We start from the raw sequence: 66,211 nt of genomic DNA, 5'->3' as shown, positions 1-66,211 counted from the left end.
GTCTAGATCAGTAGGTTCACACAGCTTTATTCCTCCCTCACTTTGGAAGAATTCAATGTGCTTCCTTACAAACGTCTTCTCTAGTAGTGAAGGGTAAAGGTGAAGGTGGTGTGAAAGCAATAGTCGTGCTGCCAACTATTGTTATAGTCCATAAACCTAGGTGTGAAAGATGCATGAAGAGAGCACGCACCGATCACGCCTGCAATGCATGATCATCACTCCCTGCAGCGTGAAACTGTCACCATTCACAGGACAGATGACTCAGGAACAGGTCACATACTGTATTACTACAATGCATCCATTCCCTCACCTCCTGCTCGGTGGAAATACAACTACTGCAGTGATGACGAGGATCTCGTTAATTGAGAAGTAAACCACGATTGCCATATGAGTTTCAGCAAACAAGAAGATAACAGTATAACTTTTCCTTATACATGGTATATGGTTGTATGTTTACTAGAGATGAGCGAGTATACTCCCTAAGGCATTACTCGCTCGAGTAATGTGCCTTAGCCGAGTATCTCCCCGCTCGTCCCTAAAGATTCGGGGGCCTGCAGGGGGCGGGGAGCAGCGGGGAAGAGCGGGGAGGAACGGAGGGGAGATGTCTCTCTCCCTCTCTCCCCCCCACTCCCCCCTGCTCCCCGCCGCAACTCACCTCTCACCCGCGCCGGCCCCCGAATCTTTAGGGACGAGCGGGGAGATACTCGGCTAAGGCACATTACTCGAGCGAGTAGTGCCATAGGGAGTATACTCACTCATCTCTAATGTTTACCCTTTTAATGTTTTAATCACTGTTTTAATGTTTTTTCATTGTTTTTTACATTATATCATATTAACACTTTAAAAATGGGGCCTAGTTTGCAACTTAAAGACAATTATTTTTTGGGATGGAGCTGTGTAATGGCTTATTTTTGCGTTATAAGTTGTAGTTATAATTGGTACTGATTGGGTTACTGCTGACTTTTTTTGGTCACTTTTATTGCATTTTTGGGGAAACAAAATAAAGAAAGAAAGCATTTTGGCTCATGTTTTCGCTCTGAGTTTTTTTAATAGCATCTGCCATGTGGGATAAATAGTGTGTTCATGTGGGCTTTGTACTCCTAAATTCACCTGCAGTCTTCCTCCTGCATCTCAGCGAGATCCCTTCGTACTCTACAGGCATTTTGTGGTGAGACATCTGGTTAGCACAGCAAGGGCCTGTGTCCCAAAACTCTGGCGACAGGTGTTCACTCCCTCCATTACTTTGGGGTTTCACATGATTCATGAGATTATGGAGATAAAGGACTTTACAGCCTCCATTAAAGACACACAGGATAAGTTCTCAAAAATGTGGCACCACTGGATTGAGTTCCAAAACTCGGAGCAATTTAAGAATCTATATGGTCAATGATCTCTGACTCCTCATCATGGGTTCCAGTACAGGTGAACGAGCACCTCGTCTCCATGCTCTTCATGCCTCCGACAATAAAGTATAAGGGTCCCCCCTTTTTTTCCCTTTCTTTTTTCTCTCTCTCTGTTTTACCCCTTGCGTGTCTCCCGCCCTCCCCGTGCCTCACACCTATCCCCGTCACCCCACCTCCCCCCACGTTGAAGCAGATCCCCTTCTCTCCTGGCTCCTATGAGCCAGGGGACTATTTCCAGTTTAAGAGATAGGTTCAACATTACAGTAATGAATGTGGATGTGGATCCATTGTGTCAACCTGCCAGATATGTGATGACCCGATCCAGCAAGGCTTACAGCTGATCCTCTAGCGTACGGAGGTGAGATACCCCAAGACTGTAACCCAGTCCTGGGGTGAGAACTGGAGAAGGTACCTAGCCCTGAACTACAGTAGTATGAGGTCAAAGGAAGACCCTGGCTTTAGGTAGGGCTGATATCCTGATAAGAATGACCCCGCAGTCTTCTAGGCGCTAACTGACTCTGAAAGGGCAGAACGCCTATACCATAAAAGACAAAACGGGACTGGGAGGAATAAAGAGTCAGGGGAAGAGGCATGTTTGCAAGGAAACACAGAGGCACAGGTAAAGACTATACAGAGGGATGCAAGTACAGACAGAAAGACAAAGCGCAGAACACAGAATGCAAACAAGATACCTTGTACAAACAGGAGCTAAACTAGGAGCCAGAGAGCAGGACAAAAACAACAACTCTGTGGCATAGAGGGGAGGTACCAGCTCAGCTAAATAGGAAGGAGATTAGCAAAGAGCCTACAGCTGAGCAGAAAAACCCAGAAGCCATAACCCCAGAAATACCGGAAGATAGGTATGAGCTCAGGTTACACACGGAACAGGACAACGCCAGCATCTCCTAGACACAGAGGCAGAGGAGTTAACAATAGACCTAACAATTACTGTAGGTTACGGGTTCTAAGCTATTTTCAATTTCTACCATAACAAGACAATAACTATTTTCAATGTCACAGCTTTCGGCTGTTATTAGTCACAAGTTTATAAAAAGTCAAAAACCTGTATCTTGATGATTTTACACTTTGTAAGAGCAGCTTCAGACGACCATATATCGTCCGAGTTCTCACGCCCGGCCGATGACCAGTGTCCATCTCTGCAGGGGAAGGAGGCTGGAAGAGACGGGAGCAGTGCACTGAGCTCCTGCCCCCTCTCCGCCCCTCGACACTATTTGCAAAGGGAGGGGGCGGGACAGGGTGGAGCTAAGTCTCTAAACTTAGCTCTGCCCCCACCCTCTCCCATTGCAAATAGTGGCGAGTGGCGGACAGGGGGCAGGAGCTCAGTGCACTGCTCCCGTCTCTTCCAGCCTCCTCCCCCTGCAAAGAGGGACACCGTATATTAGCTAGGTGTGAAAACCCGTCCGATTTACTGTCGTCTGAAGCCGCACTTAAATTGTATTTCTATTATGAAAACATATAAATAAAGAATTAGGAAAAAAAAGTGTGTCCATTGTCTAAGGATGTGGCAACACCAAACATCCTTTTTTTATTCATTTTTTTGAAAAAATAAATAAAAGGAAAAGTGCCCAAAAAAGTTTTTTTTTTTTCATCTGGATTTTTTTTAAACATTTTTTGCAATTGTTTTACCTTTTCTAACAGCATTAACGCATGTCGATCAGCATTCTCTCTCATTCCCAGCATTGCAGCAGGACCATGGCTGTCAGTCACAGTCAGCTTCCCCAGCACATGGTGTGAGCTCAGCATCTAAGCCTGTGCCTTTTTATACCGTAAATTTATGACATTTCATGGCACCCACTTACCTCCCATGACTTACATGGATGCCATGGAGCATGTAGGGGTTACTGATTTCATACTTAAGTATGATTAATGGAGATCATATACTAAAGGGGCTATATAATATTCACTCTGGAGGGCTCAATTCTGTTCTAATCAAGTATTCTTGTGGCAACCTTTCTAAAGGCCCATTCAGATGGGACTAGTGTCGGGCAAACGATGCCCAACACTCGTCCCCGCACATACTCACTTTCGTGCTGCTGCATGGGGGTTAGTATCGCTGGCTCACACTGAGGAGAAGATTTCTCTCCGCTCTCTCCCTTGCCCCTCTCCATTGACATAACATAGTGGACGATCAGTACTGAACGCCTGCTATTTACACTGAATGATGATTTATGCTGCATAAATGATGGATGATGGACAATGAGCTGATCGTTCAGTATAAATAGCAGCTGTGCAGTACTGAACCGTCGCTATGTTAAGGCAATGGAGAGGGGCAGGGGAGCGTGAGGAGAGAAATCTCCTGCAGCCTCCCCGCTGTGAGCGAGCTATACTAGCTCCCGTGTAGCAGCATGAGAGCGAGTATGTGCGGGGATGAGCGTCGGACATCGTTTGCTCGACACTCGTCCTATCTAAATGGGCCTTAAGATATCATGACAGACAGATCTGAAACAACCAGGCAATCTAAGGTTTTATTTAGATGAACGTTTTTTCCACAGCTATTAGCCTGAAAATCGTTACTTTGTAAAGCATTGGCTTCCATAGATTGCTATAGGAGCTGATAAAAGACAGTGGAAGGCAGTTTACCTGCTCCGGCACTCATGGTAGAAGACAGCTGGCTTCTATTTAGCTACAAAGCTAAATAAAAGCTATTCTGCTGACCGCCCAACGTGATGTGCTCGTGTGAATGGGCGAGAAAACTCAAATTCCAAAAGGAATTAAATTGCGGCAATGCTGCGTTGCCGCAATTTTTTCACGTGATGCGTTTTGCTTAAAATCGCAACACTCTAGTGAAGGAGGCCTAAAGTTGGCCATACACCTTATAACAAATAGCTGTCAGGTGAATACTCATTCTGCAGACAGCTCTTCCTCCAAGTTCCCCCGATGACGCTTAGCTGAGCGTGTATATGTTCTCAGTGGGGAGAGGGCAATCAGCTGCTGCTCGACATCCTGGGCAACAGCTCTATTTTCCATGAGGACAAATGATCAAGCATCCTAAAATCCACGACAGACATTAGATGGTTAGCAGATTTGGCTGACAATCATCTAATGTGTTTGAGCACCTTAAAGAGGTCAATGATCTATCCTCAGGATAAGTGATCAATAGAGGATTGGTAGGGGGCTGCCCCCCCCAGCTGTTTACTGGGCTGCTGTCTTAGTAGCTCCATACATTGGGCAGTGGCCCAGCATGGTATGGCAGGTACAGCTTCCATTCACTTCAGCACCTCCCCTTTCCTGCCAATTAGCTGTTGATGACCTAAGCTGAGGATAGACCATCAATTTCTTTAAGTGAGCTGCAGTGACACCACAAGTGGTTTACGCTTAGAGGTGGACATACCATATGTACGATCAAGTGAGCAGCTGGAAATCAAGGAGCTCAAACAATGATCTTGCACAGGGGTCCTGTGTTGTTGGAAGCAATCCTTACACCATATAGTGGCACACAGGGAGCTTACAGCCCTGTTGTATGGCACTGTAGGGACTCTACAAGCTCTGTGCACATAGCTCTGCCATGTGTGTGAACCCTCACAGTCACTTAACTGAGCTTTGTGGAAATGCCAATATCTGCCTGGCATGATTATGTTCTCCCGGTGTTAGCATGATTTTCCTTTTCGGTACTCTACCTCCTTACCACACCTGCCATTGTTTATAGTGGACAGATTTTGTAATGTAAGCAGCTCCTTGGCACAAGTCTTCTTTCTTCCTTCCGTCCTGCCTACTTGTTGGCACTGATTCTTGTTAATTTATTTGGGAAGCTGTTGCCTGAAGGCAAACAATCTAGAAGCTTTGTGATAATGTGAAGAATTGTATATGCTATTGTGTAAGGAGTCGTCATGGGGCCGCCAGAGAGGTGCGTGAGCCCTCTACTGTATCCACAGATGCATTTCATTCTAAAGCAGACAGAGGTTTTTTTTCTCTCATATTCCACAGGATTTTGGCATATACCATTAGACTTCACATAACTCTATACATAAAAATCCTGTATGGCAGTAAAATGATACCCTGCGGCTGTGTACTAGTGAACGGTACAGCACCTGCGAGTGCAGCTGCCGTGCACGAGCTCCCTTTTATTATGTTCTGTTGGGAGTTGGCTGTCTCCCTCTCTCTGCCCCTGGGCGGAGGCTTTTGTTTAAAGGTCAGGCAGAGACTTACAATCACTACCAGTTATTGGTTTCCCTCTGTGTGCTAGCTAGTCTGTCTCGGTTGGTCTCCTGCTTCTGTCATCTTGTCTGCTATACTTTACTATTATCCGCCAGGTTTTTCCATCTGCCTCAGTTCTGCTTAGTATTGCTCGTGTTGGTTATTTACATCTGCCTTTTCTGTCAGTATTCTACCCTTTCCATCCTGGTACGCCAGCGTCCCTTTTTCAGTCCCTAGTGAGGGTAGGGATCGCCGCCCAGTTGCCCGCCTGGGGTTAGCCAGGAATGGAGGTAAGTAGGCAGGGACAGGTGTTGTGGGTGAGATCTAGGGCACCCGGGCTGGTGTATCAAGGGTAGTATACCGTAACACTTATTGTAACAGTTATTGGATTTGGACAACTTTTTTAATGTTATTCTACAGTAATACAATGATTCATTTCAATTCATCACTTATCAAAAACATTTCTTTATTTAGTGGGATTCTAAAAGAAAACACATGAAAATGTACAAAATATCGAATATCACAAACTTATTGCGTGACTCGCTGTAGAAAATGTCAGCACTGCTTATCTAATAAACAACAAAGTAAACTGTAAACATTAGATGATGACGGATGACATCATCATTATGTTACATCATATATCAGTTGAAACGTTTATGTAACATGTCATTCAGTCACAGAAAAGTCAAATGTATGGGAAATCTAGAAACCTCAAGAATAAGGGATCCTAATTGCTTTGCTTTTAGAGGGGATGAGGCCAGTCACTCTCCAGTGAAATGCAGACAGGGCCATTTTAATACCCAAATGGGCCCAGTGCACAGGTATTAAAATGCCCCCAACCCCACCACACCTGCCACTCCACTGTTAATTTGGGGTGGCCCCCACCACCACTTATGATCTCCATTGACCTTCGTGTTCAGCAGTCATGTGCACGTCTTAGCAAGTGACCACTGTGGCCAATCTATGGCCGCAATGAGTATTGAAACCAGAGATTGGCCACAATGGTTACATGCTTCAACAGGCATAAGAGTGAGTGGAGACCAGAGCGGTGGAGAGACATGCAATTAGCTTTTTATTATTTTTTAATCTCCTCAAAACTTTTCAACTGCACCTGCCTGCTGAATACGTAATTACAGTTGAAATTGGTGCCACTGCCAGGGGACCTGGAGCTGCCTTGTGTCGCGCCACAAATGCACTGTTTGCCCTGTGGTTAAAGCAGCCCTGAATGCAGTGAAGATATGGCCCCAACAACCATCGCATGATTGACATACTGTACCTAAAAAATATTTTTAAAAAGCCTTTTTAGTGCAGTAGAAAAGCTTAGGCTGGGTGCATATATGTTGGTTGTGTCCAAACAATTGGACAAGGGGGGAGCTGTTTCTGTAAGAAAAACAGCCATGTTTTTTTTAATCTTGTACAATGCCTTTAAGGTTAAATAAATATGTTTTAAGGGTAATGTTTCTTTTACATTTGATATTGAGATGCTGGAGGTTCGTATGCTTTTCGTCAAACAATGTTGAAACGCTGAGAAAGAGAGATGGAGAACTAGAAGAATGCAGCCTAGACCACATCCATAACACATTCCATACTATGAGTGTTATATACACAAAGTCTGACAAACACTTCAAAACGATACAAAAACATTTGCACTAATAAAGAAATCTGAAAATTTTTATATTGTGAACCATCAGGATGTTTTCATGTTGAAAAATGTTGTTAAGGGTCGCCAACTGTCCATAAATTCTTGGATGGTCCTTAAAAACCGAGCATCGGCGTCCATAAGTGATTTGTCCATGTGTTTTTTCAAGCTGGAGCAACTTGTACAGATTATTGTAATTATCATCATTTTACAAGTCATCATAAATGATGTTCATTTTGGTTTTCTGGGCTGTAGACATACTGTAAATCACTTCTAGTCTTTATGATTCAATTTGTTTTTTTCAATTTTCCAATTTTCCCAGAAAAATCTTTTTGATTTTTGGATAAGTTTTCCAGAAGAAAAGAAAAAAAAATCAAGGTGGCCACCGTGTGTCCAGTAGTAACATAAAACTTTGCTTCACAAGACCTTTTTATCTTGTCCCCTAAATACATGTGATACACAGTAAGGAATAATTCCTACAGAGATTATAGCAACGGCTAAGCTTTTGCAGAATGAGAGAACATAGAAGATTATCTCCACATCCGATGGAATTTCAAAGACGTCAAAGACGTGAAGAACAGCTAGAGAAGTTAAGATATAGATGAGGCGAAATATGAACTTTGTTCCTTGCTTCTCCTTGTGGTTGTACTTGTACATCTGGGAGTCTAAGGCTAGTCCTAAGCCAAGAAAAATACCTAAATTTCTTATCAGGCCTGCAAACGGTGTGGAGTCAAGGTGGATCCACTCGTGCTTGGAACACCAACGTGATGCTTTGTCAAGGGTCCATAAAAGGTCAACATCAAAAACCTTGAGTAGTAAGTAGAAGCCCAATGCAGAGAAGAAGAAGAACATAGTAGTATAAGTGTACTTTTTCAGGGTGACCCTGTATATCATTGGTAGATGATCAAAGACTTTGGCCACCATAATTCCTGGGAACAAAATCAACATGTTATATTTATGACCAGACAAAGTTAACAACATGAGTGTCCTATCCCAAAAATACTTGGTGAGGAAATACTTTAGGGACATAAACAAATCGGTCTTGACAATAATCCGGTCGAAGCAATATATGTGGATCTGCTATGCCTCGAAACCAATTTGGCTAACGCTAGATCTGAGGTCTGTATCTGTGGTCCCCAGTTTTCACACCTAAACCCCACCAATTTGGTTCTGGTCTTTGCTGCAGGGGATCCCAAACCAATACCCCAGAAACAGTCTTGGTTAAAAGGCAGCTGACACAACTTGGTCAGGTTTAACGTAAGGTGGTACTGGAGGGTGTAGGTAGGGATGTGGTCATAGAACAGAGCTGAAGTTCTGGCAGGTAGTTTCTAGCATAACCAAAAAACAGGTGGATGGTCAGGGCAGGCAACAAGCAGAGTAAACGTAGTCAACAAACAAGCTGAGTTCAAAAGTAGAGAAGTCAGGAAAAGCTGGGTGAAACAGGCACAGATCAAAATTAGTAGATCAGACAGCATAAAATTCACCATTGTATAATATAGAGACTGACTGCTCAGTCACCCTTTGATAGAAGAAAGTGCCTAAAGTAGGACAGGAACAATCAGGATTGGCTGAAAACAAAGGCTGGATGGGCCCTTGAAGAGGTACGTCAAGCATGCACACACCCAGAGAGGGAGGATAGATGGCAGCAATTGAAGTGCCTTCCATGGGACAGAGGTAGGAAGACGGCGACTGTAGCCGCCAATGGAAGGAGGTGAGGAAAGTCGGTGGCCGCAATACATGACAAATCCACACCATGTGATCATTATAAGCCATGCATATTTATATTATGTAAGGTCCAAAAAGTAATCTTTTTGAATCAAATGTATCTTGCTAAGAAAAACCCACATGTTGTCTAATAAACAAGTCTTTACTTACCTGAAATGACACCTGCAATGACCTGATGGGGAAAATGTGCAGCCACAAAGATTCTGGATATGCAAACATTGACCTGGACTGTCCAGAAGAAAGCCCACAAGGCCCAACATTGACACCTAAGATTGAGTTGAAGCAAGATAACCATCATAAATATTCATAAATATCTATAGACCACAAAGCTCTCATGTCTGTTAAAGCTGGTCATATACTGGGCCCAACTCAAAATCTAAGAAGTAGTTTCAAGGCCAAAAAGGAAATCCATTACCAAATTTAACATGGAATCAACCAGAGAAATTGAATGTACATGGTATACTGAATGAAAAGCTACTGCCTTGGCTCCTTAACTCTTTTGACAGTAGCCATTAATGGGCTTTATTCTTTTCACCATAGCTGCATGAGAAGCCTGGCGCAGGTCTCCCATATCAGGGAGAGTGGATGCTTAGCTATCGAATGACAGCCTGGCACTTGCTTCAATAGCAGGAACCTTTGATCTCCACTGTTTATTTTTGTTTTTTTTGTTTTTTTAAGTGTGAAAAAGTTGCAAAAAAAACCCATCAGAATTCAGATTTTGTTAATCTTTGCTTATAGAATAAAATGGAATAAAAGGCAATCAGAATGTTATATGTTCCCAAAACATGCATAAATGAATACTAGAGTTCATGCCGCAAAAAGCAAAGCCTCACAGAGCTCCATCACTGGAAAACTAAAAATGCTATATCTCTTGGAATGCGGAGACACTAAATCAAATCTTTTTTTTTTTTAAAGTGCTTTTTTGTGCACAAAATTAGCAAAACATAAAAAAAATATATAAACTTAGTGTCGCTGGAATTGTTCTGACCCAGAGAATACTGTTATCACGTTAATTATTTTGCACACTGAATTCCGTAAAAATGATAGATTTTCTTTTTTACCTCAGTCCCTCTAAAAAATAATAAGTTTTACAATACATTATAGATACCCCAAAATGATGCCATTAAAAAAATACAACTTGTCCTGCAAAAACAAGGCCTCATATGGCTATTTATTAAAGTAGGTAACAGTTACAAAGTATGCAGTACATGCACAGCCCATTCACTTAAATAATAATTGCGCAATGCTTTATTTGGCCTGCGGTAGTGCTGTAGGGAAATTGAACACTTGCCCACTGATGGTTCCAGCAGTGGGATACCCAGGGATTACAGCTCAATCAATTTTTCAAGTTATAGGCCCAAAATAAATGTACATTTGGACTATTTTACTGGTAACATTCTCCAGCTGCAGTTTACATGATCATCTCTGGAGAAGGCTCTCCCGCCACAGAGTTAGAAAAAAAGACATATTGTGAACTTGCAATGAAAGTTTATTATTCATTTGATGAGTAGATGGGCTGTTTATATGTAGCAAATCAATAAGTTCAGCCAAAGTTTCTTCATCACTCACCGGCCCTTGAAGGAGGTGTGACTTTGTAGAAGAGAAAGCGCAGCACATGTCATTACATAGTAAACGGATGAGGAGCCCATAGCATGCCCCGATGGACTTCCTGTGATTAGAAAGAAAGCAGGATTTCCTTACAAGAAATAATCCATGCAGGATGGGAGGGTTGATGCCATTCTAATTTAAAGAAAGCTTTGTTATCTCAAGGCGCTGATGGGTGCTGATACGGCAGTCTTATAAATACATTTGTGAGAATGTTTTGGTTAGGGCTCCTTATTGTTTACGAGTGATCAGCTGGTGACACGGGCCAACAGGAAGCAAAGAGTTCTTAAGTGTCGATAAGTTATTGCAAACGTCTTATATTAGTATCTCCAATATAACATTGTTACTACCGAGGGACATTATGCGTATTTGTCTGTTTTTGTAACTCACAAGAACTCAGGATTCGTAGTATGTGGACCTCTGAATAATCAAGGGTAAAATGTAGAGATGAGCGAGCATACTCGATAAGGCAATACTCGAGCATCGCCTTTTTCAATTACCTGCTGGCTCATCCCTGAAGATTCGGGGGGCGTGTGGGTCGGGGGCGGTGCGGGGCAGCGAGGGGGAGCAGGGAGGAGAGTGAGAGAGATCCCTCTCTCTCCCTCCCGATCCCCTCTGCAACCCCCCGCTCACCCCCGCAGCCCCCCAAATCTTCAGGGATGAACCAGCAGGTACTCGAAAAAGGCGATGCTCGAGTATTGCCTTATCAAGTATGCTCACTCATCTCTACTAAAATGTATTTATGCTCTTTATTGCCCCATTATTGAGGCCATCGGTGATATAAGCAGTCTATCTCTAGTATTGGGCAACCCTGGTATATGCAGAATTAGGATTCCTCACGGCGAACCTGGCATTGGCTGTGACCATGCCAATAAAGACTAAAACATGGTCCAGTCACTATAGGAGACAGTTCTTACCTGGTCCAGTCTCACAGGTTACTGGGAACTGCATAATTTCTGGAGATGGGGCATTACCATAATAGGATGTCTCATGTACCCACCAATAAGGCCTTTGTCCAAAAAGGATCCTGTAGTGAAAAAGCAGTAATGCAATCAACTTTAGCTGGTGATTAGCTGCAGTCATCACATATCCTGTTGTCGGGACATTATCGTTGCTGCAGCAGGAAGTAGAAAGCAGTGGGGGACCAGACACTGGCTTTATGGGAGAGGCAGGGGACTGGGTGAGTATGACTTCTAGGTTTCTCCAGCAGGCTTCCAAAAATATATTTTGCCCGAATAGCGCCTTTAATTTTATAAAAGTAAATTTTACATTCCAATTACCTTTTCGTTTGTGGGCGGAAACCACAGGTGTAGTAGAAGTAAGAAACCCCCCTCCCATCTAAAATGGGCCATTTATAGTGCCGATGTCTTGGCAGAGAGATTGCTAATTGTCTCTACTACCTTGCCATGACCATAGTTATGCTCTTGGTGGAAACCTGTAAAAACATGCGGGTTAACCCCCTACAGGGGTTTTCAGAGTTAAGCCTCCTTCACACGAGTGTCATTTTGACGCTCCGATAGCCGTGCTAAAAAATTGTGGCTAATGGAGCTTAAAATCGCACAAACTAAGAATAGAAGCGACTTGGTCTTGATTAGAAATGAGCGAACGTACTCGTCCGAGCTCGTTACTCGAGACGAGCACCACGCGATGTTCGAGTTACTTTCACTTTCATCTCTGAGACGTTAGCGCGCTTTTCTGGCCAATAGAAAGACAGGGAAGGCATTACAACTTCCCCCTGCGACGTTCAAGCCCTATACCACCCCCCTGCAGTGAGTGGCTGGGGAGATCAGGTGTCACCCGAGTATATAAATCGGCCCCTCCCGCGGCTCGCCACAGATGCATTCTGACAGAGATCAGGGACAGTGCTGCTGGTGCCAGAGCTGCTATAGGGAGAGCGTTAGGAGTTATTTTAGGATTCAAGAACCCCAAGGGTCCTTCTTAGGGCCACATCTAACCGTGTGCAGTAGTGTGGAGGCTGCTTTTTGCAGTGTTACACTTTTTTTTTTTTGGTATATCGGCCGTGCAGAGCATTGCGTCCTGCAGTAATTTTACATTGTCCAGGGCCAGTAGTGGTGGTGAGGCAGGGACAGAAGACATATTTATTGAATATAGGCAGTGGGCCTTTCCAAAAACATTTGGGAAAAAAATCTATTTGGGCTGCCTGTGACCGTCCTCAGTGTACTGGGTCTCTGCTGGGGGTAGTTGTCCTAATTCATACGCAGCCAGCTAAGTGTTACTGCAGGCTTGCGCAAAATTCTTTCCTGCCTCTGTGTTGCCTCTTACATCACCGCTGTATTCCTGTCCCCAAGTGTACTGGGTCTCTGCTGGGGGTAGTTGTCCTAATTCATACGCAGCCAGCTAAGTGTTACAGCAGGCTTGCGCAAAATTCTTTCCTGCCTCTGTGTTGCCTCTTACATCACCACTGTATTCCTGTCCACAAGTGTACTGGGTCTCTGCTGGGGGTAGTTGTCCTAATTCATACGCAGCCAGCTAAGTGTTACAGCTGGCTTGCGCAAAATTCTTTCCTGCCTCTGTGTTGCCTCTTACATCACCGCTGTATTCCTGTCCACAAGTGTACTGGGTCTCTGCTGGGGGTAGTTGTCCTAATTCATACGCAGCCAGCTAAGTGTTACAGCAGGCTTGCACAAAATTCTTTCCTGCCTCTGTGTTGCCTCTTACATCACCGCTGTATTCCTGTCCACAAGTGTACTGGGTCTCTGCTGGGGGTAGTTGTCCTAATTCATATGCAGCCAGCTAAGTGTTACAGCAGGCTTGCACAAAATTCTTTCCTGCCTCTGTGTTGCCTCTTACATCACCACTGTATTCCTGTCCACAAGTGTACTGGGTCTCTGCTGGGGGTAGTTGTCCTAATTCATATGCAGCCAGCTAAGTGTTACAGCAGGCTTGCGCAAAATTCTTTCCTGCCTCTGCTGTGCGTTCCGTAAGCGAAGTCAGCCTCCAACCACAGGCCAATAAGCGGCACATTTAATTACAGCGTTCTGTTTCTGCACTACTGCTAATACACCATGCTGAGGGGTAGGGGTAGGCCTAGAGGACGTGGACGCGGGCGAGGACGCGGAGGCCCAAGTCAGGGTGTGGGCACAGGCCGAGCCAGTGCAGTGGCCAGGGGTAGAGGCAGGGCCAGACCGAATAATCCACTAACTGTTTCCCAAAGCGCCCCCTCGCGCCATGCCACCCTGCAGAGGCCAAGGTGCTCTAAGGTGTGGCAGTTTTTCACAGAGACTCCTGACGACCGATGAACAGTGGTGTGCAACCTTTGTCGCGCCAAGATCAGCTGGGAAGCCACCACCACCAGCATGCGCAGGCATATGATGGCCAAGCACCCCACAAGGTGGGACGAAGGCCGTTCACCGCCTCCGGTTTGCACCACTGCCTCTCCCCCTGTGCCCCAACCTGCCACTGAGACCCAACCCCCCTCTGAGGACACAGGCACGAGTGCCTACCGGCCTGCACCCACACCCTCACCTCCGCTGTCCTCGGCACCATCCAGCAATGTCTCTCAGCGCAGCGTCCAGACGTCGCTAGCGCAACTGTTTGAGCGCAAGTGCAAGTACGCCGCCGCGCACCCGCACGCTCAAGCGTTAAACGTGCACATAGCCAAATTGATCAGCCTGGAGATGCTGCCGTATAGGCTTGTGGAAACGGAGGCTTTCAAAAGCATGATGGCGGCGGCCCCGCGCTACTCGGTTCCCAGTCGCCACTACTTTTCCCGATGTGCCGTCCCAGCCCTGCACGACCACGTCTCCCGCAACATTGTACTCGCCCTCACCAACGCGGTTACTGCCAAGGTCCACTTAACAACGGACACGTGGACAAGCACAGGCGGGCAGGGCCACTATATCTCCCTGACGGCACATTGGGTGAATTTAGTGGAGGCTGGGACAGAGTCAGAGCCTGGGACCGCTCACGTCCTACCCACCCCCAGATTGCGGGCCCCAGCTCGGTGCTGGTATCTGCGGCGGTGTATGCTTCCTCCACTAAACCACCCTCCTCCTCCTCCAACGCAACCTCTGTCTCGCAATCAAGATGTGTCAGCAGCACGGCGCCAGCAGTCGGTGTCGCGCGGCGTGGCATCACAGCGGTGGGCAAGCGTCAGCAGGCCGTGCTGAAACTACTCAGCTTAGGAGATAAGAGGCACACGGCCCACGAACTGCAGCAGGGTCTGACAGAGCAGACCGACCGCTGGCTTTCGGTGGTTCAGCGCTTTCTGAAAAGCTACCCACACTTGTCATACCTGCTCGGAAAGGTGCGCCGGGTCAGCGCATATTTCCGCAAGTCCAAGACGGACGCTGCCACCCTGCGGACCCTGCAACATCGGTTTAATCTGCCAGTGCACCGACTGCTGTGCGACGTGCCCACACGGTGGAACTCTACGCTCCACATGTTGGCCAGACTCTATGAGCAGCATAGAGCTATAGTGGAATACCAACTCCAACATCGGCGGCGTAGTGGGAGTCAGCCTCCTCAATTCTTTACAGAAGAGTGGGCCTGGTTGGCAGCCATCTGCCAGGTCCTTGGAAACTTTGAGGAGTCTACCCAGATGGTGAGCAGGGATGCTGCAATCATTAGCGTCACCATTCCTCTGCTATGCCTCTTGAGAAGTTCCCTGCAAAGCATAAAGGCAGACGCTTTACTCTTGGAAATGGAGGCGGGGGAAGACAGTATGTCGCTGGATAGTCAGAGCACCCTCATGTCTATATCTCAGCGCGTTGAGGAGGAGGGGAAGGAGCATGAGGAGGAGGGGGAAGAGACAGCTTGGCCCACTGCTGAGGGTACCCATGCTGCTTGCCTGTCATCCTTTCAGCGTGTATGGCCGGAGGAGGAGGAGGATCCTGAAAGTGATCTTCCTAGTGAGGACAGCCATGTGTTGCGTACAGGTACCCTGGCACACATGGCTGACTTCATGTTAGGATGCCTTTCTCGAGACCCTCGCGTTACACGCATTCTGGCCACTACGGATTACTGGGTGTACACACTGCTCGACCCACGGTATAAGGAGAACCTTGCCACTCTCATACCCGAAGAGGAAAGGGGTTCGAGAGTGATGCTATACCACAGGACCCTGGCGGACAAACTGATGGTAACATTCCCATCCGACAGCGCTAGTGGCAGAAGGTGCAGTTCCGAGGGCCAGGTAGCAGGGGAGGTGCAGAGATCAGGCAGCATGTACAGCGCAGGCAGGGGAACATTCTCCAAGGCCTTTGCCAGCTTTCTGGCTCCCCAGCAAGACTGTGTCACCGCTCCCCAGTCAAGGCTGAGTTGGCGGGAGCACTGTAAAAGGATGGTGAGGGAGTACGTAGCCGATCGCACGACCGTCCTCGGTGACGCCTCCGCCCCCTACAACTACTGGGAGTCGAAGCTGGACATGTGGCCTGAACTCGCGCTGTATGCCCTGGAGGTGCTTGCTTGTCCTGCGGCTAGCGTCTTGTCAGAGAGGGTGTTTAGCGCGGCTGGGGGAATCATCACGGAGAAGCGTACCCGCCTGTCAACCGACAGTGCCGACAGGCTTACACTCATCAAGATGAACAAAGCCTGGATTTCCCCAGACTTCTCTTCTCCACCAGCGGACAGCAGCGATACCTAAGCAATACGTAGGCTGCACCCGCGGATGGAAGCATTGTTCTCTATCACCATCAAAAACGGGGACATTTTTGCTTCATCAATCTGTGTATTCTATTCATCCTCCTCCTCCTGCTCCTCCTCCTGAAACCTCACGTAATCACGCTGAACGGGCAATTTTTCTTAGGCCCACAAGGCTCAGTCATATAATTTTTGTAAACAATTTTTATACGTTTCAATGCTCATTAAAGCGTTGAAACTTTCACCTGAACCAATTTTTATTTTAACTGGGCTGCCTCCTGGCCTAGTTACCAATTAAGCCACATTAACCAAAGAGCTTAATGGGTTTCACCTGCCCTCTTGGTTGGGCATGGGCAATTTTTCTGAGGTACATTAGTACTGTTGGTACACCAATTTTTTGGGGCCCTCGCCTACAGTGTAATCCAATTAATTTTTTGCCCACCTACATTAAACATGACATTACATCAGCTGTGATGGGCAATGCAATGGGATATATTTATGTACCGCCGGTGGCTTCCTGGCACCCACCCATGCTGTGGGTCCACAGGGAGTTGTAACTGCATGTGTCTACTTCTAAAGAACCCCAGTCTGACTGGGGCATGCAGTGTGGGCCGAAGCCCACCTGCATTAAACATGACATTACCTCAGCTGACTGGGGCATGCAGGCACCTTGACAGAATGAATTGTGTGTGGCACATAGGTTCCCCATTGCTATGCCCACGTGTGCAGCTCCTGATGGTGGTGGCACAGGATTATATTTCTCATTGCCTCTGTACAGCATTGTGGGCTATCGCCCCGCCCCTTTTAAAGAGGGTCGCTGCCTAGGCGTGCCAACCCTCTGCAGTGTGTGCCTGCGGTTCCTCTGGCAGACGCACTTATAAATAGACATGAGGGTGGCGTGGCATGAGTGCAGCTGAAGGCTGCGCAGGGACAATTTGGTGTGCGCTGTGGACACTGGGTCGTGGGGGGGGGGGTTGGGCAGCATGTAACCCAGGAGAAGTGGCAGCGGAGTGTCATGCAGGCAGTGATTGTGCTTTGTTGGAGGTACTGTGGTGCTTAGCAAAGGTATGCCATGCTAATGAGGGCTTTTCAGAAGTAAAAGTTTTTGGCAGGGGGGGGGGGGCCCACTCTTGCCGCTATTGTGGCTTAATAGTGGGACCTGTGAACTTGAGATGCAGCCCAACATGTAGCCCCTCGCCTGCCCTATCCGTTTCTGTGTCGTTCCCATCACTTTCTTGAATTGCCCCGATTTTCACAAATGAAAACCTTAGCGAGCATCGGCAATATACAAAAATGCTCGGGTCGCCCATTGACTTCAATGGGGTTCGTTACTCGAAACGAACCCTCGAGCATCGCGATAATTTCGTCCCGAATAACGAGCACCCGAGCATTTTGGTGCTCGCTCATCTCTAGTCTTGATCTTCCGCGATTTTTCACGGCTGGCTATAGCGTCTTGCGGTGAGCCGACGTCACAGCCCTGAATTCACTCAATCTTGCAAAACTACTGTAATCACTTTAAATGCCTCACTAGAGGCATCTGTCATTGTTTAAGAGCACTAGTTGCTGTTAAATTTCCTACTCCTCCCTTTTTTGGACGGCTCGCATAGACTCCCATAGGAGTCTATGGAGCCGCCAGTGTTTTGCCGGCAGAAGATAGGACAGGATCTATCTTTTTTTAAAAAAGTGTTCTGCTGTGTTCAGTGAAGCTGCTCCGGCGTGCTCGCGCCGCCGAGGTCTTCTGCGCACGGCAGACCAGCTCTCCGGCGCGAGCACGCCGGTGCGGCTCCATTGAACACAGCAGAAGACCGCACAGCGCAAGCGCGTCTAAATGGAAGGGGAAGACAGCGTTAGACAGCACCATGGAGACGAGGACGCCAGCACCGGAGCAGGTAAGCGAATAATTTCTGTATGGCTCATATTTAATGCACGATGTATATTACAAAGTGCATTAATATGGCCATACAGAAGTGTATAACCCCACTTGCTGCCGCGAGACAACCCCTTTAAGTTTTCAATTTTCATCTTCTGTGATACATTTATATTTAGTGTAGGGACTCACAAAACGCCAGGAGCCTTGACGATTGGCTTGTGAGCTCAAGTATTTTGGCCAAAATCCAACTAATACCTTGCATTTATTATGCATTATTCACATGCAATGCGGCTTTAAGCGCCGGGGGAGCCCAGGGTGGCAGTACCAATGTGGTTCACTTTGGAGTGCAGCACAGCCCAACAAACTTTTATGGCGTCATTAATAGGTTGCTAGCCTGCATGGTGCACTACATGTATTAGAATGGTCTGACACTTTGTATCTACATTGTGCAGGAGTATACACCAAGCAGCCTCCCCCTCTATATTAAGAGGCTGTGTGCGTGGCTGTCTCATCAGTGTCCTCCACAGGTGTGAGTTGGCTCCCTCATTTAGTAGTTTTGGCTGCCTGCATGTTGAGGTGCTGCACATTTTTGCCCTCCTGTGTTAGTAAGTATATGATCCTTTTCAGTGAATGTTTGTTTTCAATTTTCCCCTTCTGTGATTCTGTGATACATGTCTGATATTTAAAGGGGTTGTCCCGCGCCGAAACGTTTTTGTTTTTTTTGCATAGGCCCCCTGTTCAGCGCAGGACAAACCCAAGGGATGTGTTGAAATTAAAAAAAAAATTTTACTTACTCGAATCCCCTCTCTGCAACTTCTTCCTTCTTTTCCTCCAAGATGGCCGCCGGGATCTTCACCCACGATGCACCGCGGGTCTTCTCCCATGGTGCACCGTGGGCTCTGTGCGGTCCATTGCCGATTCCAGCCGCCTGATTGGCTGGAATCAGCACACGCGACGGGGCGGAGCTACGCGATGACGCGTAGAAGGGGGCGGAGCCAGAACGCTGCTCGTGCCCGGACCGACCAGAAGGGAGAAGACCCTTCTGCGCAAGCGCGTCTAATCGGGCGATTAGACGCTGAAATTAGACGGCACCATGTAGACGGGGACGCCAGCGCAGGGAAGGTGAGTGTATAACTTCTGTATAGCACATATTTCATGCACGATGTATATTACAAAGTGCATGTATATGGCCATACAGAAGTGTATAACGTAACTTGTCATCGCGGGACAACCCCTTTAAGCTCAGCTCCATTGAAGTGAATATGACTGAGCTGCAATGTGATACATAACCTGTGGAGAGGTGTGACGCTGTCTTTGGAGGAGAGAAAGCGTTTTGTTTTTCAATTCAGGACAGTCCCTTTAGGTAGATATGTATTTATTGATCTTATTAGAATAAAGTCTATTTTGCCCCAGTATGACAAGGCAACCAACATCCAACACAATCTTCACTATATATAAAGTACTGTGTTACAGTTTGAGAGCCCATTTACACAACCATAGGCGTTTTATGTGCGCCCGACGGAACGCCTGAATGGCACAGGGCCTGGCGCATATATGCCGAGGCCGCAATGCCGTGGGGCCTGGGAAGACATTCCTCCTTCCCTCCCCTTCGCTGGCTCCCCTCCTCCCCTCCAGCGGTTTGCCATGGGAGGGGCTTGGATGGGGCGGAGCTAACCTCATGCCCCACGCCCCTTGTCCGCAGACAGCAATGGGAGGGGGTGAAACTTAGCTCTGCCCCATCCTGCCCCCTCCGATTGCAAACAGCGGCAAGGGGCAGAGAAGGGGAAGGGAGTTTAGCAGTCATGCTGCTAAACTCCCTTCCACCTCCCTTCTCCAGCAGCTAGCATAGGCTCCCATAGGAATCTGTGCAGCTACCACCGTGCAGGCACCCGGTCAGACGCTTTTACGCCGCAGAAATACGCCCCTGTGCATAAGAAATAAGCCTGGAAATAAGCCAATGCATCAGAGGGGCAGCGTATATAGGCCGAGCGTGAAAACCCGGCCCAATATACGCCCGTGTGAATAAGCCATAGGAATGTTTTCAAAAATAAAAATTTCAATGGTTTATTTTTTCCTCAATTTGCAAAATGTGAAGTAAATGAACTAAAGAGAAATGTAAGAAAGCGATCTTTGTATCCCTTTAGAATAGCATCAGTTCTTCTAGGTACAGTTGCACACAGTTTTTGAAGGAGCTCAGCAGGCAGGTAGCTCCAAGTCCCGAGCTTCAGTCGTGATCTTTCCACGCCGAATGGGAGGCCCTGAAGATTTGCGCGGCTGGAGAGAGAGATGGAGTGAGTCCCCAGGGAAACCCCCTTCATCTCCGCAGCGGGGCTTCCCTTCATCTCTCTTTCTGCAGTAAAGGGAAGCCCCGACATAGAGAAGGGGGATCCCCCAGGGCTTCCCTTCATGTTTCTCTTTGCAGTGAGGGGAAGCCCCACCGTAGAGATGAAGGGGGTTCCCTCAGGGCTTCCCTTCATCTCAGCGGGGATGCAGGGGTTCCCCAGCCAGGGAAAACAGGGGATTCCCTCGCAGCGGGAATGGAAGGGAATCCCTTTATCTCCCTTTGCGATAGGAGTCTACTGAGGTTTCTGCACTTTGCGCACCAAAGATAGGTCAAGACCTATATTTTCATGCAGCAGGGAATTTCAGTCCCTGATGTGCTTTTTTTAGGTTTGATTTTTTTTTGTGATGCTGAAATTCCTTCATTTGAACGTTTCCATAGTAAACCATATATTCTAATAGTTGTGTTTTATTGCGCGTGTAAGTTAGCTGCGCAAATTCCCTCGTGTGAATGAGCCCTTACACTGAACATAGTTCTTAATGACATTGGCTGTATGTTTGGATTTACTGTCCTGCTGCAGAATACATTTGGAGCCAATCAGATGCCTCCCTGATGATACTGGATGATGGATAAATATCTACCTGTGTTTCTCACCATTGAGGACACCATTAATCTTGACCAGTTCCCCAACTTGATTTGCTGAAATGTAGCCCGAAACTTGTAAGGAGCCTCCACAGTGCTTCACTGCTACCTGCAGACACTCATTATTGTACCGTTCTCTATCATGCTTCCCTGCTGCCTGCAGACACTCATTATTGTACCACTCTCCATCATGCTTCACTGCTACCTGCAGACACTCATTATTGTACCGCTCTCTATCATGCTTCACTGCTGCCTGCAGACACTCATTATTGTACCGCTCTCCATCATGCTTCACTGTTGACTGTAGACACTTATTATTGTACCGCTCTCGACCATACTTCACTGCTTTCTGCAGACACTCATTACTGTACCGCTCTCCAGTGAACAAACTGCCTTCTCTTAGGTCTTATTCACACAAACGCATTTGTGCTGCATATTATGCGTGAAAAATTTGCGAGCACAACGCACAGTGATAGAACTCATTGATTTCAATTGATTCGGTCATATGTGTGTTTTTTGTGTTCGCATTTTGGGCGCACAAAACCAAAACAATGCAGCATGTTCTATTTTGGTGCATATTATGAGGCAATTAGTCTACATTTAACTTAATTGGCCAATTACATCGAAGGGAGCATACTTGCGTGTTTTTTGCATGCGCAAAAATGCAGGGCATGTGTGCACAAAAAATACAGTAAAATATGCACAGACGAATGTAAAAACGCAATGTCCCTTGCGCAAATATGCATTGCAAATTCACGCGTAAATATTCTTAGGCCTGTGTGAAGCCAGCTTTACAGCCAAATGTTTAAAAGATTGACTCATCCATCCAAAACACCTGACGCCATTTTTCTGTACCCCAGTTGGCCTTGTTTATACATCGAAGGAATGGCTGCTTGGCTGCACTTTTTCCATGAAGACAACTTCTGGTCAGCCTTCTCTGAACAGTAGCTGGCAGGGGCATAACTATGGTGGATGCAGAAGATCCGGTTGCACCCGGGCCCAGGAACCTTAGGCGGCTATAAGGCTTATCTTCTCCATATAGGAAGCCTAGTAGTATGAGTAAAGCACTATAGTTGGGGGGCCCTGTTACAGATTTTGTATTGGGGCCCTGAATCTTCAAGTTACGCCTATGGGTATGGTTTCTGCCAGTTCTGAGCTGAGGGCACTGCTGGACATCTTCTAGTTCTGAAGGGAAGTAAAAATGACGTGTCTTTCATCTTCTGCACTAAGTCTCCTTGGCCATCCATTACATCTGTGGTCCTCAACATTGCCCCTTTCTTTGTCCTTCTTCAAAAGAGCCTGAACAGAAAATCCTGAATGCCCAGTCTGCTTTTGGTTGGGAGAGACCTTGCTGATGCAATATAGCCACATTGTGTCTTGATGCCGTTCTCAGTCTTGCCATGGTGTATGACCTGCCCCTTAAACTGTCTTCCACAACCTCACCTTTGCAGCAGTGCTTGGTTGTTCTTTGCCAAATTTTAAGCCTCTTTCACCGCTGTTTCTGTTTCAGTAAATAACTGTGTTTCAACTTACTTATGAAATGATCATTATTACCAGTTTGATATAATTGGTTAATCATACACCGGATTATAATCCTCCCTGACCTTGGTGCTATTTTGAAGACAAAGTGTTGTCACACCAAATATTGATTTTAGATTTCTTTTCATTCATTTTGCATATTGTTAATTGACAAAAATTAACTATTAACACGTATTTATGAAAGCATTCTTTACAACATTTTTCCACACCTGCTGAGAGATTTTGCACAGTACTATATATATATATATATATATATATATATATGTATATATATATTGCTCGCCTCCTCCCCTGGTCTCTCACAACTCATAGCCTCTCCCACTCACAGAGATGGCAATCTGGTCTTCATCCGTCTCTGCTCTGCTTTCAACTTCCCTAACACCCCTCTCCCACTCTCAGACCACAACCTTCTCTCTTTCTCTGTCAAGCTCCCTAGTATCTCTCCAGACCTACCATACATACAGGAACCTTCAGGCCGTTCACACCCAGAACTTTGCTGAGTCCCTACAGTCCGCTCTGTCCCCTATTTCTCGTCCTGCCCCAACCTGGCTGCCGCACATTACAACACCACTCTCAAACATGCCCTGGATGAAGCGGCACCCCCCGTTACCCAAGCCATCCGGTGCAGACCATGGTAACCCTGGCTCACTCCTCAAATGTGCTTCATCTGGCGGTGCTCTATATGTGCTGAATGGCACGTTCAATCCCAAGAGTCCGCAGGCATTCTCCACTTCAAATTCATGCTCAGAACCTACAACTTAGCCCTCCAACACGCCAAACAAGTCTACTTCACCTTTCTCATCTTCTCACTATCTCACAAGCCTAAACGACTCTTTGCCACTTATCACTCTCTTCTCAGCCCAAAATTGCAGTGCCCCGTGATGGATCTCAGTGCTGAAGAGCTGGCTGCTTACTTCAAAAAGAAAATCAAAGACAACCAGCAGGAAATAACCTCACAATCCCAGACTAGCCCTAACCCTAGTCTTCTCAGTACTGCATATAGTTCCTGCTTACTCTCTGTGCTCAGACCAACGACAGAGTAAGATGTTTCCAGATTGCTTTCCGCTCGCACCACCACCTGTGCTAGAAACCCTTTTCCCTCACACCTCCTTTGGCCCCTCTCCCCGGTAGTCATCTCCCACCTCACCACTATATTGAACTTCTCTCTGACCTCTGGCATCTTCCCCTCCTCATTCAAACATGCTGTCATATCCCCACTATTAAAGAAACCGACTCTTGACTCGACTGATGCTGCCAACTACTGACATATTTCAAATCTCCCCTTCATCTCCAATCTACTAGAACGCCTGGTTTACTCCCGCCTTAGCTATCTCTCAGAAAACTCTCTTCTCGACCCCCACAATCTGGCTTCTGCCCTCTGAACTCAACAGAAACCGCCCTGACTAAAGTGTCAAATGACCTCCTGAAGGCTAAATCAAAGGGTGACTACTCCCTACTAATCCTCCTTGATCTCTCCACAGCATTTGACACTGTTGACCACAAACTCCTCCTCAGTATGCTTTGCTCCATTGGAGTAAAGGACACTGCTCTCTCCTGGTTCTCCTCAAACCTATCTGACGGGTCATTCAGCGTCTCCTTTTCTGGCTCCACCTCCCCCCCTTTCTTCTCCTTGCTTTTGGGGTCCTCCAGGGCTTGGTCTTCAGCCCCCTCCTTTTCTCCATCTACACAGCCCCTATTGGATAAACCATCAGGAAATTTGGCTTTCAGTACCATATCTATGCTGACATCACAGCAACATTCCTCCAGAATGTCACCGACTCTCTGTCCTCTGTCTCTAACACTATGTCCTCTCTCTACCTAAAACTGAACCTATCAAAAACTGACCTACTCCTGTTTCTGCCCTCTACTAACTGACCTCATCCTGACATCTCCATGTCAGTATGTGGCACCACCATAACTCCCAGACAGCATGCCCGCTTGGGATTATATTCCAATCTCTCCTTTACCCCATATATCCAATCTCTCGCCTGAACATGTCGGCTGCACCTCAAGAACATCGCAAGAATCCACCCTTTTCTCACCATGGACATGCTAAAAATGCTCACTGTTGTCCTCATCCACTCGCGGCTCGATTACTGCAACTTGCTGCTGATCGGCCTCCCCCAAGCCAGACTCGACCCTCTCCAATCCATCCTGAATATGTCAGCCAGGCTCAGCTTCCTGTCCAGTCGCTACTCGGACGCCTCTGCCCTGTGCCAGTTAGTGCACTGGCTGCCCGTCAAATAGAAAATTCAATTTATACTCACCACCCTCATCCACAAAGCCCTCCACAGCACCACGCTGCCCTACATTGCCTCCTTCATCTCAATTTACCACCCAGCCTGCGCCCTCGGCTGTGATAACGAAAGCAGACTGAGTGCCCCTTTAATTCGAACCTCTCATTCCTGCCTCCACGACTTCTGCAGAGTAGCACCAGACCTCTGGAATTTCCTACCCAAAACTATTCGGGCAATCACTGACACACAAAATTTCAGGCGTGCTCTAAAAATACACCTCTTCAGGGAGGCATACCATATCTCCTAAACCAAACGCTTCTTACTCCGCCTGATAACATGCTCCCTGTCCTGCCAACTGCAATCCCTGCTAGCCACCATCAACCGGCACCTGCAGTCATACCAATTCAGCCACTATACGGTGCAATTTGACCATTGTCTATGTGTATAGCATCCCTCACTCTCCACCTCACCATACCGTGCACATCTCCAGCCCCTTTACCTTCTGTATCACCCCATTATCTGCAGTATATAAGCTCTTTGGAGCAGGACCCTCACCCCTACTGTTTCCATCAATTGATTACTTCATGTAACTGTGGTTTTGTTTTTTTCCCCTGTCTTGTAAGCGCTGCGGAATATGTTGGTGCTATATAAATAAAGATTATTATATGTGACCAAGAAATGTTTTGTTCTGCTGACTTCTTACCCTTGAGATTTTGATGATGATGTGGAAAACGAGAAAAATTAGAGCAATCTAGCAGGCTGTTCATTTCTATTCTTGGAAATGAACAAGATTATGTTTGGCCCATTGGTTTTCCTCAGTACCTATTTATGGATCCCCTTCATCAGCAGTGTCTAAGAGCGTGCTCCGGGGATGCTCTAAGTACATGAACATGTTATGTCAATAATGTGCTCTGCGTGGAGCACCTGGGTAGAACCAGATAGTGAATCATGCTCACTCTTAGTGGTAGATGTACACCTCGCTGCCCTGAGACATGGCTTCATCTTGGACTGCGTGATTGTTCACAGGAATGACCTGTCCACATGACTATTTGCGGCTAATTATCGTACTGCATGCACAAGATTAAAAGTGATGCTTCTTAATCACTTAACGACCAGGGTGTTTTGGTACCAAAAGGACCCGACGCTTTTTGAAAATTTTTATTGATTTTTCTTCAACTATCAAAATTATTTTTGCTGCGTTTTTTTTCCTGTGATATATAGGGCTATTTTTTTTATATGCTTTTTCACCAACTTTTTTGGGGGGTAAAAAGCTAAAAAAAATATTATTTTTAAATTTATAGTATATTTTTAAAATGAGTATATTTACGCTAAAATAAAGTATAGAAATAAAATCTGTGGAATTTGGTGTGGCTCATCAACCACAATCCACACGCAAAACAATTGGATTTCAGCAATTGGTGGACCAAATGAGGTTTTCGACCCATCCAGATGCCATTTAGCCCTTCACAGGAGTGATAAGCATATCCTGAATTCTACAAACTAGCTTTTCAAATATGCTATGTTATACAGTGTATATTGTTTTAAAGGGGTTGTCCGGCGCCAAAACGTTTTTGTTTTTTTTTCAATAGCCCCCCCGTTCGGCGCGAGACAAACCCGATGCAGGGGTTTAAAAAAAAAAAAACGCATAGTACTTACCCGAATCCCCGCGCTCCGGTGACTTCTTACTTACCTTGCGAAGATGGCCGCCGGGATCTTCACCCACGGTGGACCGCAGTTCTTCTCCCATTGTGCACCTTGGGCTCTGTGCGTTCCATTGCTGATTCCAGCCTCCTGATTGGCTGGAATCGGCACACGTGACGGGGCGGAGCTACGAGCAGCAGCTCTCCAGCACGAGCGGCCCCATTCAGAAGGGAGAAGACCGGACTGCGCAAGCGCGTCTAATCGGGAGATTAGACGCTGAAATTAGACGGCACCATGGAGACGAGGACGCTAGCAACGGAACAGGTCAGTGAATAACTTCTGTATGGCTCATATTTAATGCACGATGTATATTACAAAGTGCATTAATATGGACATACAGAAGTGTATACCCCCACTTGCTTTCGCGGGACAACCCCTTTAAGTGATTTATATACTTGAATCATGTTACACTCAGGTTTGTGACCGAGTAATATAATTTGATATGTTCTTTTGTTCTCAATAAAATGAGTAAAAAAAGAAATAAAGTTTGGGAATGGGTTCCTCATTTTGTTTTGAACGTTTTGATATGCAATGTATAAAGTTTTGGATTACAGGGGGCATATGGCGACAATTTTGGTTGGCGTTGGCTTTGGGTCATTTTCTTTTTTTATGTATATATTGTTATTTTATTCTGTAATTTTTTAAAACTTATTTTGTAACTCTTTTTTACCACCTATGTCGCCTATGATGTCATATAAGACCTTTGGGGGAAAATCACATTGTTTGTCTTTTATTTTTATATCATACTTTTATTTTCACTGCAGCTCTGCTGTCACATGATCACCGGTTTGTATAGTGGAAGCCATACTTCCCCTTTCACTCTTAAGTACGTAGCACTCATTGAGCACTATGTAGCCTGGAAAGGAAAGGGCAGAAGCGGTTAAAAAACGCTTCTTCCTTCTCCTCTGGGTTCTAAGCTGTGACTAAGAACTGAAGACCTGACTTGCTCCTTCTTGTACAAAATCACACACCGCATCACTGAGCTGCGGCATTGATAAGCCAATTCATAAATCCCGCTTTCACAATGCGCTGGCTGTTGATTGGTTTTTCGATCGCTACTCAGCCAATAAGTTCAGCAGCACTGGATGAACCAATCACAGCGATCACATTGGTTCATTGAGCACTGCATTGATTGGCGGAGCAGCGCTACATGAACCAATCAGAGCCATTTATGAATCCTGCAACCAGGAAGTGATACTCTGTGGGTGAACAAGGACTGCAGGATGCATGGCGGAGCTCTGGACAGCAGCAGGGGGACCTGGACCGAGCCTTTTTTTTCATGGAATGCAGCTAGGGCTTATTTTTGGGGGATGTTAAAAATGTAATTTATCGCATAAAAATCGCTAGTTTGTGAGATGCGATAAACAAGGATGTAGAAGATCTGCGGTAAAATGCGGGCATTAAAAGGCGTGTATTTTCTACTTTTCCTTCACACTAGCAGATAAGAATTGCGTATTCTGCGAGTAGAAGAAAAATTGGAGAATGCTCTATTTTATCGCAGATTTTGCGTGGACAGCCTCCATTGCTATCAATTGGGGCACTTGATGTGCAGTCCATACCCAATTAATATTACGTATGGGCTGCGGGTATCCACATCATCACTAAGCAACGGTGCGGAAAATACAAACAAAAGAAAAAAATCAGTACGGCGCATGACCGCCCGTGGCCCTCCACGGTCATCTGCAATGCAGGGTCACTGGCCGGGCTCACTGCGAGCTTCCCGCATGCAGATTCTGATCCGATCCTATGAGCCCGCCCTAATTCTCTTCCTTTTTGTATTTTTTCATTTCTTTTTAGGAATGTTGTATAAAATGTCTTATAAAGGAGAATATGTGCAGTGATGCAAAAGTCAAGACTGACATGAAAGTGTGTGTGTGTATGTGTGTATGTGCGCGCGTGTGTGTGTGTGGGGGGGGGGGGGCTAGTGTGGCAATGCAATGTGACAGGTTCCTTTTAAATAGAATTATAATCTAAGTAATCAGTGATAACACAAAGCAGCTCCTCTAGTAAACAACAAGCCCATTAGCCCGTGTCGCAACTTTTTCAATCTGCTGATCTTTGTGAGCCCTGGGATTCAGACAAACACTTATCAAACCTTGTTGGGTTATCCTAATAAATTAGGATATGTTATCAGTCCTGGAAACTCCATTAATAATCATAGCATATATCATAGATACATCCATTGGTCTAACACATAATCATGGTGTAAGATCAATCTAATAGACACTTGGGTGGATCCTGATTTTTGACCCGCCTGAATTATTTTTGGTAGATACTATTAGTAGGTTGGTGACTTCTATTACTACATGTTTTATATAAGATTATATTGGAAGTTGTAGAAGTAAGGCTGCTTTCACATCAGCGGTTCACGTTTCCTGTTTCGTTCGGGGAGCAGGAAAGGGGAATTCCTGCAGCCGGACGTCTCTTTCTAATGATAGCACTGAACAGTGTTGAACGGACCCCATTGACTATAATGGGGTCTGTTCACTTTCCGCTCAGCTGCGTGGTATTAGGTGCCGGACCTGCGACCGGAGGTTCCAACCACCCTAAATAAACCATATAGCCCCCATCATTGTTGTTGAAGTCTCACATATTGGATTTCTCATTACATTGTAATCTCATATGGTCTATACTCACTATTGTATAGCACTAGAGAATACATGATCCCATATAATTTCTAATAGCATATATGGCAGTGATTCCCAGCTCCAAACCTCAAACAAACCCAACAGGTCATGTTTTCAGGATATCCTATAGCAAGAACACATAAGGCACTGGCAATAATTACGTCACCTATGCAATACTGAAGGAAACCCCGAAAACCTGACCTGTTGGGGTGCCCTGAGAACTGGAGTTTGGAAACACTGATGTATGGTTTCATATGTTGTTGGGAAATCTGGGTATAGTGTACTTACCATTTGAGGACAAGGTTGAGCCAGTCGCCAACCACAGCCACCCATATCAGTTTGATACCCACAGACTCAGAGAGGTGGAACCATATAGGGAATAAGATATGGAAGGTATTTCTAAGCTCAGCAGCATGTGAGACAAAGATAAACCAATCTTGGAAAGTCATAAAGTTCTCCTGCAGATATCTGACTATAGAGATTCCAGCGGCATGAAGTAAGTCCATGCTCTCCTCCATGCTGCAAACGTTTCCCTAGCGCAGTGTTTTCTATCTGTGGGAAACCAAAGTGCATGTCTGCCGCCAGCTTATATATCCTCCACTGCAGGCCTCCCTCCCTTCTCTGTACACAAGAGAAACAAATATTTCACCACTCAACATATTGCTCATTAGGGTCAAAGACCACCTTCTTCCCAGCAATGATCGGTGCACCATGCCTCTCTGCTGAGGGCCCAATGCACATGGACGGATTTGCACTGCGGAATCCTGAGTGGGCATCTGCCTCTGGATTCTGCAGCAAATACCAGCCATAGCATGCAATATGAAAGTTGGTTTTCATGTCGATGAGCAGAAATCAATTGCGATTTTCCATTCGCGGGGGGAAAAAAATCCCAGCCTGCTCTATTTTGAGTTGGATTCCGTGCAGATGGCTTCCATTGAAGTCAATGAAAGCCATCTGACACGTGGCCCTTCCGCAATCATCATTGCAGAAAGGCTGTGGGATCCGTGTCATTGGCTAGCGACGGCGCGGCACTATCTGTACTGCACATGTGCGCCAGCCGGCACATCCGCAGTACAGATGAAAAGAATGCGGACAGGTATGCGGGCGTCACCGGCCAGACCAGGGTTGGATTCCACTGCAGGATCCAACCCCGCCATGTGCATTCGGCCTAAATATGGCCTTCTTTTTGTAATATCCAAATGTAGGGTGGGCCACCGGAAAAGTTGCTCGGCAACACACTCCTACTGACTGTATGCCGCTTCTAACCAGTCCTAATTTTTATGTTTTTCACACTCGAAATGCCTTGATGAATATGCTCTATGGAAGCTGTGTAAAAGAAGATCTGTTTTTGTGGTTCATAGCAACCAATCACAGCACAGCTTTAATTTTATTTCAGCAGTCTAAGGACCATAGCAACCAATCACAGAGCTGCTTTAATTTCTTATACTGCTGTGGTAAAATGAAAGCTGTGCTGTGATTGGTTGCTATGAGTTCTTACACAGCTGAGGTAAAATGAAAGCTGTGCTGTGATTGGTTGCTATGAGTTTTTACACAGCTGAGGTAAAATGAAAGCTGTGCTGTGATTGGTTGCTTTGGCCTCTTACACCCTGAGGTAAAATGAAAGCTGTACTGTGATTGGTTGCTATGAGTTCTTACACAGCTGAGGTAAAATGAAAGCTGTGCTGTGATTGGTTGCTTTGGCTTATTACACCCCGAGGTAAAATGAAAGCTGTGCTGTGATTGGTTGCTATGGGCAGCAAACACAGATTTTCATTTAGACAGCCTTCATAACATTGTGGTGCCTGGCTGCTTTTCTGTGGGACACCAAGTGATCAGTACCGCTGCGTCTGTCAAGTGTAATGGAAATACTTCATATCACTCAGTGGTTCTCTGCAGTGAGAAACAGTCCAAAACCAATAATAGGAGATAAAGTCCTTCCTTAAAATCCTTTATTTGTGTGTAAACATATTACAGCACACACGCACACACTGACTTAGGGCGGCTTCACACGGGCGAGAACATCGTGTGAGATTTGTACATTGCAAGACGCACAAATCTCACATTAGCGTTTAGAGATGAGCGAGTAGTGCCTTAGCCGAGTATCTCCCCGCTCGTCTCTAAAGATTCGGGGGCCGGCGGGGTGACAGGTGAGTTGCGGCGGGGAGCGGGGGGGAGAGAGGGAGAGAAAGATCCCCCCTCCGTTCCTCCCCGCTCTCCCCCGCCGGCCCCCGAATCTTTAGAGACGAGCGGGGAGATACTCGGCTAAGGCACTACTCGCTCGAGTAATGTGCCTTAGCAAGTATACTCGCTCATCTCTATTAGCATTGCTTCCCTGCATGGCACCGCGATGTGATATGATGCTATGCAGGAAACAAATTGCAGCATGTCCTATCTTGTGGATGCTCAGCAGCGCCGGGAGGAACTCAGCGACCCTCTGCAGCAGCTGTGACATCCGCGTCGGAGTATTCCTTAAGTGATGCCAGGCTGTTTTCACATGAAGACGCCTCGCATCCATGGGGATTTCACATAGTGGGGAGCGCAATATGGGGGCGTGATTCACGGCACTATATCGCGCTCACCTGTGTGAAGTTAGCCTTAGGGTGCATTCACACGAACGTATATCGGCTTGGTTTTCACGCCGAGCCGATATACGTCGTGCTCGTGTGCAGGGGGGGAGGCTGGAAGAGCCCAGGAGCAGGAACTGAGCTCCCGCCCCCTCTCTGCCTCCTCTCCGCCCCTCTGCACTATTTGCAATGGAGAGAGGCGGGACGGGGGCAGGGCTAATTCGCGGCACTTAGCCCCGCCCCCGTCTCGCCTCCTCTCATTGCAAATAGTGCAGAGGGGCGGAGAGGGGGTGGGGAGGAGGCAGAGAGGGGGTGGGAGCTCAGTTCCTGCTCCTGGCTCTTCTATCCTCCCCCCCCCCTGCACATGAGGACAACGTATATCGGCTCGGCGTGAAAACCGAGCCGATATACGTTCATGTGAATGCACCCTTAGGCTGTATTTTTGTGGCCCATAGCGAGTTGGGCAATTTGCAACACACAGCCTCCTGTCCATGTGTTGTGCGAGAAACCGCCCATTGCAAGTCCCGTTCTCATGTGAGACTCACAAGAAAAGAGGACCTGCTTCCATTTTTGCAATAGGAAGCCCTGCAGTGTAAATGCACACATTACAAAGAATGGATTATTGTAACGCACGACTTCTGTGCAGCTCATATAAGCATAGAGCTGACACGACTGTGTAAAAATGGCCGGCGGCTACCTACAGCGTGCAGCTTCACTGCAATGTGAGGCGTTTTTATGTCAAAACACCTCACATCACTTTCAGCCATGTCGGAGGATCGGCATGTGTGTGCCATAGATTTTAATGGTAAACCTCGCATCGCACTCGTATGCACATTGCATGCCATGCTCTCTGTTTTACTGTTTCATTGGACACAATAGGCTGTGCTTTCCGCGGAACGCAAAAATAGGACATGCAGCAATGTATATGATTCCATTCAAAAGAATGCAGTTCATGTACGTGCGTGATTTCTGCGTCTCGCAACGCAGAAATCTCACATAAATATGAACCACCTTCTTTTCCTATCTGTATGTCCTATCTTTTGCCGTTCCTCAGAACGCATCGCTCATTGTTTTCAATGGGACAGTAAAACACACCCCACGGAATGCGAGTGCGATGCAAGGTTCCCATTGAAAACAATGGGAAAAACTTGCCGATCCTCTGATGTGCCTGAAAACCGTGCCAGAGGATCGCTACTTCAGAGAAGTGATGGGAGGTGTTTTTGCCAGAAAAACTCCTTGCATAGGTGTGAAAAAGCAGAGAAACATACTGATCTGAATTTTTCGTCCCAATATCACGCTCACCCCTGTGTAGATTGACTTAGTGTAGACTGATCCCTTCAGTGGCAGGTTCATTATTACCATGTCATGCCTCACAGGGCAGGTTTTTTAAATGAGTCAACAATGCAATAAAAACCCCGGTAGAGTTCAGATGACAGCTAAGAGCTCTGCACATTTCAGCACTAGAGCTGTCCATGGAAATCTTCCAGGGTTTAACTGCATGGTCAGTGCAGCAAGCCCTGGAAATTTTCCGGGTGTACCACTAAAGGGGTTAAATGGCATGGCAGCCTTGACGTCATTCACCTGCAATCTGCACTAGTGTAATCAAGCATAGAAAACCAAATGAAACTTTATTTTAAACATATTCAAAACTTTAATTACATGTATTCATGGCACAATTGTCATTAAAGAAAGGAACATAAATCATTGGGATCATTTAAACTAAGTGGGCTGGGAGCCTTACCTCCCTGTCTACCTCCACCTTCCCATGGCAACTCTACCAGCAAATTGACGAACATCCGGGTTATGGCTTGTTTACATGGGCGTCAAAATTACGCAGAAGTTAGCAGCACAAAAAAATCTGCGAGACAGAAAATATGCAAGATGTCCAATTTTTCGGCAAGTTCACAGAAAACTAGACCATTATTTGCTATGGGCAACTTAAAAAATCACATTGTGCTTACATGTACAAGTGAGTTTGATGCAAGTGTGATTTTTACATTTTCCTTTTGAAAAACCATTTTCACGCACATTAAGGGATTCTTCAAAAATTTGCATGCACAAACAGCAAACAATAGAATTCCTTGTTTTCAATGGGTTTGTTCTCAAAAGCGCGTTTTGCGCATGCAGATTTTGCTTGCACAAAAAAATAGGCTGTATCTTTTGCACAGTGAAACTGATGTAGAAGTCTATGGCCTGGGTGAAATTACGCAAGAGGAATGGTGTGCCAAAAAAAGAAGATAGCTGAACCTTATTAGGCTTTAATAGCCAATCAATTCAATGGAAAGTAAGTATCGCGCACGTGTAAACTGGCTCTGCGCTCACAAAAAGTACATGCAGCACCCTGATTACCTGGCTCTTCAAACGTCATTCATGCCCAAATATGCTGCGGTGAGCATACTTGCGCTAACGATCGTCTAAAGCCTCCTTAAGAACGTGTATGATAATCAAATGGGATGCAATTTTTATGCAAAATGCATCGCATTCCCAGTGAAAGGGCTTGTTTATGCTGCCATTTGAGGAGCAGAGAAATGGAAGTAAAAACAGAATTAAACTGAAATGGCTGACTGCGCTATTTATTTCGCTTGAAAAACAGAAATGCAACAAAACAGAATTTAATGGAAAAAGATGGAAAATTTCATGCATTTAAAAAAAACAACAAAAAAACATTGACATCCATGGGGAATAAAATGGAAACGTTTAATTCCATTTTTATTACCGTTTCTCTGTTCCTCAAAACGGAACAAAGAAACGGAAATGGTTAACTGCACCTAAAAGCAGTGTAAACCAGCCCAAAATTGAATTTTTTACAAGTGTGATATCGATCTTAGTTTCTCAGTCTGTTATCGCGCTCACCTGTGTGAATCCAGTTTTAGAAAACACATGACCTTACTTGGTCGAACAAAGGTTAATCGTTGGATTGTCTATGGAAAATTCCCTCTGCATAGAATTGTATTACACTTTGCAGCATGCAAATTAGGGCCCATTTACACACAAAGATGATCCCTGAAAAGATTTTTAGCATAAACTACTAATTGGTACTAATGCCAATTAGTAGCTTATTAATGCGTGTAAGCCGCCAAGAGCTATATTCGGAGAACACCGGGTGGTCTGTTCTCTGAATACACTCCCTTTGTTCTGACAGGAGGCTGACACAATGAGACAATGTTATCAGTGCTTCCCGTGCAGAACACAGCGTGAAGTCCCTGCTATCAGCTCTTCTGCTGAACAATGGATTTTATGCTGAACGTAAAATCATCGTTTGGTAGAAAAGTGAAACATGGGCTCATTTACATGCAACAATTATTGCTCAAAAGATGGCTTTGAGCGAATTTTGAGTGAAAATCGTTGTGTGTAAAAGGGCTTTTAGAAGCATTTGATATGTATACAGTTATCATTTGCCATAACTGTTATAGGTTTTATCACACAAAATATATTCCTCTGGCCAGTCATTCAGGACACTTGAACTCCAATCGGGGCATTTAAGTTCCACTGTCAGAATTGCCGGCAGCATTTAAAGGGTTAACAGATGCAATCAGCATAAATGCTGACCACAGCTGTTGCTGATGGGTGTCAGTTGTAGGAAACAGCCGACACCCGCATTGTGTAGAGCAGGATCAGCTCCTGATCCATCTCCATACAAACCCAAATACACGGGATGATAATGCACATCCAGTGTCGTTAAGGGGTTAATATGTTTCACCTGTAATAGGTATGTGACCAATAACCATTTTTTCTAAACCCCAGCAACTAGTGAGCCCGTTAGATAGAAGTAGGTTGATGGTTGAACAGATGTTGAAAGAATACGTTTCTGGTGAACAATCATTTTCAATATTCCTTTTAGACCATATTGGCCACTACAGTCATTCAAGCCATTCATTCAGCCATACATGATCAATGGTAATTTTTTTTCATTCATTGTATAACTAACCCTCCCTCCCACTCCCCCTCCCCCTGTATATATAAGTCGGTTAGTTTTATCTAGGTTAGTTGTTCTTGTCTACAAGAAACTTTCTAGAGTCCTTTTTCTCAGGTGGGTCATGGGATCTCCTTCTAACCCCTTGAGAATTACTTGGCTTTATGTTCTCTCAATATGACATGGAAGGTACCACACAAACTATCCATAGGGGAAGGGGGGGCAGAAACTCCTGAAGATGATCCCACAGCTCCTGTTTCAGAATTATAATGAAGAAGATTACAGCTAATCTTCCTGACTATATAATTATGGTTTGTAGTTTATTAAGGTGAATATAGAATACAGAGTGTCCTCCCAACAGGCAAAGGTGGGACTGGCTCTAGCTAGTCATGTGTTGCTATGCTGATAAGTTGAGGGGGCTCGGTGGTGCGGTAATGGTAGCGGTGGCTCTGCTGCTACCCCTTGCAAACTTCAGCTACCGACAATGTAAAAATAAAGTCTAAGTATGGGGTTTAAATGCTACCCGTCAGTCGGACAGGGTATGGTGGTGTTTATGTTGTCAAGTTCCTGACACCATCCCATATACAGGCCGAAACCTGTTCTGGGCAAAAGGATAAGTAAAAATGGATAAATGAGTATAAAACAGGAAATAAGCCTCCCCCCCTAGAGTGTGGTGTGGTGTACTTCAGTGCAGATGGTGTGGTGGTGAGAAGGGAATTCCACGAGTCAGGATTAACATTAAACAGTAAAATGATTTATTTGCATCAATGGTCTTCAAGAGTATGCTTTACACATTGGGAATGGATTCACTCTGAGATAGATAGCTGCTCGCCAGTATAGGAACCACATCTGTACACTTAGAGCGGTAAGTACAGGAACTGCATCTGTATGCTATGCTTTGCCCTTCTTCTTCTTTCTTTTACTTATACTTTAAATATTAATTTCCTTCTCTCTTTTACAACTATTGCCCCTATTGTTTTACTTTTCTTTTTCTTCTATTGTTATATAAACTGAATCTTCTTTTCTTTGCTTTTTCTATCTCTGATATAACCCCTTTCTTGTGTACTCACACCTCCTCCTTCTCACCGCACTTGCTTTCCTCTTCTCTGATCTTGCTTCTTGCTTCCTCTTTCTTCAACGACTCAACTTTTTCTCTTTCTCCTTCTTTTACAGACACTTCCCCTACATTTCTCCTGAATGATTCCCTCAACCAACCCGTGCAGGAGGGCTTATCCTCCAATTACAGGACAGCTATCTTCTCACTACCTGACTAACCAAAATGGTACAAATTGGCTTGCAAGGCAGAATGTGAGTGAAACGCAAACCTTTACCAATCTTAAAGTAGTACACACATATTTCAATAAAAACAACTGCATTACCTTCTGTAGTGCCCAACTCTGGGGCACTGCAGATGCATCATGGGAGTGTTAGTAGAGCATAGAGAAAGTGAGCAGGGAGAAATCTCAGCGAGATTAAGATGGTGCCTAATAAACATTAAACTGGAGGCAGCACTATGAGTAAGAGCCGAGGTGTACAGGCTCTAAACGTGTAAGGCCGCCTGCAGACGGGCGGAAACGTCACTCACCCGCCGCCGGCTCCGGTCTGCGCATGTGCCGGCTGCCCGGGAGCCGGCACATGAAAGATCCGGAGCTGCGGGGCGCGGGTGAGTACGCGCTGCTCTCTGCAGGCGCTCGGGTCGGGTCCCGCGGCGAGAATTCTCGCTGCCGGATCTGACCAGGCCATCTGCAGGCAGCCTGAGTGGTGTTTTCTGTTTATCTCTTGCTCCTGCATTGCTTTTCAGTTTCATGGAATAAAAGGTACATTTTACTCATATTTTGTACACTGGAAGGCTTTTTCATTTTTACTGCATAGAAGTGATTACAATATACAGGGACCTCCAGAGTCTCAGCCACCAAGTCATCAGGGCCCTTGGTGGTCTCTGCTCTGCTATCCTGGCCGCTCTGGCTGCTGTGCTTCTGCTTCTGATCTCAGCCACTTTAAATCAAGCTGCTCTTTCTTAGCCCTTGCTGAACAGCAGCATCCTCAATTGAAGTCAATGGAGGCATCTGATCTGCAGCCCATAAGCAATTAACATTAGGTATGGGCTGCGGGTACCCATGTCACAACTTAGTGATGGCACGGGAAATACAAACAATGCAAAAAAACAAACTGTACTGCGCATGACCAACAGCGAGTTTCCACGGTCCTACACAATACAGAGAAATTAGGTATGCAGGGTGACCTGCTGGGCTCACAGCTGGAATCCACTCTCAGGCCTCCTGCATGCAGAATCCGACCCATTTGTGTGAGCCTGGCCTTAGATGAAGTGCAAAAGCAAGCAAGCGCAACATCCAGCTGTACACTGCAAGCACTGAGCTACATATAAACATTGAGTACAAAGATTGTATAGACCTGCATTACTGCTATTCTTACTATGCACATTAATTTGAGATTCTTAGCGCACATTTTCATCAAATTGTGAGAGCCCATTTGCCAATGACAAAACAACTGCACTTGGATGGGTCCCTACACTATCAGGCTTACTTCTCCTGGGCCCAGACCTACAAAATGAATAATTAAAAGTCTGGGACAGATGGCTGGGAGTACACCGCCAAAATGTAGGGAGCCAATTAAATCAGAATGTTGCTAGATCCTATGAAGTACATGAGTGGTGATGTGGGTTACATGTCATGGTAATAAAAAGGATATATCTGAGTGGAGGATAACCTGTTACAGGAATGTTCTTGATGGCTCCATCTGCAACGGTGGCCATGAAAGTTAATCAGCGCCTTTTAGCTAAACCCCACCCTCAATCAGTTCCTTGTAGAATTAAGGAGAATTCTTTAGGAGTTTGCTTGATTTTAAAAGCCCAATGCACCCTATCGCCTGGTAACACTTGGATAATACCATCATGTTGTCACATAAAATACAATGACTGGATGGTACTAACATGCGTTGGCCAATTAATTATCTTTAATTAAGTTAGATCTTAATTATTATATTGAAATTGATTTTTAGAGAGAAAATCTCTTTAATGGTACTGTTGTGTGTCATTTTGAAGATGAAGTTGGACAGTTGTTGTTTGCGCTGCATTGTAGGGTAGAACAGAGTGTCCCATGTACTGCATGTTCTCAGATATGTTGTCACTGTACTTGTGTAGATAAGAGGTTGGCTAAAGACTGCAATTATATCCTTACTGCAAGTGCTCACTTTAGGACAGATGACATGGGTGGAAATATACTGGGTTATAGCTACTAACATAACACTTTCTCAGTGCCGTGCTAATGTGCTGTGCTAAAGGTAACACTGCGGCCCAGTGTAGCATGCATATTGGAGAGTTACATGGCCATGCACGATATATACATATCTATCTATATCTATCTATCTATCTATCTATCTATCTATCTATCTATCTATCTATCTATCTATCTATCTATCTCATATCTTTCCATCTATCTAATATCTATCTATCTATCTCATATCCATCTATCTCATATCTATCCATCTATCTATCTATCTATCTATCTATCTATCTATCTATCTATCTCATATCTATCTATCTGTCTATCTATCCGTCTATCTATCTATCTATCTATCTGTCTATCTATCTATCTATCTCATATCTATCTATCTATCTCATGTCTATCTATCTATCTATCTATCTATCTATCTATCTATCTATCTCATATCTATCTATCTCATCTCTCTCTATCTATCTATCTATCTATCTCATATCTATCTATCTCATCTCTCTCTATCTATCTATCTATCTATCTATCTATCTATCTATCTATCTATCTATCTATCTATCTATCTATCTATCTATCTATCTATCTATCTATCTATCTATGTGTGTGTATATATACATATAATGTGGCTGGAAGAGTTTCTGAGACCAGATTTAGGGATGTGCTTTGAGTCAACGTTGATTTTGGAGGGAGTTTATGAAGACAGCCGGGTCGGATCCCGCTGCAAGAATTCTCGCAGCGGGATGCAGTCCCGTGCCCCTGTAGAGGCCTGCGGCTTACCCGCTCCCGGTGTCTCCTCTCTGCGCTGTGTGCCGGCTAGCCGGTGCATGCGCAGAGAGGAGCCGGCGGGTCACCACTAACATTTCTGTGCGGGCCTCTGCGGGACCCACACAGAAATAGAACCTGCCGCGAACTGTTTTCTGTGTATGTTTTCACGCGGACAAATCACGGCCGTCTGCCTAGGATTGTGTTTTGGAATGCGATGCTATGCAGGCGGGCACGGGCAGAAATTCTGCGGGAAATCCCGCTGCAGAACTTCCGCCCGTGTGCCAGGGGCCTTATGCGCTAGAAATCCAGCGTAAAAAGAAGAAAGTCACAAATTTTTACCAAGCCATACTTGCGCAAAGACGTGTAACCTTTTGCCCTTTCTCTGCCATCCTCAATGCTTATCTAAAAATACTTAGTCCCCCATACCTGGCGCAAATTTGATTGTGAGGCACACAGATGGTTTGAGATGTACCAAATTTTATTAAGAGATATGTGCCTCCTAATACATTTATTTTGTCTTACTCCAGTGGACACAAGTCTCAAACGCTGGTCTTAGTAAATGTGCCTCAATAGGTTTGACTTATTGCTACCTGCAGTGTCTAGTTTACACATATGGGGTATTGTGTAAGTTGCTGGTTTTATGTAATTATTTGCAATTATCGGATTAATATGGTATATATGTAAGAAGTGGGTGGTACGTGCCCAATGGTAGGTGTGATGGCGCAGCGATGACAGGCAGAGGCTGAAGCGGCACGTTTTACAAAAATAACTTTATTAAATGGCAACAGTATTAACAACATTTAACTCTATAGGAGGGTTTGGGTACTTAAAGGTTACGTAATAAGTAACTCAATATAATTTCTCTTAAGGCGACAGTACTGGATTACTCTATAATTATGCTAGCACTGCTTGATAGGTTACACAACCTATCACCCTGGCCAGGGATTTTATGCCAAAGAGTCCCATGGGAACAAGTCCACTTACAAATGTTCCTAGTGTCAAGAGCCGATTCCTTCCATGAAGCATCAACTTCTTTGGCACCACCGCTTCAGTGTCAGGCAATTGCAGGGAAGGAGACTCCTTCTACTCCTACTGCTATAGGGTCCTTCACCATAGTGGTCCAGACAGTTTTTCAGGGGGCATCACTTTTCAGCCATCAGGTCGTCAGGGGCCTTGGTGGTCTTTACACTGCTTTCCTGCATGGGGGGGGGTGTACTGTAGTATGAAATGAAGGTGGCTTATTGGTTGTTAGGACTATAAAATAAAAGGTACTGCAAATAATTTATTAATAATCGGTAGCACGAAGAACTCTACACTCCAATATATAATTCAAGGAATATTGGGTTTATTAAACTGGCAATCCAGAATAGTAACATTTTGATCCATATATAAATGTGGGCCTTTATCAAATATAATTGCCAATGCTATAGAGGAAATGCCAATAAGTTGATAGAAGATATATTAATGAAATTTTTTTGTATATGGAAGATGGGAGGGGGCCACACTGGACTCTATGAAATCACTGCATGATCCACTATAGTCTCGATTCAGTTAGTTTCCTTGATATGCAGATGATGAAAAATATACAAAATCAGCTCACTTTTATAAGAAGGGAACCAATAGAAATAGTCTCCTCTACTGACTGCTCAAGCTGCCATTCTCTGGCGATTAAGCAATCTCTCCCATGTTCACAGTTTGCACGAACTTCCGAAATTGTTGACAATCCGTTGAAGGAAAAGATTAATCTATATGACTATCTCTAATTAGAGTTTGCTATATCCCAGCAGCAACTGTGTTTGAGGAAGGTCCAAAAATTTCATTTTTTCTCCTCTATCTGCTCTACTTTGAAGTCTGAGTAGAAGGAGCCAGAAAGGAGCAGACAGAGGAGGACAATTGAAGATACCATACTGCAGCAGTGTATGCACCATGTAAGGATGGCACCAACTTGCTATTTATAAAATTGACCGTGAAGACAGAGGATAACATTACCACCTTGTGCTGTTACTATGGGTGACATTATTACCTTGCGGAGGGAACAAAGAGGTATTATTACTTTGTGAGGGCACAAAAAAGAGTATTTCCTCATGAGGGCACAAAGGGAGCAATAAGGGGGCATTATTACTTTGCTGGAGAAGAAAGAGGGCACTCTTACATCATAGGGCACAAAAGGGTCATTGTTACTATGTGGAGGGTACAAAGATGGCACTATTCCCTTAAGGGGGCACAAATGGGGTACCTAGCCATTGCTATCTTGTAAGGGGCACAAAAAGGGGCATTATTCCTTTGTGGAAGACTCAAAAGGAGCACAGTTACCTTATGGAAGGCCCAAATGAGGCACTATTATCTTGTGGAGTCAAAATAGAGATACATGGGCACTATTACCTTGAAGGGAGTACAAAGGGGGCTCTATTACTTTGTAGGGGACACAAAGGGGACATTATAACTTGGCGGTACTAAGGGGGCATTTATTATCTTGTGGTGAGCACAAATCACTGTGCAGAACTGGTATCAGACTATAATTTTGTGACTGCAGTATTTAGAGCTACACATAAAACTGAGAGACTGCATCTAAGTGTCTAAGCCCGTTCTCTAAGAGTTGCCTTATGTTGTTACTGATATGTGTGTATATATATATATATATATTCCTCTGGCTGCTAGTGCTGCATTGAAGGGTCACATATGAGACCTAGTGATACAGCTGAAAGTCATGGACCCACCATGGCCGTTGGCCTGAAGAAGAGTTGCTTGCATGTAGGGGGGCACAAGCCGAATATTTGCACTAGTGCCCATGACACTTTTCTACACCCCTCTTTATGACCATGTATATAACACTAACATATTCTGCAGAGCTGTACAACAAATTTACTCATATTGGTCCCAAATAGGGTTTATAATCTAATCTCTTCTTTGCAGGTACACATACACTTTGGTAGCACTTTAGGTATTTCCCGTCTTATCTTTTTCTATATAATTAAAACCCCATTTATCTCCGTTATATTTCCCATAAATTACAATAACAAATAACAAAACAAAATAATTTGTTTATTTTCTTATTTTATTAAAAAATATGTAATATTCCAAAAAAATGTTTAGAGAAACTTTACACCATTAACAATATCCGTCATGGTCAAAAATAACCAAATAACATCAGGCGCTAATGTGTGAATAAATATATATATTAATAAAGATGCTAAGTATAAAAAAATATCAAAACCCCCCAACGCTCATTATCATGTACCAACTTGGCAGCACATTAGATTTACCCATTCAGAGTATTTCTGACAACCTGTGTACTTGTATGGGACTACACTGTCCTTGGCTTGCTTATTATCTTCAGTCCCATTGCATCCAGGCACTTCTGTTAACTGGAAGCTAAGAATGGGAGTTATAGATTTAACACAGCTTGATGGATGCAGATTGTAAACTCCTTCAATACCAGTCTTAAGTCTTTATAAAGATGGGGTGATTGTTTCATATCATGATGTTTTCTTGGACAGAATTGTGATAATATTTGAAAAGTCTTTGTTCGTAGGGCAAAAAAGTAACTGGAGGCGGGTAATTCCACTTCGCCAAATATTCAAAAATTCTAGAAGTAGATTCTGAATGCTTCAATGAGTTTTATAGTCTCTACTACTATTGAATCTGATATTCCGATGGTTCCTCAACGAGTCCATACCACTTTTAAATTGACTGATGACACCATCAAGATGGCCATGGTCACAATACCTTTTGTTAACATTGACACGCCTAAGCAACAGAGACTCTGCAGACGGTGGTTGCTCATATTTAAAGATAGCATGGCACAGTCTGGAAGAGTCTTCTTTGTACCAATGGCTCATAATTTGGTTATTTAAAAAACTATGAAAATGCTACATTCTATACAACAATAAAAAATAAAACATCCTAGAGAATCTTTTTGCTTTCTTGGTGAAGAAGCTGAGAAACACAATAAGGGATAATTCCTACGGCAGCCAGGGGCACAGCAGCGCTTTTGCAGAATGAAAGGGCATAGAAGAGCATCTCTACTTTAGTTGGTGGCTTAAAAGAGTCAAAGAGATGTAGAACAAAAAGGGAAGCTACGATACAGCAAATTCGAAAGGTGAATTGACGTCCTTGCTTGCCACGGCAGCTCTCTTGGTAAAGTTTGGAGTTGAGAGCCAGCCCTAAACCGAAGAAGATGCCCAGGTTTCTAAGGAGGCCAGCAAAAGGGGTGGTGTCGATATGGATCCATTCAGGCCTTTCACACCATTTCTTAGCCTTCTCAAGTGTCCACAGGAGATCCACACCCACTGCTTTAAGAATGAGGTAGAATCCCAAAGCAAAGGAAAACAGGAAAAGGGTGGTAAGGATGTATTTCTTGAGACTGGCCTTGTAGATAGATTGCGTGTGATGGAATGCCTCAGCCACTACCATGCCTGTTTAGATGAAGGAACAATGTCATGATTAGTTTTCACTTCTCAGCAGAAGTTTTCATACATAAATAAGAACACCCCTTACAAGAGCAGAACAAAGCTTTAAATAGTTTTTCACAACAGCACACTACTACCAAAAGATTAAAGGTGGTTATACACACTAGATGTATCTCATCCAAAACTGCCAATACCAGTGGATCCAGTCAATGGTCAGGGAGCCTACCATTTCTGCCCTATGGCAGAGGTTGGAGAAATAAGGACCAAGCAGTTGAATTGCTTGATCCTTTTTCTTGATGGAGTTAAACTGCTATCAGACCCCTCTCCCTTCCCCGCTCTACATTCAGAACATATCCATGCTTGGCTGAGCCAAGTGTGCATGTGTATGACGGTGCCAAGCAAGATAGCTGTTGACCGAATGAGTGTTTGGCAGACAACTATCTAATGCATATATGTAGTATCACACAGGGGTATAGACCAGGTTTTGCACCCTCTTTAGATCATATTGCAGTACATAAACTATCCTAGGAACAAATAGTGTTCCTTCAGTTTACTTTATCTACTTTGTGGGTAAATCCAGTGTGTAGCTGCCAGACCTTGCACAGCAAAAATGCTCAACATATATGTACAATACCCTTATGATTTACAAAAACGTGTGTGATTGCATGCTTTCCAGCACATCTAGAATTGTGTGTTATAACTCAAAGAACTCAAGGGAACTTACATGAGCTTTTAATATATCAATTGGTATTAAGCAACACTCAACTAATGTATTCAATGGGGATTAGAAAAAGCATGGACCTCTACATATTCAAGTCCAACTCAACAAATCTAAAATGAGGGGACTAAAGCAAAATGAGTTGCTAGATAAGAACAATATTTGAGCAATTTTCTTGCTTTCCACCCACAACAGTGATTTCAGTAAACAAGCGCAGTGCATTGGAGCACCGACTATAACTGGATGCAGTCACTTCCAACCTGTCACAGGTCAACATCTTGACTCATGCATGGAGTTAAGATGACAACAGGGTGCACTGATGGAGTTAAGATGAGAGTAAGGCTTCAAAACAGCAACAATGGCTACTCCAAATACATCTTAGATTAAAGGGGGTTGTCCAACGTCTAACTCCTATCCTTAAGATATGTCCTCAATAGCAGAACTTTCCCTGCAACACAAAGTCAGGCCACTGCAGAGAAAATGAAGCTGCCTGCTTCCAGCACAGATCAGGTCCATGAATGAGTGCACAGGTCTGACAAACAGATGGTTGCCTTGGATCCCAGATGGCAGAACTCTGCCAAACTACTTATTGTTGGCCTATCCTGAAGATAGGCCATCCATAGTTAAAAGCTAGACAGTCCCTTTAATGAAGAATGTCAAGCTTATAATAAGCATGGAGTTATTCACATTACATACCTGAAATGACTCCAGCTACAACCTGGTGTGGGAAATGTGCAGCCAAAAAGATCCTGGATAAGCAGACACAGACTTGGACAGTCCAAAACACAGTCCAAAGTGCTCCACGCAGGCACCTGAAATACAAGAATTACAATACAGTGATTAGTCCACAAATTAACCAACAAATGTTGTAAACATTTATACAATTTATACTACAATATAAGGAAATTAAGAAGGTCAGGAAGAGATCTGGACAAAAAGTAAAGCTCCATATTGACCATTATGGTAACTACTATATGAGGTCTTAATGGTGATATGATTGAAGGTCAAGGGGATGGGGAAAGTTTTTAAAGTTAATGGGTTATTTAGGGTACTTCATTCACTGGGTAAGTTTGGAATCAAAGTAATTATGTTAAGTACTTGCAATATATTGAGGTGCAAGCGAGTTATTATGATTTTGTAGGGCTGGTTAGTGCTATAGAACTTGTGTTATATTAGTCAAGATGGTCTCTACTTACCAGCTAGTCAACATTGATTCCTTTTTCTTTAACATGATTGTAAGGATTGATGTGACCATGACATAATAAATCCCAGCAGACCCCATAGCATGGCCTGAAGGACTTCCTAAAAAGTTAAAAACAGAAAGAATCATGAGCATATCCATGTCTTCATCTAGTTGAATATACTATACATGTCTAACTGTACAATGTTTAAGACAAGCAAATAAGAGGAAGAGGTAGAAGGTAGCCTGAATATAGAGGAATTTCATATAGACTCAGAATGAATAATATTCAGGGCACCTTGTTTATTAATCTTTTTTCTTTTTGTATCTTTTTGGAATATCTGAGCCAAAGCAAAATGCCCTTTTCAACGTAATATGCTCTAACAACCTATTAATTAAATGTTATCTAATGAGTTGAACAATAAACAATGGAAAAGATGAATAAACAATGGTAGTAGATCAATGTCTTGCCTAATATATACCGTAGTTTGTTTTTACCTGGACCAGTCTCGCATGTGACAGGAAACTGTTCAATAATTGGAGCTGTTGCATTTCCATAGTATTCTGTGTCATGAACCCACCAATATGGTCTTTGTCCAAAAAGGATCCTAGAAAAAGAAAAGAAATGAGTAAGATCAATAAGATCAAAGGAAACAGTGTGATAGCAAGGGATTACATAAAAATATTAGTAGCACAGCGAATGTTTTTGTATTTGGTCTACTATATTGGTCCTAAACCAATTGGAAAGTCACAGCACTTACAGGTTTGAGTAGGTTATATATTTATGCAGTGTATGAATCAATAATTATTGGAAATTCTATTCTAAGTATGTGTTATTGGGCACTATTAATTAATATATTGCACATTTAAAGAAAGTTTTTTGGTTATTGAAAAAGTTTCAATTCATGTATAGGTAAATGTAATTAATAAAAGGATTTTATATGGGTGAACTAAAATGGGACGAGTCCAGAGGTGCCAATGATATAAGTGCTCAAGGACCTAGGAGTTTTTTTTGAGGTCTCATACAGTGATGTCCTCTTAATTTATACTATGATGTACACAATTTTATATCACACTTTGTCTAATTATATCTTAAACTATAATGCCAATTATCTATAGGTTGGAATGGGCGGACGGTCTTAACTGGTCTTATAGAAACTTCAGCTAACCACTATTACCCCTGGTATGATATAGAGTAAAAATGCTAGTTGGTAAGGTCAACATAATTAAACAGTATTATCCTCCCAGCCAAGAGAAGGAGATATAACACATCAATTCTCTTTGTTAGTATTAATAAAATACTATAGTTTAGGACATACTCACCATTTGAAGACAAGGTTGAGCCAATCCCCGATCACTGCCACCCAGATGAGTTTGATGCCCACTGATTCACAAAGGTGAAACCAGATGGGGAAAAAAATAAAGAATGTATTTCTCAGATCAGCAGCAAAGGAGACGAACATGAACCAGTCTTGGGAACTCTTGTAGTTCATCTGGAGGTATTGGACCATTTCCACTCCAGAGTGGTGAAGAGCATCCATTCCGTTCTCCATCATGGAGTTCAGTCAATCTCTAGACTTGAGCTATTTGAGGTTGTCTGTGTCTCTGCGTGAACTGTGAGTCACTGTGCGCCTCCAGCAATATTTATACCATCCCGGGCCTCCTGTTTACCGCTGAAAAACCTGCTTTCTGACCTTTGTATCCATAGAAAAAAGTTACTTTGTCAAAAGAGAAAAAAAAACCTGTCGATCAAAGGTAATGTCACAAACATGTTTGGTACAATGTAACTGATAAACAGCTCAATAAGGCCGTGTTGTATTCAAGAGACTCTTTGCTCAACCCTGACCTTCTGGAACCTTGCAGGATATTGGGAGAGTTATTACGATAGTGTTTAGTCAATTGGACATCAATGGTACAAGCCTGTACTAATAATTAATGTTCATTCTGAGAATTTACTATTACACTGCCGAACATTGTATTTTTTCTACATTCACTACCGATTGGTTAAATTCTGTTGATATTTTAGTTATAGAGCAACCCCACCATTTTACTGTTTGAGAGCACTGTTCTCATTTTACTTTTGTCTTTTTTATATCATAGCAATGTTCAAGTTTGCTTTTTGTTGGAGGTCTTGTTACTTTTGATGGCAGGAACAGCAATGTTATTTCGTCATCATGGTGGAAACCTCTATGGAACCCCAACGAACCCCATTAAAAGTCAGTGGAGTCCACCAGCCATTGCTTTAATCCATCATACAACATATAAGGTCCAGCTTCATGGCTGTCATGACACCGCCTTAGTTATATTTAAAGGGCCGGGTTCCAATATATCCAGCCATCCATTGATTTTTTTCCTCCAATATTTTAATAAAACATAGGAGGGAAATTGATGCCAGAACTGATCCAATAGTTTTCTAAGAGATTTATTGATCATGGCATCCAGCACATCAGTTTTGATGCTGGGTTTCTCCCTGCACTGGACAGGAAAATATTGTATGCGGCACTTTTCTGTCTGGCTGTTCATATAAATGTCTTCAGTTCTGTCCAGATCAGGCATAAAATAACTGTCTATACACACAGCCAAAGTATATATGTGAACCTGGTCTTACTGTCCATGTATTTTCTCAGTACTGGAGTAGGGGATGTAGCACTGCATAACTAGGCATATTTGCCATGCAGGTGTACAGGGAAACTGAATGATGATCCCAGTTGAAGCTGTTATGCTAGCCAAATGGGTAGTTTTCCAGATTTTAAAAAATAAATAAGGCTGGGTTCACATTTGTATGGTTGTCCTGCATCTCATTCCTCAAGCATGGCTGTCAATTGCCGAAGAAAAACTGACACAAGGACCGATCTCTTAAATTAGTCTATGATATTGTTGCTTGTATATAGCGCTTCAGTTGGTGCACAGGACCTATCAAGAAGTCAGATAACAGAATGTTGACTGCAGTCTAATCTGGCTCTATGTCCGGCTATGGATTCAGGACTGGACCCTAAAATACGTCAAAATGGCATCAGTTGGGTCTGGTTCTGGCATGAAAACACTAGCTAGACAGAATAATGTATGTGAACCCAGTCTAACTAATATACAGCAATAGCTTTATAGGAAGGGTAACTCAAGGAACTATGCTTGGTTTATGTGTATATTACCGGTGTATATAAAGGTGTATGGTTTCAAATGTTCGGGTAATTCAGAGTTTATAGTAAGTTTCCAAGATTTAGGACAATTCTCTATTAGCCAGTACAAAGAAAAGCTACAAAGAGCATCTGGAGGACCTGGCAGGTTCATGCATTAGGCAGACCGTCTATAAAGTTCAATTGGCTCTGTGTAATTGTTTTAGGAATATTGAATCCTTTGCTAGGGGTCCCATCAGTAAGAAAACTGGCATTGAGTGAACGAAAACAGTCAAACCCTGTCTTGGCTCGAACGTTGCAAAAAGTTCGGTTTGGCATGAACCCGAACCTTAGGCAATTTGTCTTAGCTAAATCAACTAAAAGCTCCTCCTCCTTCTACAATGCTGCTCAGTGGTTAACAATGTTGACTTGAAGAACTTGAATCTTGGGTTCAAATTTGACCAAGGACAACATCAGCATGGATGTTTGTGTGGGTTTCTAAAAACATTCATACATACTCCATACGGATGTTGTCCTTGGTCAGATTTGAACCTAAGACTCCAGTACTACAAGTCTAACCACCATGCTTCTCCTTTCTTTTTCCTCCTCTTCCTCTTTTCACCTTCTGTAGGAGGCGGAGCAGAAGAAGAATGAGATAAAAAGAGGAGAAGAAGAATGAGGACTTTTATGGCTCTTAGATGGTGTTAAACACCAGCTTTAGGGCTATTGGTGAAGCTCTGGTTCTGTTCCAAATAAGACCAAACCAAGCTTTTTGGTAAAGTTCGGTGAACTATCCAAACCAAACTTTTCAAAGGTTCGCTCAGTTTTCCACAGACTGTTCCTTTAAATAAGTAAAAGACTTATCTCAATTGGCATAGTCTTCATTTTTTGTGCAGTGGCAACAGAGATTTAACTAGGGTATCATTCTGATATGATGACATCTTTTATGGCATATTGTAAAACTTTATTGTGTGATTACAACACAAAGTAATTTGTCTTTTCTGGTTCATAGTTTTATGTAACTAGAGAATATGGCCGATTTACCTTCTGCAGGTGCAATGAAACTTTTGAATACAATAGAAGTGTTTCTGAAGTTGGTCTTTCTTAAGTACCGATAATTTTCCACTGAATACGTTATTGGTGATACTTAGGTAGTCAATGGAATTCTTAAAATATAGTCCATAAGTAACCACATGCAGCAATGTTAATATATTGTTCTACTATATGTGATTGGGAAAAACAAGAGTTAAAAGCAGGATAGTGCTCTGACAACAAAATACAATAGCCAAAGATAGCAGACAAAAGCGGGAAAGGACTCACCTGGCATGAGGACAAAGCATTACACCTGTGGCTCTTGATAGCCTTGAATTAACCATCAGGTTCCAGATTGGACACCCTTTCCAGCTGAAGGCCATACTCCTTGAAGAGGCCTAGGTTATACTGGTAGTGCAAAAATATGTAGCATGGATTGTATATTATATTCAATATGGACTGTATACACACTTTTTAAAAAATGTTTTTATTAACCGGATCGGGATAAAGATTTGACGTCACAATAACTTTGTAGACATTTTTAGCAGTTTCACTGTCCAATGTCTGGGCAGAGATATGTCACATGAACCATCTGTAACTGTCCATTAGCAGGCATAGATATGGATATCAACCCGACTTACATTTTCTGTCTTATATAATCAACTAACAGAAAGAACAAAATAAAGGGAGCAAAACATAAACAAACCCCCCCCCCAAGACAACAACAAACTCTAGACCCGTTATAACTGCAAATATACTTAATATTAACTCGCAGAATGAGTCTGTTTTCAAAAACTATTATTATTGCATCTATTTGTCTAAAACAGACTCTCGACCTATGTATTGGAAACCTTCCAAAGAGTATAGAGGCCCCCACAACCACGACACGACCAACAGAACACCCTAAACAGGAAGGTCCCACACTGCCATCTGCTCTTGGAACCAGCAAGTATGGTGGAAGCAGTTTGTTAGTTTTTCTCTTACCCTCTGCAGCAGCAGCTGGACAAAACTCCCCCAAGTCTCAAAAAAAGACTGTACCATTTTTTAACTTAAATAGTAGAGATGAGCGAGCACCAAAATGCTCAGGTGCTCGTTACGCGGGACGAAATTATCGCGATGCTCGAGGGTTCGTTTTGAGTAACGAACCCCATTGAAGTCAATGGGCAACCCGAGCATTTTTGTATATCGCCGATGCTCGCTAAGGTTTTCATTTGTGAAAATCTGGGCAATTCAAGAAAGTGATGGGAATGACACAGCAACGGATAGGGCAGGCCAGGGGCTACATGTTGGGCTGCATCTCAAGTTCCCAGGTCCCACTATTAAGCCACAATAGCGACAAGAGTGGGCCCCCCCCCAACAACTTTTACTTCTGAAAAGCCCTCATTAGCAATGCATACCTTAGCTAAGCACCACACTACCTCCAACAAAGCACAATCACTGCCTGCATGACACTCTACTGCCACTTCTCCTGGGTTACATGCTGCCCAACCCCCCCGCACGACCCAGTGTCCACAGCGCACACCAAATTGTCCCTGCGCAGCCTTCAGCTGCCCTCATGCCACGCCACACTCATGTCTATTTATAAGTGCGTCTGCCAGGAGGAGGAACCGCAGGCACACACTGCAGAGGGTTGGCATGGCTAGGCAGCAACCCTCTTTAAAAGGGGCGGGGCGATAGCCCACAATGCTGTACAGAAGCAATGAGAAATATAATCCTGTGCCACCGCCATCAGGAGCTGCACACGTGGGCATAGCAATGGGGAACCTATGTGCCACACACTATTCATTCTGTCAAGGTGTCTGCATGCCCCAGTCAGAGCTCGGTTTTTTATAAATAGTCACAGGCAGGTACAACTCCGCAATGGGTATTCCGTGTGCACCCACAGCATAGGTGGCTCCCTGGAACCCACCGGCGGTACATAAATATATCCCATTGCATTGCCCATGACAGCTGAGGTAATGTCGTGCTTAATGCAGGTGGGCTTCGGCCCACACTGCATGCCCCAGTCAGACTGGGGTTCTTTAGAAGTGGACACATGCAGTTACAACTCCGTGTGGACCCACGGCATGGGTGGCTCCCTGGAACCCACCGGCGGTACATAAATATATCCCATTGCAGTGCCCAACACAGCTGATGTAATGTCAGCTGTAATGCAGGTGGGCTAAAAATTCATTTGATTACACTGTAGGCGAGGGCCCCCAAAAATTGGTGTACCAACAGTACTAATGAGAAAAATTGCCCATGCCCAACCAAGAGGGCAGGTGAAATCCATTAATCGCTTTGGTTAATGTGGCTTAATTGGTAACTAGGCCTGGAGGCAGCCCAGTTAAAATAAAAATTGGTGGAGGTGAAAGTTTCAACGCTTTAATGAGCATTGAAACGTATAAAAATTGTTTACAAAAATTATATGACTGAGCCTTGTGGGCCTAAGAAAAATTGCCCGTTCGGCGTGATTATGTGAGGTTTCAGGAGGAGGAGCAGGAGGAGGAGGAGGAATATTATACACAGATTGATGAAGCAGAAATGTCCCCGTTTTGGATGGTGAGAGAGAACGATGCTTCCATCCGCGGGTGCAGCCTACGTATTGCTTACGTATCGCTGCTGTCCGCTGGTGGAGAACAGAAGTCTGGCGAAATCCAGGCTTTGTTCATCTTGATGAGTGTAAGCCTGTCGGCACTGTCGGTTGACAGGCGGGTACGCTTATCCGTGATGATTCCCCCAGCCACACTAAACACACTCTCTGACAAGACGCTAGCCGCAGGACAAGCAAGCACCTCCAGGGCATACAGCGCGAGTTCAGGCCACGTGTCCAGCTTCGACACCCAGTAGTTGTAGGGGCAGAGGCGTCACCGAGGATGGTCGTGCGATCGGCTACGTACTCCCTCACCATCCTTTTACAGTGCTCCCGCTGTATGTATGTATACATCTTGATTGCAAGACAGAGGTTGCGTAGGAGGATGAGGAGGGTGGTTTAGTGGAGGAAGCATACACCGCCGCAGATACCACCACCGAGCTGGGGCACGCAATTCGGGGGGTGGGTAGGACGTGAGCGGTCCCAGGCTCTGACTCTGTCCCAGCCTCCACTAAATTCACCCAATGTGCCGTCAGGGAGATATAGTGGCCCTGCCCGCCTGTGCTTGTCCACGTGTCTGTTGTTAAGTGGACCTTGGCAGTAACCGCGTTGGTGAGGGCGCGTACAATGTTGCGGGAGACGTGGTCGTGCAGGGCTGGGACGGCACATCGGGAAAAGTAGTGGCGACTGGGAACCGAGTAGCGTGGGGCCGCCGCCGCCATCATGCTTTTGAAAGCCTCCGTTTCCACAAGCCTATACGGCAGCATCTCCAGGCTGATCAATTTGGCAATGTGCACGTTTAACGCTTGAGCGTGCGGGTGCGTGGCGGCGTACTTGCGCTCGCGCTCAAACAGTGGCGCTAGCGACGTCTGGACGCTGCGCTGAGAGACATTGCTGGATGGGGCCGAGGACAGCGGAGGTGAGGGTGTGGGTGCAGGCCAGGAGACGGTAGTGCCTGTGTCCTCAGAGGGGGGTGGGATCTCAGTGGCAGGTTGGGGCACAGGGGGAGAGGCAGTGGTGCAAAGCGGAGGCGGTGAACGGCCTTCGTCCCACCTTGTGGGGTGCTTGGCCATCATATGCCTGCGCATGCTGGTGGTGGTGGCTCCCCAGCTGATCTTGGCGCGACAAAGGTTGCACACCAGTGTTCGTCAGTCGTCAGGCGTCTCTGTGAAAAACTGCCACACCGTTGAGCACCTTGACCTCTGCAGGGTGGCATGGCGCGAGGGGGCGCTTTGGGAAACAGTTGGTGGATTATTCGGTCTGGCCCTGCCTCTACCCCTGGCCACCGCACTGGCTCGGCCTGTGCCCACACCCTGACTTGGGCCTCCGCGTCCTCGCCCGCGTCCACGTCCTCTAGGCCTACCCCTACCCCTCAGCATGGTGTATTACCAGTAGTGCAGAAACAGAACGCTGTAATTAAATGTGCCGCTTATTGGCCTGTGGTTGGAGGCTGACTTCGCTTACGGAACGCCAGGAAATAATTTTGCGCAAGCCTGCTGTAACACTTAGCTGGCTGCGTATGAATTTGGAGGACTACTACACCCAGCAGAGACCCAGAACACTGAGGACAGTGACAGGCAGCCCAAATAGAGTTTTTTCCCCAAATGTTTTTGCAAAGGCCCACTGCCTATATTCAATCAATATGTCTTCTGTCCCTGCCTCACCGCTACTGGCCCTGGAGTATGTCAAATAACTGCAGAGTGTTGCACTGTGGACTGCAATACAGCGGTGATTTAACAGCCCAGACAGAGCCAGGAAATAATTTTGCGCAAGCCTGCTGTAACACTTAGCTGGCTGCGTATGAATTTGGAGGACTACTACACGCAGCAGAGACCCAGAACACTGAGGACAGTCACAGGCAGCCCAAATAGATTTTTTTCCCCAAATGTTTTTGCAAAGGCCCACTGCCTATATTCAATCAATATGTCTTCTGTCCCTGCCTCACCGCTACTGGCCCTGGAGTATGTCAAATAACTGCAGAGTGTTGCACTGTGGACTGCAATACAGCGATGATTTAACAGCCCAGACAGAGCCAGGAAATAATTTTGCACAAGCCTGCTGTAACACTTAGCTGGCTGCGTATGAATTAGGAGGACTACTACACCCAGCAGAGACCCAGAACACTGAGGACAGTCACAGGCAGCCCAAATAGATTTTTTTCCCCAAATGTTTTTGCAAAGGCCCACTGCCTATATTCAATCAATATGTCTTCTGTCCCTGCCTAACCACCACTTCTGGCCCTGGAGTATTACTGCAGGGCGCAATGCTCTGCACGGCCGATATACCAAAAAAAAAAAAAGTGCAACACTGCAAAAAGCAGCCTCCACACTACTGCACACGGTCAGATGTGGCCCTAAGAAGGACCGTTGGGGTTCTTGAAGCCTAAAATACTCCTAACGCTCTCCCTATAGCAGCTCCACCAAGACAGCACTTTCCCTCCTCTATGTCAGAACACATCTGTGGCGAGCCGCGGGAGGGGCCGATTTTTATACTCGGGTGACACCTGATCTCGCCTGCCACTCACTGCAGGGGGGTGGTATAGGGCTTGAACGTCGCAGGGGGAAGTTGTAATGCCTTCCCTGTCTTTCTATTGGCCAGAAAAGCACGCTAACGTCTCAGAGATGAAAGTGAAAGTAACTCGAACATCGCGTGGTACTCGTCACGAGTAACGAGCATCTCGAACACGCTAATACTCGAACGAGTATCAAGCTCGGACGAGTACGTTCGCTCATCTCTATTAAATAGCAATGTCTCAGCCCAATCCATTTCGAACAGAAATGCTAGTTTGTTCAAGAACAGTTTGAATGGGGGGCCTGTTGGCTGTATCCACACTTGTAGGATAGCCTTTAGTCCCACCACCACCACAAAGTACAACAGCTTGAGAACTCCTCTTGAACAACGGTATATCTTAGGGTCCAGATACCCAAGAATTGACCATGTGGGCTCCTGTGGGCAGAAGTTTGTTAAGTGTGAGTTGGAATATTTTCAGACTCGGGCCCAGAAAGCCTGTATCAGAGAGCATGTCCACAAGCAGTGGTATAAATTGACATGTGGTGTCATGCATTTGAAACAGTTTGAGGTGGAATATATTCCCATATGATATTCCCTTACAGGGGTTAGATAAGATCTATGGACAATCTGTAGCCTCATTTTCAGAAACCTAGCCAACGGCAAATATTTATAAGCCGATGACAGGGACTCCATAATCAATGTGGGTGTAAAATTTGGGTTGTCCAGAGACCACTATACAACCCCTGGGTCAATGTCGTCCTGCTCTCTCATGTTCCTTATTGCTCTATATAGCTTAGAGATCATTCCCCGCATACCCATTGACCTAGAGATCCATGTGCCACCCGTCTGCACCCAATCAAACTCCTGGAACTGCGGCATAAGACCCAAGATATAATGTCTGGCCTGTAGATATGAAAACAGCGGAATTGAAAGCTTAGGGTATTTTTGTTTCATTTCTTCATATGACAAAACACGCCTCTCCATTTTACATAGCAATTTGTCTATCGAATTGATGCCTTGCCTCCCCCCCCATTCAAAAAAAATATTATGGAGATTACCGTTCTGGAAATTGGGGTTATTAAATAATGATAAGTATGGAGATATGTGTTATGAGGCATGGCTGTCTCGGCGTAATTTGTCCCATGTCTTCCAAGCTTTACGTATTAGGGGGTTATGTTTAACCGTTTCTGGTAATTCTGCATAGGAACAATGGAGTATGTTCTGCAAACTTATGAGCATTATTATCGGGTTGTCAGGGTTCTGTGCAGCAACCGTTGCTGCTATGGCCGCTCTGATATTTTTTAGAGCACTTCGCCCTTGTGTGAAACCCTTCTGTGATGTGTCAAGTATGAAAGGGCGAATAGGTTGGAGCCTGTCAGCCAGTATCTTGGACAGAAATTTGTAATCGCAGTTTAGCAGTGCTATTGGTCTATATGAGAGTTGGTCTATCGGGTCCTTGTTTGGTTTAGGAATAGGATCATTCTAGAGATTCCAAAGTCCTCGACTTGCATGTCATTTATGTATATTGTGTTATAAAGTTGGGTCAGCACTGGCACCATGTCTGTTGAGAGTATTTTGTAGTATTCTATCAAAAACCCGTCCGGCCCTGGCGATTTTGCCCCTGCTGCCGCTGCAATCACCCCTCGCACCTCCTCCTCCCGTATAGCCGCATCCAACAGAGATATTTGTTCATCAGAAAGTCTCGCTAGACCCACTGTTTCCAAGAAGCTGTTTATGTCCTGTATATTGACTGGTTCTGCCCTATAAAGATTTTCAAAGTAATCATATAATATTTGGGCCACCTCTTCCTGCTTTGTTATTAAATTGCCTCCATCAGGATGTCTCAGGGCTAGTATTGGTTTATGTGGTTGTCGCTGTTTGGCCAGTAAACGTCCTGTCTTGTTACCCCATCTATAGAATTTATTTTTTGTTAATTGGGTCTAGCAATGTGCGTGGGAATGTACAAATGTATCTAATAGATGTTTTGCTGTGAGGAATATTTGGTAAGAGCCATCATTATTGGAGTCTATGTGTTCTTTTTGTTCTGTCAGCAGGGAATTGTGTAATCTCTCAAATTCTTTTTGGAATTTTTTCCTCCTGTGGGATACGTAGCCTATAATATGACCTTGTATCATTGCTTTTGAGGCCTTCCAGAACAACGCTATGTTGTCTTCATGTTCCCTATTATCGCCTGCATAATTATTCCAGTGGAGTTTCAAGTACTCCCTGAAATCTTCCAGTATGCACACTTTTTACTTGCAAATATGAGGTACAGCCATGGGGACCAGGTTCACCCCATGTTACGCCAACCTGTATATGGGTGAGTGTGAGAGATCTACAATCTCATTGATTAGCTACTCTGGGCAATGCATGGTCCTCTGGAAGAGATTTATTGATTATTAGAGATGAGCGAACACCAAAATGCTCGGGTGCTCGTTACTCGGCACAAAATTTTCGCAATGCTCGAGGGTTCGTTTCGAGTAACGAACCCCATTGAAGTCAATGGGCGACCGGAGCATTTTTGTATTTCGCCGATGCTCGCTAAGGTTTTCATGTGTGAAAATCTGGGCAATTCTACAAAGTGATGGGAACGACACAGCAACGGATAGGGCAGGCGAGGGGCTACATGGTGGGCTGCATCTCAAGTTCACAGGTCCCACTATTAAGCCACAATAGCGGCAAGAGTGGGTCCCCCCCCCCGCACTGTCAGCGTAAAGATCGTTCTCCTCTGGCACAGCTGTAACAGCTGTAGCAGAGAAGAACGATGTTTGCCCATTGAATTCAATGGAGCCAGCAATACAGCAGGTTCCACTGAATGCAATGAGCTGCCGGCGATCGCAGGATGAATGGTCGGGAAGGGGTTAAATATATAACCCCTTCCCTGCAATTCATCCAGAAATGTGTTACACTAAAAATATATAGCGGCGTATAAGGCGACGGGGCGTATAAGACGACCCCCCAACTGTCACCTTATACGCCGGCAATACAGTGGAGCAAAGAATAAAAAGCATTACTCACTTCTTCAGACGATCTGCGGCGCTCCTGCAGACTGTCACTCCTTCCTGGTGTTTGTAGGCTCTTGCTCCCTCCTGGTCCACGGCAGACTATAGCTTTCTCTACGAAAGGCTTTAAATCCACGCCTCCAGAAACACACGTGCCTTCAGCCAATCACAGCCAATGACAGTGATGTCATTGAATTGCTGTGATTGGCTGTGTTTCTGGAGGCGGGGATTTCAAGCCTTTCGTAGAGAAAGCTTTAGTCTGCCGTGGACCAGGAGCGAGCAAGAGCCTGCAAACACCAGGAGGGAGTGACAGTCTGCAGGAGCGCCGCAGATCGTCTGAAGAAGTAAGTAATGCTTTTTATTCTTTGCTCCACTGTATTGCCGGCGTATAAGGTGACAGTTGGGGGGTCGTCTTATACGCCCCGTCGCCTTATACGCCGGTATATATTTTTAGTGTAACACATTTCTGGATGAATTGCAGGGAACGGCTTATATATTTAACCCCTTCCCGACCATTCATCCTGCGATCGCCGGCAGCCCATTGCATTCAGTGGAACCTGCTGTATTGCTGGTTCCATTGAATTCAATGGGCAAACATCGTTCTCCTCTGTCACAGCTGTTACAGCTGTGGCAGAAAAGAAGGATTTGTCTTCTATATGTTCTCAATGGGGTCGGCGCTGCTGCTGCCGGCCCCATTGAGCGCATATAGAGAAGATTTATGGCCTTTAGAAGGACCGTTGGGGTTCTTGAAGCCTACAATACACATAACACTCTCCCTACAGCAGCTCCAACACGATAGCACTTTCCCTGAACTAATGTCAGAATGCATCCGTAGCGAGCCGCGGGAGGGGCAGATTACAATACTCGGGTGACACCTAATCTCCCCAGCCACTCACAGCAGGGGGGTGGTTTAGGGCTTGAACGTTGCAGGGGGAAGTTGTAATGCCTTCCCTGTCTTTCAATTGGCCAGAAAAGCGCGCTAACGTCTCACAGAGGAAAGTGAAAGTAACCCGAACACCGCGTGGTGCTCGTTAAGAGTAAGCATCCCGAACACCCTAATATTCGCCCCAACATCAAGCTCGGACGAGTACATTCGCTCATCTCTATTGATTATGCTATATTCATATGGAAAGCTGGTAAGACCTTATTCATTGAATTTCTTAAATCTCTTAATGGGAATGATTTTTTTGCACAATTTGCCCCTTATTATAGCAGAGAGTCTCAATTTCCTTGATATTACCATTTATGTAGATAAAGAACAAAAATGTATCCAGGCATGCCAGAAGTGCTCCAGTATTGTGGACCATCTAAAGGAGGCTGATAGAGTACATGACGATTTTCTAAAGAGTGGTTATAGCTGGGTACGCTTGGAAAAAAAACTGAGAAGCAGGTAGGAGAGATACAAAAGGAAACGTTGCTGCCATTAAATGTGAAAAGTAAAAATAAATATGTGGAGGAATTTAGGATCCCTATAGTGAATCAATACAACGAGCAGACAGGCTTATTGGTCATTCCTTAAGCAAGACAAAATCATTGGGCCTCTTTTGCTAAATAGAATCAGTTTTGTCTACAGGAAGGCTAAGAATTTAGGGAATCTGGTCGCCCCTATGGTTGTAAAAAAAATAAACAGGTAAAACCATATGGAGAATAAAGGAATAGGTTTTAATCTGTGTAGAAATTGCAACATATGTCAGAAATTACACATCAGAAATCAAAGCCCTGTTAGGAGTTTTGAGAACTCAGATAGGACCCACTTCTTTGTAATTAGGGATTCCATGCACTGTGCTACTAGGGGTATTATATATGTAATTAAATGTCCTTGAATTAAATTGTACATAGGACGTACTAAACATACTTTTAGGACCATAGTGGGGGAACATTGTAAAACAATTTAAAACATTTTTTTGTGTTATCCCCCCCCAGAATAATATGCTGATAAACATGTGGATTCCTTAAAGGGTACTCAGAGTTTTGCTATACAAAGAGTATTTCCAAGCATGAGGACTGGTGATTTTATTAAAACAATATCCCAAGCAGAACCCAAGTGGATTTTTAATTTAGATACATCAGGCCCCAAAAAACCAAATTGGGGTATTAAATTATTTGCTTTAATGTAAGTTTTGCTATTGCATTTTTATATATTTTTTTATTATCATTTAACATCTTTTTTTCCTCTTTTATTTACTTTTTATGGTTTTATATTTTATATGCCTGAATAAAATGCTCTACTTTTTAATAAAAAACACGTCAGTACATCCACACTTGTATAAGTGTGGGAAAGCATTGTCATTTGGAGCACAAAGGAGTTTAAAGTTGATGTAACTGCAGTCAATGGAATGCTAGAAGCATGATGTAAAGGATCTGCCTTGGAGCCGCAGACTGCTTATCCCTCACGAAGGAACACACTTTGTTCCGAAACGCATAGGAGTTTTGGCTATAGATAGCTTGCAATCTTTGTACAACACATTTGAAGGGGTTATCTTATGCAAGCAAGTTTTGCTCTAGCTGAGCGCTTGAATTTGGCTATCACTGGCAGTCCCAAATGAATGGAGCTGTGATACACATATCTTCATTTCAGGATGCACCGGAGGTCCGTTGTTGGAATTGGTGGTTGTCCCAATAGTCAGACCCCTACTGATCAGCATGTACTCTTCAAAGTATAGCTCTATAGAGACGAAGAGGGTATCATGAGCCTAGCAGAACCCCCTGAGATCATATCACACCAACACTAAATTAGAGATAAGGTCTTTTCTAGTCACCAAAAGATACTAAGTTATTAACACAATGGTCACCAATTATGGCCATAACGATACATCACAGTGCTGTAAGAATTAGAGACTGAATTCTTTTTGCATTATACCTGTTGCCATAAGCAAAATACCATTTATGAGAAGTGCCACAGTACCAGTTGCACACAGCCATTGGATCCGATTTGGTGTTTGCTTTTTCCTCAATGCCCTTTTCAAAACCCTTGGAGCAATTTTCCAATCCCATCTTTATCAACATTGTCAATTCCTCTGAAGAGAGGAGTCTTGTACATGTTTCTGCCACCCAGTAGTCATGGGTACAACTAGGGCCAGCACCCCTTTCTCTAAGAGCCCCATAACATCTGCAAGATCTGCCTCTACAGTACACATGCCCTTGACTGTTAGCTATAGACATTAGTCTGGTGTCTCTTGGTTGTCCATCCTAAAGAAATAAATTGGACAGGGTCAACTTCTCATCTATAGTTCTATTGCTTGTCATGCAATAAGCTACACTGAAAGAATTTGCCACTTTTCAGGAATAGGTGATAATTCTGCTGAGCCGAATCTATATATTGTTTGGGAGAATAGATGATTTTTATCGCTGCCCTGTAATTTGGCCTGTTTTATATCCCCTTCAGGGACTGAATCCAAGTTAGCACAGAACCTCCTCTTTGTAGTTACTTGGAACAGCTGTAATGTTTTAATATGTACCTTAGATAGTAGCCAGGCTACGCATTTTACCTAGAGAAAATGTCTCTTAGAGCAAAGTTACAAGTACTTCATTATACAGTTATAATGTATTATGTAATGATTCAGTAAAACATTTTGACAATATCTTAATTGGTGTTGTAGATTAATGAATCGTGTTTTACTCATTTCCATTCCAATTGGACTTGAAATGAGTTGTGCACAGGGATCAGCACATTTCCAGCCGAGATTAGATATCAAAGCTTTCTATTGTCGCTATTCATCACCCTGATTGGCCAAGAGCCTAATGGACGAAGGCCCAAAAACTGACACAACATGAATAATGTACGACGTGAACCAGAGGCTTATCTTTTCAACACAGCATATTTTAATCTACAAACTGTTCTGCCAATTGTAGTCATGACATCTGCAATCTGGAAGAAGTTCATTCAATCTACTGCTAGCAGCAAAAATGTGGAACATTAAACTTTACGTATGAGATTTTCACTTTTATCTTTTCACAAATGTTTACTTTCTTGGTACCAACAACCTCTGTATCCGAAGAACACAGAGACAGCAGATAGAAGTTCTAAATGATCAGAACTGGATTTGTAGACTTGAGAACCTGGGATTAAATACAAAAGGCCAGTGGCCCCAAGTTTATCCTGCATCAAGCTCTTTCAAGAATTAGTAAAGTTAACATCAGAAAACCAACTGGACTACTGGGTGTTTTAGGAAGAAATTATTGCTGGACCAAGAAGAAGCATGTGGTCTTCAAGAAGCTACTGTAGATGTAACAGATAAGAACTGAAGAACTTACATGGTATCATTCATCCCTGCTATGAAGAGGACATTGCTATATTGTGTCTTGTCTTGCTGAAAAGGTCTTTGATTCTTCGCATCATTAAATTTTATTGTAAATGTATACCAAGTCCTATTAACAAGCTTCTTTTCTGTTGTATCTTGGATCAATAAATGTAGATATGATTGAATGAATATAAAATAGTTAATAGAAGAACAACTTTTTATAGACCTGTGTGTCTTCAGGACCTGTTGATAGTGGATAGGAATAAAACTTATGGGCTTATAGAAGTTAACACACTGTCAAAGTCATGGTTGCAATATATCCCATATTTGACATGGTGCATGCATAGAATAAAAGAACTAGGGCTCTCATTGTGTATGTATGCAAGTTGTCAGCTGGATGCTGTCAGTTGCAGCTTTGAAAGTGCATAGTGGGGGAACAGTAGGGAAGGTATTGTAGCCAAATTTCTGAACCAATGAGTTAGTCTTATGGAGCTCAAAGGAGCTGAGAGATTTCCCTTAGGGCGTCTTTATTACTTTAGGGTGGGCTTTGTTGAGTGGTTCTCAGCTCTGATAATAATAAGGTCTTCCTTAGTGAAGCAGCTGAACCAATCCTCTCCAGAGGTTCAGCATGATTTACCAGACAAAGCTCTGCACAGCTCTCCTCAGGTCACAAAGCACACTTCTGGATCTTCAGCCCCCTACCATTCCTCAGTGGGTGAGTCATGTCCAGCCTCCAATGCACCACTAGTCCCAGTGCCCAAGCCTGCAATTGTTTGCATCACACCTTAATCCTACCAGGTGGAACAGGCCCCAAGCCTAACTATTTTACAGGCCAACAAACAGCTCCAATAGGCATTTCACGCAGACCATCTGTACTCTCTCTTAATGGTGTCAAACCTCTTTTTTTAGGTGACCCACCTTGTTGGGGTGGTAGTGCATCATATCAATGTCAGTATGTACACTTCCCCATCAGAACCATAATTCTCCTGGTCCTACTCCACTACCCATACCTCCCCTGTAGCTGATAACCAAGAAGACTACCATTCCCACAGCAGCAGGGCATCTCCAACCTCTATTTGGGCAACCTAGAAAACCAAGACAAAATATATACAGTATACAGTATGTGTAATGCAAGAACAATTGAGCTACTGAACAGTCCCTCTTTTTGGGGGTTCCATCCTTGCTCTGTGTATTGGGTAGTATTGGATTAGAATGTAAAGAACAATGAACTCCTAAGATCCCACCATCACAATCCACCCTCAATCTCAAGAGGTCCTTCAAGAGGTGCCTTCACGTGGCCCCATAACAGCCCATGAGGCTATTCACATGAGATATGTGTAAAAAATTATTGCATATCTTATTTCCATCTGTTTTCATGGAGAATAGGAGCTGCGATGTGTAGGGCTATGGAGGTCGGATACCACACCAACCGCTGTCCATGTGCTGTCCAATGAGAAATGTTTCTCAGGTGCAACTTTTATAATGAATGAATGAATTCATTCAGGAAAGAAGGATAAACTGACTGAAGCATTGCTTACTCCAATAATGTAGCTAAAAAAGTAATGATTCATAGGCATGGGTGTTGGGCCAATCTGAGATGCATTCTCCTTATACCCACAGTAGCCATAGGGGCATTCTCAATTAACTGTTGGTATACTGTGAATAACAGATTTACCAAGGGCGGGAATTTTAAAAAATATATATAAATTATTCCATTTTCTCAGCTGTAGACTGGCATGGTATTTCCAGGGTTAGGTTAGTTTTACACAAAGCCTTTTTTTCAAAAACACAACAGTTTTTGTGTTAGTCTTTTTTCCTTCCTAATGGATCCATTTCTGGCCTTGGCTCCAACACTGCATCAAAGTCTGTAATGGTGCTTTTTCAAAAACTGCCACGTGTGAAACCAATTATATTTTTATTCCTGTTTTCATGGAATTATGGTAATATCACGAGTTAACTTGTTTTGACCACATGTCATGAACTCAAGTTCATGCTTTCCTATGCCTCAGTGATGTAATTAATGATTACTCTCCCAAATAACGTCATGTCCAGTGTCATGGCCCACCTGCTTTCTAAGCTTCAAATGGGCAAAGTTCAACCCTGTGTTCCTGTTTTCATTGTGCTGTCATTTGTAAAAGTATTTCCTATGAATAGGACATGAAACGTGTCGGGCCAAAGTATCAGAATAGCAGCACAGCTCCAGTGTAAGGTTCTTATAAGACTGTTTGGGTCTATTAGTAATTCTTTTGACCGTGGCTCTGCTGACTGCTAACATATTGTTAAAGGGGTATTTCAGAACTTTTATTGACAGGATTCACAACTGTGAATTCGCACCGATCAGTGGACAGTGCAATAGGCTGGACATCGTAATTGGTGGTCGAAGTCAGAAGTCTTATAGAAATGTTTTACTCCCATTGAAATCAATGGGAGGGATACCTTCTGTTACACTTCCAGCTCTGACTGCAATGAGGTACTAGAAGTGTAATAGGAGGCATTGCTCCCATTGAGTTCAATGGGTTTGAGGCTGCCTACTACACTTCAGCTGATTGGCGGAGATCCTAAGGGGGCGAACCCCCACCAATCAACTGTTGATAGGTCATCAATAGTAAAAGTCCCTTTAAATTCAACATAACATATTCTATCTATCTATCTATCTATCTATCTATCTATCTCATATCTATCTATCTATCTATCTATCTATCTATCTATCTATCTATCTATCTATCCCATATCTCTCTCATATCTATCTATCTATCTATCTATCTCATAGCTATCTATCTATCTCATATCTATCTATCTATCTCATATCTATCTATCTATCTATCTATCTATCCCATATCTCTCTCATATCTATCTATCTATCTATCTATCTATCTATCTCATATCTATCTATCTATCTATCTCATATCTATCTATCTATCTCATATATATCTGTCTATCTCATATCTATCTATCTATCTATCTATCTCATATCTATCTATCTATCTATCTATCTATCTCATAGCTATCTATCTATCTCATATCTATCTATCTATCTCATATCTATCTGTCTATCTCATATCTATCTATCTATCTATCTATCTCATATCTATCTATCTATCTATCTATCTATCTATCTATCTCATATCTATCTATCTATCTCATATCTATCTATCTATCTATCTATCTATGTATCTATCTATCTATCTCCTATCTATCTATCTATCTCATATCTATCTATCTATCTCATATATATCTGTCTATCTCATATCTATCTATCTATCTATCTATCTATCTATCTATCTATCTATCTATCTATCTATCTATCTATCTCATATCTATCTATCTATCTATCTATCTATCTCATAGCTATCTATCTATCTCATATCTATCTATCTATCTCATATCTATCTGTCTATCTCATATCTATCTATCTATCTATCTATCTATCTATCTATCTCATAGCTATCTATCTATCTCATATCTATCTATCTATCTATCTATTATTCTTTATGACATCTATTTTACTCTAATTTGTATTGTCACCTCTAGTAAAACATCTCTGGACCCTGAACTTGGTAACGAGCTTAGAGAATTGTTTGTCTTTGTGAGCAAATGTTCCCAAATGCACTGATATTCCACTACAGCAAACAAGCTTGAAGACGTTTATTACAGAAGCCTATAGCAAATATTACAGTATATGTTACATCATATGGTTCTATATTAATTCACCAACCTCTCTATATAATAACTGAGTCATATCAGCTGGTCAATAATTTTTGCTAATTTTCTATAAGAACATTTTTAGATTCTTACAAAAATGAAAATCCCAGCTGATTTTTCTACCTGACTGTTGACAGTAACATGTGTCATCTTTTCTACTTGTACCTATGTTTTCATGTAATAGACGCTTACGCCTTCTCTGTGAACCATAAA

The 66,211-nt window shown here is 44.0% G+C and overlaps 2 protein-coding genes across 2 annotated transcripts; both read right to left on the bottom strand.

Annotated features, from left to right (window-relative positions):
• Window positions 1–6,071: 6,071 nt before the first annotated feature.
• On the bottom strand, window positions 6,072–29,559 carry LOC136588757 (glucose-6-phosphatase catalytic subunit 1-like). Its single transcript, XM_066588193.1, has 5 exons — window positions 29,314–29,559; window positions 11,445–11,554; window positions 10,492–10,591; window positions 9,073–9,188; window positions 6,072–8,126 (listed from the first exon to the last, which is right to left on the bottom strand). Exons 1-5 carry the CDS (start codon window positions 29,541–29,543, stop codon window positions 7,615–7,617), a joined length of 1,068 nt encoding a protein of 355 aa, XP_066444290.1. The 5' UTR covers window positions 29,544–29,559; the 3' UTR covers window positions 6,072–7,614.
• A 12,980-nt stretch (window positions 29,560–42,539) lies between these two features.
• On the bottom strand, window positions 42,540–47,429 carry LOC136587848 (glucose-6-phosphatase catalytic subunit 1-like). Its single transcript, XM_066586635.1, has 5 exons — window positions 47,149–47,429; window positions 46,324–46,433; window positions 45,842–45,947; window positions 45,342–45,457; window positions 42,540–43,933 (listed from the first exon to the last, which is right to left on the bottom strand). The coding sequence occupies exons 1-5, from the start codon at window positions 47,379–47,381 to the stop codon at window positions 43,422–43,424; spliced, it is 1,077 nt and encodes a 358-aa protein (XP_066442732.1). The 5' UTR covers window positions 47,382–47,429; the 3' UTR covers window positions 42,540–43,421.
• Between the last annotated feature and the right edge of the window lie 18,782 nt (window positions 47,430–66,211).

The sequence above is a fragment of the Eleutherodactylus coqui genome, chromosome 13, assembly GCF_035609145.1.
Source record: "Eleutherodactylus coqui strain aEleCoq1 chromosome 13, aEleCoq1.hap1, whole genome shotgun sequence".
Taxonomy (NCBI): Eukaryota; Metazoa; Chordata; class Amphibia; order Anura; family Eleutherodactylidae; genus Eleutherodactylus; species Eleutherodactylus coqui.
The sequence above is the reverse complement of the archived record's forward strand: the minus strand, read 5'-3'. Positions and strand labels throughout refer to the sequence as shown.

Bases quoted from the DNA above. Each gene is read 5' to 3' on its own strand.
- LOC136588757 (XM_066588193.1), bottom strand. From the start codon at position 29,543: ATGGAGGAGAGCATGGACTTACTTCATGCCGCTGGAATCTCTATAGTC. The intron at 9,189-10,491 runs GTGAGTGATGAA...ACTCAATCTTAG, and splicing joins CACACCTCCTTCAAGGGCCG to GTGTCAATGTTGGGCCTTGT. The intron at 8,127-9,072 runs GTAAGTAAAGAC...TTTTGTTCCCAG, and splicing joins CATTGCAGGTGTCATTTCAG to GAATTATGGTGGCCAAAGTC.
- LOC136587848 (XM_066586635.1), bottom strand. From the start codon at position 47,381: ATGATGGAGAACGGAATGGATGCTCTTCACCACTCTGGAGTGGAAATG. The intron at 45,948-46,323 runs GTAAAAACAAAC...TTAACTTTTTAG, and splicing joins CACATGCGAGACTGGTCCAG to GAAGTCCTTCAGGCCATGCT. The intron at 45,458-45,841 runs GTAAGTAGAGAC...CTTGTATTTCAG, and splicing joins GAATCAATGTTGACTAGCTG to GTGCCTGCGTGGAGCACTTT.